The 60948-nt window shown below is 32.1% G+C and overlaps 1 protein-coding gene and 1 long non-coding RNA gene across 2 annotated transcripts; both read right to left on the bottom strand.

Annotated features, from left to right (window-relative positions):
* Positions 1–30540: 30540 nt before the first annotated feature.
* LOC139483614 (uncharacterized) lies at positions 30541–40484 on the bottom strand. The gene is made up of 4 exons (XM_071267608.1): positions 40377–40484; positions 35351–35863; positions 33221–33386; positions 30541–31438 (listed from the first exon to the last, which is right to left on the bottom strand). The coding sequence occupies exons 1-4, from the start codon at positions 40429–40431 to the stop codon at positions 31315–31317; spliced, it is 858 nt and encodes a 285-aa protein (XP_071123709.1). The 5' UTR covers positions 40432–40484; the 3' UTR covers positions 30541–31314.
* A 4524-nt stretch (positions 40485–45008) lies between these two features.
* Positions 45009–49799, bottom strand: LOC139483615 (uncharacterized). Its single transcript, XR_011655046.1, has 2 exons — positions 49743–49799; positions 45009–46150 (listed from the first exon to the last, which is right to left on the bottom strand). It is a non-coding gene; the product is annotated as an uncharacterized lncRNA (long non-coding RNA).
* Positions 49800–60948: the final 11149 nt, after the last annotated feature.

The following is a 60948-nucleotide window of genomic DNA, read 5'->3' on the forward strand; positions in this document are numbered from 1 at the left end:
ACCAAAACAGACCATATTAGCACTATATATAGCTGCATAGTAAATTAGTTGATTATATCCATGTAAAGATAGCAATATTTGAACATTTAAATTGACGAGATGACAGGTACAAATGTACATACTTATATTACCCTTTATCGATATCCCTTTCAATACACTGTACAATTTACGTCTTTTTTTATCATTTGTCAAAACAGAATCTTATCATATAAATCCAAGGCAAACAAGGTGAATTTCGATTAAAAATCATGTATTAAATACCCCGAGTTATAGTAGGAATTCGAAGAGACAATTATGAATGGGGAACGAAACACTATAAACCATGATATTTATATCCCATCATATTAAAATATTCTCCCGATGTCTCGGATAACCTTTCTTTTCGTATCGATATTTGCACATGTAAATTTTGGAAGAAAAATATAGAAAATCTGCCAATCAGTAAAGTTAATGGACTTAATGAAAGTGATTTTGTGTAATTTAATATTTCGAATTAAAAGAGTTTTTGAATTGTTCTGGTTTGAAACACATATATATACGTAAAATATTAAGACTAAAGGTCGTTTTTATAAAATAAATGTGCAAATGAACTTGAAGTTTATTTCTAAATTTACCCAATCAGTTAACGCGAAAAGTAAACGTGCGTTTACTTTCAAGTGCACGTAAAAATATACTTGTAAAATCTGTACTAAACGCCCGTTTACTTTTAAGTGCACGTAAAAATAAATTTGAAGAATTCTGAAGTAAACGCCCGTTTACTACTGACTAAACGGACACATAGTAAACGCCCGTTTACTAAGGTAGACATTAGAAATTTCCATTTCAGCCACGTTAACGTAATTATAGTAAACGTGCGTTTACTAGTAAACGGGAGATTTGAAGTTAACTAACGAAATATGTGCACGCGGCGTTAACTTGCGTTTACTTTATGTAATGCTTGGTCTACACCCAACTGTAAGTGATTAAAAATTGATTCAAATCTTTCGTTAGATGAACCTGAAATTTAAGGCCAAAATCGGTCCTTACCGGACCTACTCCTTTAACAAAGACTAATAGGGGAAAATCAATGGTGGTATTACGCCTTCAGTGGTTGTCGTTTGTTGCTGTTAATCATATTTATATTTCGTTCATTGTTTTTAACATAAATTCGGGCGTTTGTTTTCTTGTTTAAATTAATTTACATTCGTCATTTCGGGGTCCTTTACAGCTAACTATGCGGAATGGGTTTTGATCAATGTTGAAGGTCGTACGATGACCTATAATTGTTAACTTCTACATCATTTGGTCTCTGGTGGAGAGTTGTTCAATGGCAATTCTAATATGACGTGCTTCTTTCGCTTTGTAAACAACACTGTGATAAAATTCCCGATATATTTATACTAAGCGCAGACTCAGAGATATACAATTTAATGGCTGTTACAATATACTTCCCACGTAAATCTACATGTATATATTGGAACCTATTTGCAGACCCTTTGCCGATTTTATTGTTTTAAAAAGTGCAATTAAAAAAAGACAAAATAACTGTTATTCTTATTCAGATGCATTATAAAAAGAAGTAATGTACAAGAGCTCGGAGAAATCAACAAAATAAAAATAAAATAAAATTCCGCGAAAGTCTATTATTTTTTTTAGCGCATTTAAATCATTTCAAAACATGACGTCATACAAATGCGAAAACCGCTAAAGTTGAAAGTTTTCTGTTACGTGAACCATCGAAATTCGTATGATATTGTATTAAAACTGATTTTTGAGGTAGGTTTTGTTTTATTTTCTATTCTATTGCATTATTTGCATATTTGCTAATTTCAGCAAGTCAACATGACGGCTCCTTAGTAACGAAATGTCAACTTTGAATTTGACGGAAGCTTACGAGAAAATCAAGTAAATTAAAAATGGAAAATGTTGGGTTTGTGAATTAGAAGAATTAAACATTTTTTTCTAGCGGTTATACACGAAATTACCCATGCAAGCTATGGATTTATTAAGGTATTTAAGCTTTATCTAACAGGGAGTAAAAAAGATCAGCCACACACACACCAAACCAACCCTCGGTTCAGTGTTTTAATGACCGTATTTGTCCTATTAGAATCGAAATAATTCATGGAAGCCATAGATTGTTGGAAATTTATACATGGCTAACGCTCAGGATAAAATTCGAATATCACGGCCCAGGCCATGTGTACATTTCCAACAATCTATTGCTTCCATGAATTATTTCTTAATTATACCACTTCTTCTTATTTGTATATATGAGTTGGAAAAGCGATGTCGTTAATGGCTCTTCCTTCCCTTTTATTAGTTCATATACTAATTAGCAATGCCTGAACGGTAATATATTTATTTGGTTCAGTTGCACTTACGATTTATTTCGATACATAAATATAATAAGGAGGTTAAAAGCTGTGGTTAAAACAAATATTTTAAAATTTTGAGTTGTATCATGTATTTAAATCTAGTTTGTTATAATATTCGTGTAGTTTTACAGAATTTGAAACTGAGGTTGTCCATTTAAGATTGAAAATTACTGGCCGCAGATTAATTTTGTTTTAACGAGTTCAAGATATTATAGGATCTCTTGTGTTAGATTTGTAATTATTTTGTGAATTTGTGAATTTATTATTCTTTTGCAGTATATAAATGTTTGCACAACATAAACTCTTATCCACCAATGAAGTCTTGCGTCAAGTCCTTATTTCTGTTGATTTGATGATATTTTTTGTACTTGATGAGTGGAAAACCTTGAAGCTCTACGGGAGCGATCATTTTCCTAAGTGTTTTCATATTTTCCTTTATAAATTTTCTGATTTATTAACATGTTTTACAGAAAATAAAGTTATGCACGAACTTGCATTACACTTAAGAAAATGAATTTTTCAATCATCTAGATCAATTCATTGTTCAGAAACATGTCAAGTATGACACCGAGTGAATCTTTTTCCAAGGTGTGAACGAACTCTTTCATCAATAAGGAAACCAGAATTATTTTTTTTCATCATATGATCTTCACATCATCATATGATCTTCAAAAATAACCAGATTAACAAGTCCTTAGTCTAGACAAGTGCTGAATAAATGTATTCAACTAGAGATTATTACATTAAACAAGAATTATACCAAATTCGTCAAAGTAGAAATAACATTTTCATATTGAAAAAGATAACGTCTGAAATGGCGTTTCAGATTTGGAATTGACACACCGTTTATGCACAAGATTAAACTACATTAAAGTACTCAAACCCCCTTCAATTGGCGGGAAAACTAAATAGCATTAACGTTTTCAGAGTAAAAATCAATTTTGGAAAGCACACTTCACTGTATTTTATCTTTATGAAATAAGGTAAAAAGTCGCGTTTGTAATATTATAATCCATTGTAAAGAGGATAGGATTGTGGGTATAACAAACGGAAAATAGTCAAAATCAAACGCTCGACTTTATCAACCAACAGAACGAATGGAAAAACAAATGTTTTCCTCAATTGGTACAGACATTTTCCAAATAAAATTATGGACTAAAACTGGTCGTATAGCTAGTTAATTGGTTAATGAGACATTAATTGGCATTCTGCTGCACTAATTATTTAAACATACATATCAAACATACAACATCAAAAGTTTAAATATTCAAACAAATAAACAAATGAATTTGACAAAGACCTAAAAAATATTGTTATCGATATTGCATACAGTATAGTAAACCATTATGACATATAAGCTTTTCCGATAAAGTAAAAGTAAAGTAAATTATGAATAGAAGGATAAACAAAATGAAAACAACACTATAAAACCTCATGCGTCCAAAACACACAGATTGGCCCATCCGCATCAGGAACGCCCAGAGATGAAAACTCAAAAGATCTATAACTCAAGATCATCATGTATTGGGCCATTCCAGTTAATATCTGCTAAAGGGGGATGGATGGTCCTTTCTGAGGGGTGTAAAATTTATACATCTTAGGGGTGAAATTTTTGTTTTTTTCATCTGACACGTACACTTATACGCAAAAATTTTTGAGGGTCTTGCAGCAGTAAATAAAAAAAATAATTACACCTTAGGGGTTACAAAAAATACCTATTTCAGATCTTAGGGGTGCTTTGGAATGTAGACAGATTCGTATCATGCATTATCTGGTATTGTATTTAAATTCTGATGGGTACAAAATGTTGCAGTAAAACATTCTGATAGGTAATTTTTTCCCATGAAAGCCCATCCACCCAATATGAACACAAACTCTACATCTGATAGGTCTTAATTTATAGATCTGATAGGCAGTTTTTCATGATGGTTTTTTTTCTGATAGGTATGAAACAAAATCTCCCCAACCATCCCCACCTGTCAGAAATTAACTGGAATGGCCCATTGTCATCGCTATTTGTAAAGAAGACACTTTTATCGATTAAATAACGATAGCGACTAACTAGTTTTTATTAAAAGTATATGATACTTCAGTCCTTGTATGCTATTTTAAATGTAAACTTCAAGCCATAAAGTGTAATCATGTGTGCTCACTAGGCAGTTTGCAAAAATTAATGTAGCATATAATTTAATCCAGCATATAAATGTCAGCTTTCTTTTCGGGTCAATCATTGTAAGTCTGTTAATTCGATTATAAAGATTTAAACTTTTTTTTGCCAGTTATTCACAAATCTGTAAGGGGTTTGTACACAACTTATTGTCAATTTATGAAGTGATATCTTTAATACGCGTCACTATATGTAACATAAAGGTATTTATATGAACATACCCCCAAACAGGATGATTTGGTTGGATGTTTTGATTGATTCCATAGTCTCAAGATCCAACTGAGAAAGAAAAGGAATTAAAATGTAGTAGCGTAAAAAATAGACAAATGAATAATTAATGTAATATACTATTACATATGAATTACACCTAAACATGCTAAATTTTCAAATATTCGGGTTGTCTATGTTGATTGATTGACTGATTGTTAGCTGCTTAACGTCCTGTTCGGTCTATTTACACAGCTACTTTTGCATAGGTACTTTTTTTGTACTAAAAATATGTAGTACTGGAAATTTACTTTAAATATTTAGTACTATTTCTTTACTTTAAAATTATTGTAATACTGAGGTACTTGTATCTTACAGTACTTGATTTGTACTTAATATTTTGGTACAGAAATAATACAATATTCCATGTTTTAAAATCATAATTTTAAGAGATTTGAAATAGAAAAACTTTCAAAAGCTGAAAATGTAACGGTAGTAACCAAAAATCTGTAGTATCTAAATTTCAAGTACAAATTAAGTACTGTAAAATACAGGTACCTAAATATTACAATAATTTCAAAGTAACAAAATAGTACTGAATATTAAAAGTAAATTTCCAATACAACATATTTTTAGTACAGAAATAGTAACTATGCAAAAGTAGCTGTGCATAATTTAGAACTTAGTACTAATATATATGGGATAATTTGTTTTACATATTCACCTTCATCATGTTCGTGATTTACATATTATCATTTATTTGTTTCTGGCGCATCTCATTTTTCTACCCAGAGCACTTTTCCTTTGAAGACTTTCGAATCTTACATTAGCACACTTGAGATCTTCCTAATTATAAATGACAATTGCACAGTCATATGTATACATTGTTATATGTTAGAGGTTAGTCAATAAAAAGGACAAGCTTAGATATACCATTGGAGAAAATATACATTTCAATATTTTTTAATTAAAGGAAATTTATTCGATTGTTTTTTTTTTTTTTTTTTTTTTTTTAATTTCATTTTATTGCTGAATGCATATATAATTAATGTAAAAGATGTAGTTTATTATTATTATTTAAGGATGTACTTAGGTGAGGTTAGGTGAAAATTAATATAAATTAAGAAGTTAAAATTGATACCATAAGCTGGTAGAGCATCAATTAAGGATAAAAATAAGCAAAAAATATTGATAGGTCATGGACCTCCTTTTCGAGATATTTGAGATTTAAAATATGGCGGGAAAAGGCTGACTCGGACTTTTACCTTATATTTGCATTAGTATTATAAGGTCGCAAAACAAAAGAACGAAAATTAAGAATCTACTAAAATTTTTGTAATTGACCTTTCATGAGCTATTAAGTCTTATATGAAAAAATAAATGGATGTTATGGGGCAAAATATTTTACATTGTATTGTATGGAAAAACACCAAGGAGTCCAAAACCTCATCTAAGTACATCCTCAAGAGAGTGTTTCTCAGTAAATGTACAAAACGTCTACGATGTATACCACATATATCATAGAATATAATTTACAACCTAAAGCATTTCTGAATATATAATAAAAACGTTTAGACAATTAGATCTATTATAAAATAGTTATTCCAGTCATCGTAAAAATATATTAAAGATACCGTTTTGTATCCTAGCTATATGAGATCATGTCAAAATCGAATTCAAACAGTTGGAAGCCAAAATCATGTACTGTTAATAAAAGAAATGTCACAAGGAGCCGATTCATAAAATATAACAGGCTTGTAATTTAATAAGCAGACGCGTGTTTCGATTGTATACTAATACGCGTAAGACTAATCCTTATAACGAATTTTGCTCGCACCAGTAAATAGTAATAAATATACACAGTGAAGCTAAACAATTTGAATAACAAATAATTTTTAACACATATTTATGAATAAAAGTGTTTTCTCATTACGGGATGGGATATTCAACAATGAAGATGTCGCTCGAGGTAAAATATTTAGCATAAAGGGCTACATGTAACCCGTGCTGAAACCACGATAGATTCAAGCCCCCATGAATAATATCTTAATTTACAACATAATAAAGTCAAATAGTAACATTCGTGTCATGCATTTATATTTTATTTTTTTAATTGTGTAACTTTTAGTGTGAACAAGCAGAGGTCAAATCTCAAGACACGAAAAATCTTAAAATCGACAAGTAACATATTAAATATTTTGATACTTTCAAAATCACCAAGAAGTAAGAATAAATTGAACGAATTAATTTTTTTTTTTAGTTTTATTTACATTCATTGATGAATCCGATAATGATGGATATACACTGTAAAACTAAAATTATTATATTGATGAAATTTTTATACATATGACTAAACGTTTTCAGTTCTAATATGATCGGAAAAGATTGCGACATAATTGGTATTACCAAACGATTTCAATTCTAATACATTTTGAATAGACAGCGACATACTTGGTATATCCTTGAGTTGCCACAATATTAAAATATTATCTGGTTGATGATCTAACACTATGAATATTTGCTAACACCAGAAAGCAACCTATAACAAAATATAAACCAAATTAATAATTATTTTGTCGAATAATTGATGTATAGATCGATAAATTAAAATAGAATTAAAAAAAACCATGTATTCAACCAAAATACTTGTTTTTACTAATAGAAAGTAAAAACAGACATTTTGTTTTCAAGAGGCAATGCTAAGAGCAATTGTTTCATATTGTTTATTGAAGATATAAACTTAACCTCGTTTAGACTTTACTGTTTTCTTAAAAGGAGCTTTTGTTAAAGAGTAACTAAATGTTAAAAAAATATTATCACTATTTTGTGGAATATTTAAATAGTTTTAAAAATTCTCCTGTGATACCAGATGAAAGAAAAACATGGCTTTGGTATTCTATTTGGTCTAAATATCTAATAATCTAAATATTTTGAAATCATTATCAATTACAAAGTTAGAAAACATTGAAATCAAATTTCAGAAAAGCTATGTGTATATATGCATGCTTTGGATTAGAAAAACCAGTTACCGAATATTTTGTCATTTCATGAATAGTAAATTTATAGAAAACCTAGTTTAACATAACTGTAATAAATGTGTTTCAATGTTGTATTTACGTAAGGAGTAGACCACCTGTGGTATATGAGACAACTCATCTAATTGTATTGGAAACTTGTGTGCGGTTTAACCTTGCACTTATTGAAACAGTGACACCTTATATTATCGGAAAGACATCTACACATTTACTAAATTTGAACAATTAAGCAACAACAAAAACATTTATCATGGGATTGGTAGATATATTTTCATATTTTGTTCACATTTGTAAGATATCTCTAAAGTGAAATATTAATCATATAATTATTTTCTTTGAGAATTTATACAGAATAAAATTTATAAATTATCAATTTAAATCTCTTTAGATAGTTTTACCTATAAACAGAATATTCTAAGCGTTGATCTCATCTTAACGTTCGATTTTGTCATAAGAACAAAAATTAAATTCGAAGTCGGGTAAAAGCGATTTATTTTTGCTATTTCTTTATTGTAAGAAATAGATTTGGATGTATTTTCATAAATCAATATATCATGGGATACAAGTTTCCATTGTCAAATTGATAATATGTAAATCGCAATTAATTTATTACTTGAAATTACACAAAATTATAGTAATTTTTATTGAAGGGAAAGGATGTAACCACACACTTTTTAAATACATTTTTTTTTCGAAACGGAAATTTAATTACTCAATGAAATATGAGTTTTGATAGAATGATTTTTTTTTAAAAGCAACAACAAATATCAACTAAAAAATAAAAACATTTTCCTTTCGTAATGAATATAACCCCATTATCATGAATCTCAAAATAATATCTTGCAATATATTTCAATATTAGTATCTAGGGCATTCGATGAAAACTATTTTTATTGTAACTATCTGTTCAAATCAATTTTTATTCTGGTGGTGGGTTGTCTCATTGACAATTATACTTCATCTTATTATTTTTGTATTGTTTGATTTTTTTAAAATAAGGTTTCAATTTACATTCCAGCATTTTGTAAATCTAAGTGAAATACAAAATAATGTATTCAAGTGTTTATAAACTGTATTAAATGATGTATCACATAATAAAATTTTTATAAGACGATACCTTAATGTTAACACAAAAACAACGATTATGTTTACAGCCTACAATATCCGTTACATCAAATAAAACAAGTATAAGAATTCAGAATAAATTTATAAGTTTTAAGCTAACTGGAATGTTATTACTTCCCAAGTAGTCCAAAATATGACAAAACATAATTTTCAACTTCTCATACATTTACGACTTGGTGATCCTATGATTATTTTTTATTTATGATTATTGTCTATTTGTGACACACAAAGTTTTTTATCAACCGTAAATCAATTTTTAACAACATTATACTCTATTTTGGAAAGCCCGTCCATACCCTTAATCTACTTTGAAAACGACCACTTGGTTCGAGGACTGGGTTAGTATTGTCCTTTGATATTCGTTGTCTACATATTATAGTCCATAGTGTGGACAGTGTATAACTTTTTTAATAAATATTTTTTATACACTTTCCAAAAGTATTTTTTTATATATTCTGTCTGAAATATTAAAAGGGGATGCAATTGGATGCTAAAACTTGGGTGATAGATTTTAAAATAAAGAAGATGTTTGGTCCAGTTGACAGAGGTAAAAAGTTAGAATGTCTTAAGCTGTCAAACTAAATTATAGATCCCCTTAACATAAAATTGTACAATATTGAGTGAGGACTGGTAGACTTTTCTATAATTTTGATTTAATTTGCACTACACTGGAAAACCTTTTCAAGATAGAGCAGTTGCGATTTTTTAAAATTTATTGTATCAAAGAAATGCCAAGCGAAATAACCGTGTTATCGGGCCATTATTTATCGAACATTCACAATGGAATAAAGAAAAGACTTCAGACGACCCGGAAGAATTATGATGGGTATAATATTTGTTTTTCATTTTGCATTTACATATTAAACAGAGCAAACAGGAATCATAAGATGATAGATATATAATAGATAGTAGAAATGAAAAAAATGCACTTGCAACTAGATGTGTTTACGATAGAGATAAAGCGTCTAATTTAAGAATGACGATCTATTTTGATATACGTCATGAGACAGCAACTATTAAACAATATAAACAATAATGAGGCACGGGCCAATAAAAATGATAAGAGTCTACTTAAATCATAATATGTCGATGTTTACTAGCAGTTAAATTTACATATTAAAAGGACCAAAAATAAATCAACAGATTTCTTTTGAAAAGAGAAAATAAAATTAAAAAAAATGCACTTTGCAAGTAAAATGTGAACACGAATAGTTATCGAATAGCTTATATAATATTATGTTCATATTTGAGAGTGCTGTTTCGAAAATAACAGAAGGCACGTTTGATATTTTAATGTTCAATTTTCTAAATGACAAAAATGGTCAATCGAAAAGGTTTTAATCATCGTTGTTGTCCGAAGAATACACATAGAGATATATTCATGTCGATCAGTACTTCAAGGATATTTTTCTTTCGGTAATGAAGTTAATAGAAAAGAACGTAACAAACAAATAAGGTTAATTTGTTTAACACTTTATTTTGAAATGAAATAGAAATGAAATTTGCATCATGATTTACAACTTATTTTAGAATGAAATACACATAAAATTTACCTCATTACATGATTGATCTGAATTGTGTTTAATTAACAATGAACAAATGATAAATTTTTGAATATTGTGCTTTAGACGCGCTTCTGGAGTTTTTTTTTTTACCAATAATATAAAACTAAACACTTTAAAGTTCAAGGATGTATAATCCTTGAGGAGTTTGATAACCAACACATGATTGCCAAAACGTCTAATCCAACTCTGCCTGAGAAAGTTTGAAAATTAGTTTATAAGTTATTTCTATATGAATCGAAAGATGTATCAATTATAATATTTGGCAAAGATTTCATTACTCATATCAGGGACAAACAAATTAATATAAGGTTGACCTCATTATAGGCATAATAATTAAAGAATAATGAATATAAAAATGAAGGGGGAAATATATACCGGTGTGAATATGATATTATCAATATCACATGATTATTGGATATTTGTAAAAACAAAATTTAAATAATAGCCTTTGTTCATATTTCAGATAAAACATAATCGTCTAAAAATTGATATAGTTTATGGACATAAAGACGTATGAGGGAAAGCTGTTACGTATTTCAAGATTGGAAACAACTGTAGAATATTAATTGAAAGCTGTTGATATTTGACATTTGTATATTTGTATTTAATATAATATGTAAATTTTCAATTGTATCTCAAAACTTAAATTTTCACGCCAAATGTATCACAGTTACCAATACATAGGTTAATCGACCAAATTATTAGACAAAATAACTACACAATTAAGACAGTTTCAAACACGTTTTTGATTTTTAATTAAGCACTGAATTTATCAAGATATTTTTTTTTTATTATTTCCATATAACTAATAAAGATTTTTAAAAAAATGTGACTCAGAATACGTACATTTCAAAAATAGCACTGAATTCCATATGAAGGTTTCCACAACGCGAATGGGGTATTATAACTATTTGCAGATAGTAGAATACAAAAAAAATCACTATCAGAAGTATTTTGCAAAGTCGACAAAGGAATGGGTAAAGGGAGGTAAATATATATTTAAATTGATCAAGATTTAAGTTTAAATTGTGTCACATGAGTATAGTAAAAGGGGATATTCAAAATTATTAATCGAAAACAAACTGACAAAGTAATGGGTAAAAAACAAAAATAGAGGGGCGAAAGATACCAGAGGAACATTCACACTCATAGATCGAAAATGAAATGACAACGCCATGGCTAAAAAAGAAAAAAGGCAAACAGACAAATAATAGTACACAAGACACAACATAGAAAACTAAAGACTAAGCAACACAAACCCCACCAAAAACTGGGGTTGATCTCAGGTGCTCCGGAATGGTAATCTGATCCTGCTCCACATGTGGCACCCGTCGTGTTGCTCATGTTATTACAAATTCACTAAACAACATTTTACAAAACATTTTACAAAACACAACATTGAAAATTAAAGACTAAACAACACGAACCACCCAAAAACCGGGAATGAAAAAGGATTGGCAAACTGTCCATATAACAGAGTAGATTTTTGGTAGACCCTTGTCATTCTTTAAAAATATCTACGCGTGCTACTTTCCAGAAAATAATTATAAAACAATAGTCAAATACATATTTCTAACTGTTTACATTTTCGCATTTACTTTTACAACGGGTACGTTTCTCTAAATGAAATGTATCATGCACTGTTGAACGTTACTAAAAACAGTTTTTAGATATAAAATGTAGGTTGAAAATCTGTTCTTAAAGTGGGAATTGTTCAAATGTTCAACACTCCCTTTTGATATACTAATTATCAAATATAACAAACATGAGGTATCATTTGATCTCGGAATGGAGTCCGTCTTATATGTTGACAGGAGAAGCGTGTGTCTAAAAATAAGTGTCTGTGTTATAAATATTGCAGATGAGGTGTACTCGTTACGTAAATGAAACTCTCGTAAGGCAAAATAAATTAAAAAAAAAAATGGAACATACTTCTTGACAAAACACTTTAAGTTCACATTTGCATTCGTTCCTTTCATTTTCTTTGAATGAGAACAGGACATGAATCTCTTGACAAAATAATACTACAAAGTTGTAAAACATAGATCACATATTATGGTTTATAATCACAAATTTTGCTATCATTAAACCGATTCCCTATGATAGAATATAAGTATATTTGAAAACATTAATGTATGAGACGAATTTTGATTAGTCTTTTAGAATATTAAAATAATAATATTATTATAGTTATATCATGATAATCGTATTTATAAGCAGACAATAACCTATTTAGATGTTGTTGGGTATCTTTATTATTTTTTAAATGCTCATTTTCCAAGTAATAGAACATATTATGATGTAGAATATGAGATTCATATATGTTTTGATAACATGGAATAGTATTAAAACATCATATTTATACAATCTTTAAGCCTCGGTCACACCTTAACGGATAGCTCGAACGGATGCCTAACGGGTAACTTTTTTTTCAATCCGTTCATGCCCGATAGACGTCCGTCCTTATCCGTTAGACATCCGTCCATGTCCGTTTCATGTCCGTTCAGCGTACGTTTTATCCGTGGACGTCCGTTTTGTCCTGTGAAAAATTTTGAGCATGTTCAAAACTTTGAACGGATGTCGAATGGATGAAGCGTCCATTGAACGTCCGGTAGGCGTCCGTTTTGTACGGTACACAGAAATATTTTGAATAGTTATGCGATTTACATGTATTATTATTTCGCCTTTAATTTTTCCGTTGGATGTACGTTCGACATCCGTTCTGTCCAATATGTTCCCGTTTCTCGTACGATGCATATCCGGTGTGTGTCCGTTATGCATTCGTTACACGTCCGTTTTATTTTGTTAGTACATCAACGGACTCCAAACGGATAACAATTTTGTCAACGGACAACCTTTATTTTCATCCGTTAGGCGTCCGTTCGTGCTATCCGGTAAGGTGTGACCACAGCTTAAGATACAATTGATTACTATTAAGATATGGAGGTATATGTCGTATCTTAATGTGTACTTTAGGAATTTGCATTTTAAACGTGTACGCTATTTAAAAGATGACATTGTTGTATAAGAATGTGTATGCTCTACAGCTCATGCATTTCAAATACAACTTTTACCCTACAAATTCAAACATAAGACAATTGAATTTAATAAAGTGTGGATAATATGTAAATACCAGATGTTAACTTTTCATAATTGCTTCATGTCATACTGGTGAAATTGCATTATAAGCATATGTTATATAAGTTACACTTTTGTAAACAGATTTAGAGACAGTAAAAAAGAACACAAGAAGTATGGCAGATAAGAACCAATTCAATGATAGTTTAGATATAAATATATAATATTTTTAATTGTATGCCTTTTAAAGACATTATCGGAATATGATCTTTTATCATATCCGCTCTTTGACATTACAATGTTACTAAATTTTCATTAGGGATATGTCGACATATGTGTCTAGAAAAAAACCATACTCTGTAAAAATGGAATACTGTGGATTCATTTATTTTCGTGGGTACCAATTTTTGCGGATTGCTGAAAACTTGCATATTCGTGGATATTAGATTTCGTGGTTTTGCCAATCTCTGTAAACAAAGTCTTTTGAAAATATATAATTCGTTGATCATTCGAATTCGTGGTTTACCTGTACCCACGAAATCCACGAAAATTGGTATCCAACGAATAATAATGAATCCACAGTATTATCCAAATAAGGAAATGTGGGTTGGTTTTGAAAAAAATGCATATTAACCATGCTCCTTTGCCGAAATTTCCTATAATTTAATATAGGAACATATACTGTTGGAAAAACGATGACGAATAAATTCAATAATTTCAAAAAGTTTTACATTTATTTTTTTCAGTTTTCAATATTTTTTAGGAGAACCCCTTGTTATCATTTTTTTCCCAGTTCGCATAATCTTAAGCACTTTGACTTTTGACAATGTGCAAGATACAACTTAATAGGTGCACCTGCCGAGGAATTCATGTTACAAATTAAAAAAAAGTCCTATCTGAAAATAGTATGTCAATGTATGCCTATAATAATAATTTCTCACCTGTTTGTTGTTGAAATATTTCCCAGCGTGCATGTAGATGGTAAAAAAATAGTTCCGATTTTTCTGACAACTTATGACGATTCATTTCTACAATTGTGATTTTATTTCAACACAGTAACACAAATGGCTTGTTAAACTTGTACTCCCGATATTAATCGTTTTTATTATGCTATAGCTATCCGATTATTTTAATTCTAAGTCATTGTTTTACAGTTGCAATTTCAATTTTCACTGTTGAAAGTGTGACATATATCCTATATACAAGAATTACATTTTATTCGCAAATAACCCATTCCTTCCCAATAAATTCATATCCTGGTTCATGGCCTTTACTTTGGAGTCTTCATTGTGCAATGAATTTAGATACATATTTTTATGTGAAAAGGGGCCCATCTGGGATAAATGTTGAATGAAAATTTAGAGGTAAGCAACAATTAAAAAAAGACAGACTTTAAATTTGAAGAACCTATATATCAGATATTTTATTTGTTTGAACAAATGCAATATATAAAATGCTTTGGTCGACTTATGCGCTATAATAAAACGAATACAAATTGGCATTTTCGTTGAGTTAAGTAGAAAATTGAAATTTGTGTTTTTTGACGTTATTGAAAACACGGGTACATAAATTTTTAAATAAAATATCGTCATTGTTTAAACATGTTTCATTGCAATGCTGCCCATTTAATATTAATTTGAAAGTTTTACCAGGGACAATATTGAGAATAATCGAAGTTGCTTCCATGTACTTATAAAAGTTTAGGTTAAGGGTAAACGACAATAAAATCTAGCAAAACAATAACACCTTATCGCCCCTTTTTAATTACAATAAATAGAATATAAAATAAAATAAAAGGAATTTGAGTAAAACACTTAAGTGTTTAGTCGTGTTAGTATCGCTATAAATAACTTTAACCTTAAGATACAACTTTTAAAAACATGAGCATTACAATATTTCTTGCTTAATTACAAGACCTAATAAAAGTTGTGTCCAGTAATTTCAGCAGAAATGTATTTATCTGCCATGTTTCTTTCAGTACAAGTAATTGTATGAAAGTACGATAATTCGTTATATGTACGTTTTTTAAAAGATGACATTGTTGTATAAGCGAAAGTTAACTCAATAACCTTAATAATGTGTATTCTCTACAGCTCATACATTTCAAATACAACGTTTACCCTAAAAATTCAAACATAAGAAAATTTAATTTAATAAAGTGTGGATAATATGTAAATACCAGATGTTAACTGTTCATAATTGCTTCATGTCATACTGGTGAAATTGCATTATAAGCATATTTTATATAAGTTACACTTTTGTAAACAAATTTAGAGACAGTAAAAAAGGACACAAGAAGTATGGCAGATAAGAACCAATTCAATGATAGTTAAGATATAAATATTTAACATTTTATGTAGAGGTACCGATTTGAATATCAACAACATATTTAACCCTTTGTCAATAGGAACAACACAAAAAACTTCCAGAGGGGTATGTTTAACGATATTCATTCTTTTGTCTGTATGCTTATCTCAAGGTGACGATGCTCGTAATTTTAATTGTGTTTCATCTTTCTTTGTTTTGTTTTTCTATTGCATAACCGATGAAGGCTATTCTACAAACACATCTACTGCGGATAGTAACTTTAGGTTTCAGTAGTTTTTAGAAACTCCTATTGTGGGTCGTTCGTCCGTAATTGGATGGTTTATCGATTTTTTTACAGGAATTACCTTTGTGCTTTTGAAATTCGTACCATACGTTCATATCTATACTGTTTGAATGATTGTCATGATATATTGGTATCATTGAACAGTTAAGTTTAGTTCAATGTGGATTGGACATTATTTCCTTAAATACATAGACTCTTCACTGATATTTGATACCGTTTTTAAACATTTCCCATGAATTGTGTTGTGTTTAATGTTAAGGATACTTGATTTCAAATTGAGATATATTATAAATCAAACATGTATTAAGGTTATGCTTAGAAATAGGAAACAACCAATAAAGAAACTTTAAGACCAAAGGCTGCAAAACATGTGCTATTTTAATTACAGATGCTGAATTCACTAGCAATTTGAACAAGAAGTCATATTTTACCAGAAGTTACGATGATCTGAATTGTAAATCGATAAATGTCGTCTACGGATTAGAGTGCAACCTTTGCGGATTGGTATACGTCGGTGAAACGAAAGGAAGGCTAAACAAACGTATGTGCGGTAATAGATCAGACATTAACCTCAATGCTAACGACATTCTATACTAGCATTTCAATCAGCCCGATCATTCCATCGTTTCTATGACAGTTCGCATTATCGAAAAGATATACCATAGCTCTAACAATCCTAATCTTTCAACGACTCTCCGTAGACAAAAAGAAGACTACTGGATTAGACAATTGGGAACTGCAACACCGTATGGCTGCAATGACAAAATTGATGGTATAGGTATTCTATCTAGTCCTTCGTGTAACTCGGTGAATGTGATGAATATTTTCAACTCGACTCCTCGACGTAGACGCAGTCATGGTCATCGTCATTTTACATCACCTTCTCTGCATGATGTCTCTATTAATGACTTGCTGTCATTAATACAAAAGCCGTTAGGTATTCATCACATTCGCACGAAACTTTATTCATTACCCCTTTCAAAACTTCATTCTCTGTTCAATTTATGTTTGGAATCCACTGTTACAAACCCTCATTCAAACCAATACAAACTTCAAGCTATAATATCGGATATTGCAAGTCACAGACTTTTCAAGCCAGTTCGCATTGGAAAAGATAAAAAAGAGAAAAGATCTTTTCTAAATCTTTCCTTTGCCAACAAAGGTCTCGATGGCGTCAAACTAGGCAATATCCTTCATCATAAATTAGTTCAATCGAAAATACCTCCTTATTTCAAAGACCAGTCTGTACCAATAATTTCTTATACCTATACCAAACCTATTGCAACTAAAATTTTCAATTACAAACGCGTTTTGCAGAATCTCGATATTGACGACTTCAAGTCTAAACCTCCTGATTGCACTTGTGTTAGTTCCCAATTCATATATAATCCTGCTGGCCACGTTATTACCGGTGACCTTAACATTGTTAATAACACTTCTCTACGAAATGTGTTATCGAAAGGTCCGAAATATCGTGAGCCTAAATTCATCAATTGGAAATACAACTTTAAAATTTTGATGGACTCAGTCGAGGATTATGCCAGGCAATGGGCTAAACGTGAAAAGGAAGATGTAGACACCCTATCCGAATGGATTAAGGCAGTGAGGTCCTTAATACAAATCAGATTCAAGAAACTGAATGGGTCCATCAATGCCCATGCTACTTCAATCTTTAAAGACCCAAATGTTGCTAAACACTTATCCGACCTCCATGATAAATATGTTGTTGTCCCCGCAGACAAAGCCCCAAATAACATCGTTTTTGTTTGTAAAAGTCACTACATTAATTGCTTGATAAACGAATTAGGTATAGACAATTCACTTGGAAACTCAACATATACCCTCACGACACTTACCAAAGAGGAAATCCTGGATAATCATAGGTCTGTTGTTTGTTCTTTTGGTATTGCAACCAAAGATGAAGAACTGGATCTTCCATCACTGTATTGGATACCTAAACTACATGAGTGTCCTTACAAACAACGGTATATTGCTGGGTCTTCCAAGTGCTCCACGAAACCTCTTTCTAAATTATTAACATCTATTTTATCAGCAATCAAAGACGGGCTTCAAAGTTATTGTGAAACTGCCTATTCTAGAGGTGGCGTGAATCAGATGTGGATACTTAAAAATTCCAAAGATCTTTTAGAGTACATACAATCTAACTCTCTTTCATCTTGTAACAGTATTAAAACATTTGACTTTTCTACTCTTTACACAAGTATTCCACATTCCAAACTAAAAGACAAATTGAAAGAGTTGGTATTACTTTGCTTCATAAAGAAGAATGGCCAACGTAGATACAAGTATCTTGTCTTAGGAAGGGATAAATCATACTTTGTAAAGAATCACTCTGATTCAAACAAAAAATTCTCTGAAACCGATATTATCAAGATGCTTGATTTCTTGATTGACAACATATTTGTAACGTTCGGAGGACGTGTTTTTCAACAGACTGTCGGCATCCCAATGGGAACAAACTGTGTCCTTCTACTTGCCGACTTGTTTCTTTATTATTATGAGGCTGACTTCATCCAGGAACTTCTTAGGAAGAAAGATAAGAAGTTAGCAATATCCTTTGACTCTACTTTCCGCTATATAGATGACGTTCTTTCACTAAACAATTCAAAATTTGGTGACTATGTGGAACGCATCTATCCCATCGAATTGGAGATAAAGGATACTACAGATACAGTTAAGTCGGCTTCATATCTTGACTTACATCTAGAAATTGACATGAGGGTCGGTTGAAAACAAAACTTTACGACAAAAGAGATGATTTCAGCTTTCCAATTATGAACTTTCCATTTCTAAGAAGCAAAATTCCAGCAGCACCTGCATACGGGGTATATATCTCCCAATTGATACGATATTCCCGTGCTTGCATTTCCTATCATGATTTTCTTGATAGAGGGTTACTGCTCACAAGGAAGCTAATAAACCAAGAGTTCCAAATGGTGAAGTTGAAATCATCCCTTCGTAAATTTTACGGACGCCATCACGAGTTGGTTGACCGTTATGGAATAACCGTTTCACAAATGATATCGGATATGTTCCTTACGTCGTAACTACAATCCCCTTCCCTTTCATGAATGTGACCTACCGAATTAGACTATTTACCGTATTTATAATCACATAAGCAACACGACGGGTGCCACATGTGGAGCAGGATCTGCTTACCCTTCCGGAGCACCTCAGATCACCCCTAGTTTTTGGTGGGGTTCGTGTTGTTTATTCTTTAGTGTTCTATGTTGTGTCATGTGTACTATAGTTTTTCTGTTTGTCTTTTTCATTTTTAGCCATGGCGTTGTCAGTTTGTTTTAGATTTATGAGTTTGACTGTCCCTTTGGTATCTTTCGTCCCTCTTTTAAGACATATACTGTAGAATGGAACGAAAACAATGCAAGTTTTTCAATGTTGAAAATTATCGCAACCGTGACAACAACTTTTTGCAGCGGATGTCTATAATGATTAAATTCTTATGATACTCAAGTGTATTTCTCTTCTCACTGATTATGACATAATTGAATACTGGTATTGCCTTTTCACTTCATGATTGCAAATTAGTTGACTGTTTTTAACTTGTCTATCTCAGTACATTAGTGAAAATTTTACGAAATCTACAGACAAATAGGTTTTTTTCGCGAATCAAGATATTTAAAGAATAGGTCCTAAAACTTTTATTTCATTTTGAAAAGACGGCAAGAAGTTTTCTATAGTAAATAATTTCACAATTAGTTTGTATATTGGTATAACTCATATTTGAATTTAATGAATATGCATGTTGTTCAAGATGGTATGGTCTATCATGAATCTGTATAGAGGGGCTCTTAAATAAAAAAATATATTCTTTGAGTTTATAGTATGTTTGTCATCATAGAGTTAGACAAAAATAAGATAAAAAAATGGATTGAATTTGTTCTCATATGGCAAATATCACACAAACCGCTAAATTAGTCGATAAGAAATATTATTTGAAGATCTTGCCAATGCAAGGCGTTGCAATTATAGTTTATATTCAATCATTGTTTTTTTTTTCATTATTTGTGTTTGAATGATAGTATCCGATGATATCGCAGTCTCCTAGCCCACGCCTCTGTCAGAGATATATAAGATGACCAGATAAAGTAGTTCTATTTGTTTTTAGGAGTATTGAATATTTGATAAAAAAAAGGTTTGCTGGTTTGTTTAAATTATTCATTTGCTTTTTGTGTTTTTAGGTGTGCACATACTGTTTATGTATCATGGATGGATACCCATTTCCTTTCATTTCTATTAATGTTCTTTTGATAATTCTGAATTTTCTTGTATTTTTTTTTTAGAAACGATGATATAGCAAAAGAATGCTTCTCGAAAACTTATTTAAAATACAAATTCTGATATGTTCCTATTCAAATGTATATTAGATACAAATAAAGGTCGGATTTGATTTTGTTTGAGTGTTCAACTACAACTAGATTGTTATTGTATCTGCATAAAATAAGAAACTCTGTAAAGGTAAAATATTAATCTATATCATTCTGTGTTTTGTTTTGTCCTTTAAAGCATGTCAATAGTTCCAGTATTAAATTGCTGTCTTATTGGCGTTAAACTAGGTTTTCTATGTTTAGGAAAAGAAATCCAGTTAATTTGATTAAAATTATGCAAGTAGTCATACACAACTGGTGTGGCTGATGATATCTTCGGAGTTTCAAAAGCAAATAGAAGGGACACCAACCTTGAAAAAGTAATGTAGAAGTAGAATATTGACTTGAGTGCCCACAAAAAGTATATTTGAATCATCATATACGTTTCAAAATAAAAGGTTTGTGAAGGAAAATACAAAACACGTTAGAAAATACTTAATACAATACATTCCTAAACTAAAAAGAGTTGTTAAGCATATTAAAAGACAAGGAAGACGGACAATACAAACAACAGTCCACAAAATATCAAACAGAATAATAAAATTATATAATATCACCTATCCCCTTCAAATACCGGTGTTAAACTCGTTTACACCGGATGAGTATATAGATCATGCAGCCATAAATAAACACATATCTAAATGATACAATGACACATTTTGAATTATGCTAGTCACTGGATGCATGTTTTCTCTTGGACACTTATGATATAGTTAAATTCACTTGATACTTACACTTAACACAAGGCAAATGACACATGTTACATTATTAAAAATTTTCATGTTATGTGCCCTATCTTTATTCCTTTAATGTAGAGTTTTATCACTTGTGATTATTATCGTTAATATCATTGTTATTAATATTATCAAATGTCATTATGATATGTATCATTATTATAATAATTATTATTGTCATCATTCTTATTATCATTATCGTTAGTATGTTTATAAAAGTACTCTTTAATATAAGTTTATAACAATACGTATATCTGTAAATACGGATAATATAAAAATAAAAGTATCACCATATAATCATTTTTCAATTCTATTTAGTAAAATTAAATGACGAGAAAAACAAATGTATATGCAAAATATTTTAAATAGTTAAGGTTCGCATATTTATAACAATGAGCTTGATCAATTCGCCGTTTCAGAATCTAATGCATCCTGGGTAATATTTTCAAAAGTGTACACCAAAACGTCCTGATTGGTTAGAAATGTAATAAATAATGGAAATTTAACCAATGACGTGACGTTATTTTCATTTTGGGGTACGACCAATGAAATTACCCATGATTCTTTAGATTCTGAAACGGCCAATTCGATCGTTTTAATCAGATCATTGTCATTAGATAAATCTGACATGTTGAATCTATACTGTACGACTTCTTTTAAATTGTTTCTCCATTTTGAAATTCTGTGAAGATAGGCATAGTTCTTTGAACAAGAACGTGTTCGCCTGAAATGTTCATGATACTGCTTATAGTAAGGTTATATGTAACCTTTGCACGATTAAGAGTTAAAGTTCTTATCATGATATCACGGAGCAGACATTTGTGGTAGAAAAAATCAATCAATTTTGCTAATTTAAGGTGGTACCCAACACTTTCACTAAAATTAATTTGGCTCGTTTAATTTTCATAAAATTTTGACAATGTATTTACTTTGACCCTTCAACAAAAACATAAAAATTTCTAAAATTTTGAACCAACCTTTTTGTTAGAAAAATTACACTGGTTATATAGCAGTTTGACAAACACCAATTTTGATCATTGAGAATCTTAATATTCCCTTTAGAACACAACGTAATTAAAACGTTTAGCTGACCTTACAGAGTTATCTCCCTGTAGTGTTAGGTACACCTTAATTAAAATTATACAAGTAGTCATACACAACTGGTAAGAATATGATATCTTCGGAGTATCAAAAGCAGCTGGAAGTGACATCAACCTGCAAACTATGCTTCGAACCGCAATATCAATTGATCATGTTGAGTATCTTGGATGGTACTTAAACATTTAAAACCTAATGAACCTGGTGAAAGTGTAACCAGAAAAATATGCTTGCAATTTTCAACTTCATGTGCATTCACGTTAAAAAAACAAAAACATCTAGAATTCGATTCTCTAGTTGTCGCGTGACTCTTGTGTATCGAAGTGCTAAGGAAGAGTCAATTTATCGATCCTTGTATATCTTTTGGCATTTGTTTTGACTAATCATGATTTTTTTTAATCTCGGCATAATCTAACTTTGTCCAGTTATTTTTATTTTTTTATTTTCTGGTCTGGTCTAGTCCAATATTGATGGATGAATATTATTTGAATATCGTCTTTCGATCATTGAAAACATAGGACCGATTAGAGATCAGACCCGTCCCCATGACTGCCATAACTGATCTGTCAAATAACAGACTTGTCTACAGGACAGGTTAAAAACAGACCTCTTCAATTGTCTGGTCTGGTGAAGCTGACCTGTCATCAGGTTTGGTCAAGTCAAGCTGACCTGTCCTGAGAACAGGTCTGTTTCATCAGACATGTCCTCAGGTCTATTCTGCAGCAGTCCTAAAGAAGCCGACCAAGGTCTACAGCTGGTCTAGTCTGAAAAGGATAAAGTTAACTTGCGGGTCTGCTTAAATTTTCTAAAGTTAACATAGATTGCAGTCATATTGACATTTGTACAGGTGAGGATTGCAGCCATCTATAGTATTTTGACTAACATGTCTGTACTGAATATTTTTAGAAGTATTTGCAAGCCACTGTACTGTAAAGTTATTGTAGCAATTAGAAACTCCTAAATACCTCAACATGTATAATGAGTTGGAAGAAGAATTTAAAGTTTCCAATTGATGGAGTTGAAGACTATGCCAGAAAACTATAACTGGACAATTTATCTGAATAGATGAAAGCTGTTGAGGGATGCATTCAGTAGCGCATTTTAAATTCGTGATTTTAACCCTTTCAAAAAAACCAAAAGTTATGGATGCTTTATCATCTCTCCACGACAAACATGTTGTTGTTTCAAAAGACAAAGCCTGGCAATATTTTTTTTTGTGTGTGCACAAACCAGCATTTGAAAATTCTGACTATAGAAATCCCTCTCTTTTTTTATATTCTCATGAAAAAGACTATGAAAAATTTCCCTCTAGACAGTCGATCACTATACTTCACAAAACTCTTGTTCAATTGAAAGATCGAATACATCGTCCTCTCAAACAGATTTTTTTCTATAAAAATGGGAAGATCCTAGATATACATTTTACTCGAAACAATGACAGGTCTAAGTTTGTGTACAACTGCACAAATCTCTTAAACATACACATCCAGCATGATGTCATCAAAATGCTTGACTTTATGATCAACAACATATTTGTAGATTTTAGTGGATTGGTATGCTAATCAGTATCGACAAGTTTTTGTAGTATAAGACCATAAAATACCAGAATATTTGTAATTTAATTTTACAGATTATGCGATTTGTATGAGTGTTGATATGAATGGAGGGTGATAAGGAAATGCTTACTCTGTTGAACATCCGATCGAGATCCTTTTGGAGTTCACGTAATTCCATCAGTTGTCTTGGTTACCTTGATGTGACGTCTTAATCAATTATGAGATTTTAACATCAGTAAACTACTGTTGCCTTAACATGCTTAATTCTTAAATTTGTTGGAGCAGTTTTGTGTAAGGAGTACTTCTAATACGGAAAAACGCCAAAAAACAATCACTTACATTTTTTTTTAGGATTTTGTAGTAGTTAGCTGGCGGGAAATAAGACCTTTTATAGAACTTTACCAATCAACGTTATGACAAACAGTAAACAAAGGTGTTTTTTTACCTTCCTTCACTGTATTGGATACCCAAATTATATAAGTGTTCTAACATACAACGTAAATTGCTGGGTCTTTCAAGTGCTCCACGAAACCTCTTTCTTAATTTTTAATATTTATTTAATGAGCAATAAACAAAAGCCAGGCTTCAAAGTTTTTGTAAAACTATCTATGAGAGAACATACAATCTAGGTCTCTTCATCTTGCAATAGTATTAACACATTTGACTTTTCTACACTTTTTATTGTAAGAATTGGTTCTGCTTTGTTTCATAAAAAAAACGGCCAATGTAGATACAAGTATCTTGTATTAGCTAGAGAGGGGTTAATCATACTTTGAAGAAAATCACTTTGATTCAAGCAACATTTCTCTGAAACTGACATTAGCAAGATGCTTGATTTCTTATTTTGTTACGTTTGGAGGACGTGGTTTAAAAAAAAACAATCGGCATTTCTTTTTTTTATTAATAAATATTTGTATTTTCATATCATTTTCAAGTCGCATCTACAAATAAAGATGTGTCTGTACAAAATGTGCACACTTCTGTTTCACTATATTTAAATTTCATAAGTAAAGTATTTTATCCTAAAATTCTATGGAGTAATCTACATTGAAATGCCCTTAATGTGGGATCTTCGGTTATAAGTAAAGTAAGACTAAAAAAGAAACTCCATTCTTCAGCCACGATACCGATTCACAGTTTTATTTTCCATTTCTCTTGTAAACGGGATAATGTGTCCTTTATTTTATCTAGGAAACATTTATAAAATGTTTTGATACTTTATCTACTGTTTTTATAACGGTTACAGACTGTATTTAGTGACTTGTGAATGGATAACATTTTATCATTCTTTGGAAGTGCATAAATAAGTCAGTCGTGGAACTCTAGGAAAGTTGTTTCTATATTGTAGTTTCTAATAAATTCCTCAAAATTGTAAAATTCTCAATTTTCCTTTGTCAGATCATTTATGAAAAATATATTATTCTTTATCCAATTATAAAAAAACTGTCCTCCCACCAATCATAATATTATCATTTAAAAACAATGGATGAAACAAGATGTCATTTTGGGCTGTGAACAGCGGTTTACACAGTGAGCCCCATGCTGAAATTACATTTTGCCAAAAGGGGTTAAATTCGTTTTTAAATGCTTATTTTGATAAATACCAAATATTTTTCCACAATTCATTTCAAGATGATCTGCCAATAACACCTTCGATGAATAATAATTTGAAGGGTCTAAAACTTTATTTTACCAGGACAGCTTAAGTAATTTAATAAAGGATTCTATATGTGGCATTTTTACACCGCCATCCTCATAATTTGAGATAAGTATATTTCTTTTAATTTTGTCCCCTTTACAATCCCACACAAATCTGTATAACATAGCTTGTTGCTCCCTTAATATATCTATGAGTGGATCTGGTAAAACAGCAAAATATTGAATTGGAATTGGTAGGGCAATTTTTTTTCCATGGTTTTTGCTTGATCAGTGATAGTTTCCCCACTATCCAAAGTTAATTATTGTGTTACTTTTTCTATATAATTTCTTTTCTCTAGATTGCAAGATTGAAGTTCAATACGTGTAATATCTCCCTTTTTTCATCAATGTGTTCATTACTGTTCAATTTGTTCAACTGAAGTTCAAATTATCCTTCTTCCCTACTGCGTTCTTTCTTTTTAAAAGTTAAATAAGATATTGTTCTACCTCATATCATCATTTTTTTTCAATGTGTTCCAAAAACAGTTTATCTTAAGGTTCCACTAAAGTCAAAATATAGGACACTTCATACATATCTTAACTTTGCCTATATTTTTATTTAGACGAATACTGTTACATGTAATGCAGTACAAGCTAATGTTGATTTTTTCAGAAAATGTATTGATTTACGAGTTTCAGTTATTTCATGCATCTAAGTGAACGAATATATAAGGTACCATACAGAAATTTGAGAAATATGCCGTTGAAACATATTTATGTGACAAAACAACATTAGCTTGTTCTGCATTACATGTAATAGTATTCGTCCATACCAGTTTTAATCAAATACAGTCGTCTCTAAGGCCTCCAGATATTTTTTTGAAAATTTAGTGTTCACCCCAAGAACCGGTTTGGCCACCACATAATAATTTCAAGTTTATTTACAATTTACACAGTGTGTATATGTTAAGTATGGTTTAAATGAACATATGTGCCCATAGTTTATGACTGTATTCATTATAGGTTGAAAAATACAGGCAAAGTTTAGATGCTTATGAAGCGTCCTATATTTTGACTTTAGTGGAACCTTAATAGGAAAATTCTATTTTTTCCATGTTTTCAGAATCAACTTCTTAATTGGAAAATTATATTTCTTCCATGTTTTCAGAATCAACTGCTTAATTGGAAAAAGATATTTGCAATCAACAATACAAGTTTTAATATTAGCAATAAATTCGTTGTTGTATAATAACATGAATAAGGCATTGTTAAATTTCCACGTCCCTTTGCCTTCGACATTTCTATGGGAACCAACTGTGCTCCTCTTCTTGCCGACTTATTCCTTTATTCATATGAGGATGACTTCAAACAGAAGCTTCTTATAAAGAATGAAAAGAAGTTAGCGTTATCCTTTAACTTCACGTTCCGCTATAAAGGTGAAGCCCTCTCACTAAAAACAAAAGGTTTGTTGACTCTGTTGAACACATCTATCCAATCGAACTTAAAATAAAGATACAACAAAATCGTTAAGTCTGCTTCATATCTTGATTACATCTAGAAATTGACAATGAGGTTTGTCCAAGAACAAAACTTTACGACAAAAGAGATAATTTTGACTTTCCAATTGTGAACTTTCCATTTCTGTGTAGCAACATTCCAGCAGCACCTGCATATGATGTATATATCTCCAAGTAGATAAGATATTCCAAAGCTTGCATTTCCTATCATTATTTTCCTTGATAGAAGGTTGCTGCTTACAAGGAGTTTCATGTGGTAATCGAAATCATCCCTTCGAAAATTTTCGGACGCCAACACGAGTTGATTCATCGTTAAGGAATATCTGTTTCACAGATGACGACGGATATGTTTCAGTTGTTGAACCAGCATCCCGTCCTCGTTTCCACGAATGTGATCTACTGAATAAGACTTATCACCGGTGTTGTACTTACATGAGCAAAACGACAGATGTCACTTATAGAGCAAGATCTGCGTACCCTTCCGGAGCACATGAGATCATCATCGATTTTTTTATGGGGTTCGTGTTAACGTTGCTCAGTGTTTTTTTTTCTATGTTGTGTTTTGTGTACTGTTGTTTTTCGTATCGTCTTTTTTTAGGTTTTTTCAACCGACTGTTATATAACGAACTAGATATAAACATTTTCCTTAGTAAAATGGCGTAGTTCAACACCCATCAACTTATTTTGACATTCAGCTACAGTTACTGTTACACATTTCTAGTTTAAACTTGCATCTCTATAAGTGTTTCGGAGAAACCAATCAATTGAATGAAAAGACTGTCAATTTAGCACACAATTGATTTTATTAACATAGAAAAATATAATAAAAATTTATGGAAAACATTATACAGTTTTATGATTGAAAATGAACATAAAAAAAACTAAATTGCAGGCATTTGAATTAAATTGTTAAAGCATAACAATTCAGGAAAGAAATAAGCCAAATAAATACACAAAAAGGAACTACTATATAGACATAGGAAGATGTGGTATGAGTGCCAATGAGACAACATCCAAATAACAATTTATAAAAGTAAACAATTATAGGTGAAGGTATGGCCTTCAACACGGAGCCTTGGCTCACACCGAACAGCAAGCTATAAAGGGCCCCAAAAATTAGTAATGTAAAACCTTTCAAACGGGAAAACCAACGGTCTAATCTATATAAAAACGAGAAACGAGAAACACGTATGAACTACATAAACAAACGACAACTACTGTACATCAGATTCCTATTTTTACTATACCTTAATGCTTACTGCAACCTCAACATTTTTTTAATTTAAATATTATGTATATAACCGATACGGAGTAATGGGATCCGTCCCTTTCTGCCCAATTTAAAGCTTCATTTTCATGTTTTTATGGACTTGTTGTTTTGAAAATTAGATTATTCAAATAAAAAAATTCCTTGAAAGAATTATTAGTAATATTATTTTCATATTTTTGTTCAAAATACCCAAAACAAACACGTTATCATAAAACATTTTAATTCTCGCTTGTTTTGCTTCAGTGTTGATAGTCAGTAGCTTTACCAGAAATGCTCTACTGTTTTGACATAACTGCATTGAAAAACGTATTACTTTTCAACCTAGCAGTTGTACATGTTGTAATAAGAAAAATGATTATTCAACGAATTAGTAGTATGCAGGTCCTCACAATTATCAATTCCTCTTCAACATATAAGGACCTCACATGGTTATTTCATGTAATATATTTTTTTTTTTTATTGAAAACTGAATGTACTGTTCGGCATATTTACACTAAAAAGTGATATTGTTTAAAGTCATTCATGTGCATATCTTTTCAGCCTTTGTACAATTAAAAATTTGTAGCTAAAAATTGGAACTTCGACACCTTAGGCGATAATTTACTTATTGGTCTGCGAAAATTAAACTTGACATTTTCTCAAATTTAGAATTTCAGATATTATGTTTGATAAATACACGAGCGTGAAAATGACGTCAAAGCAATATGTATAATAATAGAAAATGAGTAATGATTGCTAATGAGACAACTCTTCAACATAGAACATAGAACTTAAAGACTTAAGGTCACCGTACGGCCTTCAACAATGAACAAACCTAATACCGCATACTGCATACCGCATAGTCAGCTATAAAAAGGCCCGAAATGACAAATGTAAAAAAAAAAAAACATAAAACTAAAGGCATGATATATGTACAATTACCATAACAAAACAATGAACGAAAAACAAATATAATATACAGCAGCTTTGACAGGCTCACACATAATGCAGCGGTGATAAAACACGACTGCCCGTGCAAAAAAAAAGCCAAAACAACAAAAAAACTGGGACAGCTGTAACAATACAAGACAAGAACAAAAAACAAACATTTCGTGTAATGAATACAGGTATCGCTGTGATGTCAAGCAAACTGCATAAAAACGATCCTTTTTGTAGTTGAATATAAATATCAGCTCAAAGTCATAAATATAAATAAACTTTAATATGCAATTTAAGTTGTAACTGTATTTATTGTAGTGAAAATAATGAACATTTTATTGTAATTACGAATGATTGGTTGCAAATTGCATCAATCCCAGAAGACAACACTTCATGTCTAGAATATAAACATTATTTTTCATTAAATATGTTAAATGGGTATAATATAAAAAAGAAGATGTGGTATGATTGTCAATGAGACAACTATCCTCAAAAGACCAAAATGACACAGATATTAACAACTATAGGTCACCGTACGGCCTTCAACAATGAACAAAGCCCATACCGCATAGTCAGCAATAAAAGGCTCCTGACTTGGGACAGGCACATACATAAATAATGTGGCGGGGTCCCAACCCTCCCCAAACCTGGGACAGTGGTATAACAGTACAACATAAGAACGAACTATAAAAATCAGTTGAAAAAGGCTTAACTCATCAGATGGACAAAAATATGTATATTTTTATCTTTATTCTTATAATCATCATGGACAATTTTTACAATGGTAACTTTATGAAAATCCGGATTAAATGTTTAAACAGTCTTCTACTTATATTTTAACAGCAAACTGCTTATAATAAAAACATATCTCAGTCGGATCTCTAGTTGAAATTTAAGTACAAAAATGGAACTTGTCATGAAATAGTTTAATAATACAACAGATTTGTGTTTTAAATGTAAAACACGAAAATAAAAGCATTGATATATCAACTTGCTGCATATTCTATTATTATACATTCTAAGACTAAAACACAAATTACCATAACAAGAAAACCATATGCATGGCTCTTGAGATATATATGAGACATCAAAGTCGCGTAGGGTTTTTTTTTAATAACAAAATAACCTAGTGCGTCTACAATTGATTAATTTTAAGCGCTACTTAGTCGGAAAATAGTCTTATTTCATTTAGGCGTATTATCAAAGTATAATTTAGCTATATTTATCATCTTTATTAAGTAGTATAAAAACAAATGTATGACACATAGTATACAAATAAACCCTTTAAAAGTCATACTTGTAGTTTTAGATCTTGTTTCTCTGAAATTATACGTCACAAAATGGTGCTATTCATAAAAACATATCGAACAAATCAAACAAAGAAAAACCAAAACAACCATCATAAAAGTAATATAAAACAATAGTCCCCAAAAATACAGAAGAAAAAGCCCCCCCAAAATACTTTTAAAGTCTAATGAAAATAAACCGCTTATAATATATACTTTTATTTCTGAAATATTTGATGTAAAGATATGTTCCTTTCAGTTAATAACCACAATTACATTGAAAATGTCAAATTGTTTAAAACATATGACGTGCATGATCGAAAACCACCTAATTTTAACATCAAAACATGACCGGTAACAGTTTTTATAAACTATATGCGTATGTCGACAATACATGTCTCTTCAGTGATTTCCAAAACTTTGCATGCATCCTTATTTGGAAACCAAAACATATCTAGTCTAGTGTAATGATGGCAAAAGGTTTATAATTAACAACAAATTAAGTGTTAATTGTATCATAAATTTACAGAGCTAACGATAAAAGTCGTGCTTACTAATGTTGAAGATGCTTTTAATTTCGTCTTTATAGATACAAGAACATAATTCTACATGTTTTGTATTAACTCAAATTTTTCCCTTGTCTTAACTATTTCAAACTGCTGTTAAAAGGGAACTTTTGTTTACAAACAACTATATAAAAAAAAAATATCCACGTCAATGACGGTTATTATACATAGATCCGTTGTCTAAAAGTAACACCCTAGACAAGCGGTGATCCCATTGAAGCATTTACTAAAAAATCTCCATCCAGCCTCCATGTGATGTGGTATGTCAGTCACAATATCTGATATAAACCAGAGCAGCTCACATCTAAAATATACAAGTCGACTGCTTTATTTAAGAATAGAGTTATTTTTGAATTACTTTTTGGTGTAAAAAAAATATTTTTGAAACAATGTTTCACTTTCCACAAGGTTTCTGGTTATTTGTTCTTCGAGATACACAAAAAGCGTTCAATATTTGCTTTCCAATCAATAGAATAAGAAGCTCTTAGTATGATGTTGTTTAATTTATGGGTAAACGTAACCATTACGTTGACCAAACTAAAGAACGGATCAACATATGACGACATCATGAGTCACTTACAGGTTTATTTAGAGACAAATTGTAGAACAATTTTTACCATTTCTTCCATAATCTAATAGAATTATATAAAACCTTGAAAGTACATGTTTTAAGAATATGCATGATAGTTATTGGCCGGGTTAGTTTCCCTTATTACAAAACATGCATGTACCACAATAACATGAAATAAATCTAAATCTTGTTTTCTTGCAGTATTCTGTTTATGAATTGGATCTATTGTACATACATGTACCACAATAACATGAAATAAATCTAAATCTTGTTTTTTTGCAGTATTCTGTTTATGAATTGGATCTATTGTACATACATGTACGTGCTTAGTTTGTCAATTTTAAAAAATAAGGAGACGTGGTATGATTGTCAATAAGACAACTATCCACCAAAGTTCAAATGAAGTGGATTTAGGCAATTATAGGCAACCGTACGGCTTTCAACAATGAGAAAACCTTATACCGTATGTTCGGCTATAAAAGGCCCTGATCGCCAGCTTTTTATCAGATGTGCAATTGTTTATATTCTCTTATTTCCCAAAAGAATACAATTTCTATAGAAAATAAAGAAAAAGATTCCAAGGGGCCAAAAAAAGCGAGAAGTTGAAAAGAGACAACACCGTTTTCGAATTATATATAGCAAAACAAACAACGATCCACATAAAAGTTAACGGAATCTAAAAATATTACAAAACCAAAAACCAAAAGTGAAAAAAATCGTATGACCGGGATGGTATCCCGTAGCAATTAATGGAAATTACAAATTCTGGTGATAAGTCATGAAAATCATATTTTACTTTGCTATGATACTTTGAAAAGCAATGTAGCATTTATAAAAAAAAATACGTCTTTAAAGAACTTTTAAATACAATGATCAGTAATAAGAGACAAAGTCGAAGTATGGATAGTTTCTACTGCCAGGCAATTAAAAACTTAAGGTTGCCGAGTTGGGTTTGTCAATGGCCAATTCCAAATCTTTAACAAAACATATGCTATTTTGTTTCTGATGGGGTGCATCAATTTATATCTTGTTCTGACACAGACTGGATTGATTTATCAAGCACCCTTCTGGTAGATCAGATAAAGAATATCATCTGTTTGAAGACCGTAGGTTGGTGAATAATAGTCGTTAATTATTTGATAATGCTATTGAATTGGTGTGTCATTGACGTTTACCCTTACGTCCTGTCAATCATGATCACACATGTTGTTTATTTACCCTAGTCTGCTCGCCGCGTCCGTCCAGGTACAAATCGAAAATCTGAGAACCAACGGAAGAAGAATAATGTGTGATGTGATAAACCTCTAGATGAAATGAGACGAACTATATTGACAGGTTATGTTATTCTGATAAGCAGGCATCGTTCCAATTTTATTAAAAAACAAAACAATAAGACAATGTAAGTGTCGAGTGATGTCCGTTTGAATTTCCCGAAAATTTTTGTTATAACAATTATCAAAATAATGAATTTGAAGGAAGGAAGTAACTGGAACAAGACACTATACTTGCACTAACCTTTTTAAAGCACCGTTGAAATTATAACCCATACAAAACTTCGACAGTCCACAACGTGTAGCACACTCTATTTGTGATGGACACTGAATATCATCAACTGCCGCCATGTCAGCCTTGTTATTATCCATACTACAGCTATCAAAACGACCGACAAATTTATCTGAAACTATATTATTATTACATTGAATTTTTCTTCATCAGGATTTGATCATTCCAAAACAAATGAAAGACGGATATATAAATACCTGGATACATTAGGAGCCACATCACTTAAAAGGGCATGAGTACTCTCAGATCTGTTCCTTTTTGTTGTTTGGATATACAAGTACCCCGCCACGTCCATTTTGTGTTTTTGTTAGATGTAGTTCTATTTGTATTCATCTGATGAGTTAAACCTTTTTCAACTGATTTTTATAGGTTGTTCTTATGTTGTACGGTTACACCACTGTCCAATGTTATGGGGAGGGTTGGGATCCCGCTAACATGTGTAACCCCGCCACATTCTGTATGTATGTCCCTGTCCCAAGTCAGGAGCCAGTAATTCAGTGCTTGTCGGTTGTTGATGTGTTACATATTTGTTTTTCGTTCATTTTTTTGAAAATAAATTAGGCAGTTAGTTTACTCGTTTTAATTGTTTTACGTTTGTCATTTCGGGGCCTTTTATAGCTGATTATGCGGTATGAGCTTTGCTCATTGTTTAAGGGCGTATAATTGTTAATTTTTGTGTCATTTGGTCTCTTGTGAAGAGTTGTCTCATCGGCAATCATACCACATCTTCTTTTTTTATTTGAAACGAATAGCCATATCTACCTAAGGTCACCTTTTTCAAATAGAAGTTGGAATCTTAGTTTCTTCCCCGAGGGTTTCACCAGCCCAGTAGTCAGCACTTCGGTGTTGACATGAATATCAATTATATGGTCATTTTTATAAATTTTCTGTTTACAAAACCTTGAATTTTTCGAAAAACTAAGGATTTTCTTACCCCAGGAGTAGATTACCTTAGCCGTATTTGGCACAACTTTTTGGAATTTTGGATCCTCATTAATGCTCTTCAACTTTGTATTGATTTGGCTTTTTAACTATTTTGATCTGAGCGTCACTGATAAGTCTTATGTAGACGAAACGCGCGTCTGGCGTATAAAATTATAATCCTGGTACTTTTGATAACTATTTACACCACTGGGTCAATGCCACTGCTGGTGGACGTTTCGTCCCCGAGGGTATCACCAGCCCAGTAGTCAGCACTTCGGTGTTGACATGAATATCAATTATATGGTCATTTTTATAAATTTTCTGTTTACAAAACCTTGAATTTTTCGAAAAACTAAGGATTTTCTTACCCCAGGAGTAGATTACCTTAGCCGTATTTGGCACAACATTTTGGAATTTTGGATCCTCAATGCTCTTCAACTTTGTATTGATTTGGCTTTTTGGCTATTTTGATCTGAGCGTCACTGATAAGTCTTATGTAGACGAAACGCGCGTCTGGCGTATAAAATTTTAATCCTGGTACTTTTAATAACTATTTCTTGATATTTATCAACGGATATTTTAAAAGTTATGTCATAAATAATGACACTGTCGAAGCACTTACTACTTAGCTGATGATACCTGCTGTGACTAGCGGTTCACCATCAGTGCTATTTACCAAGTGGTAAAAAATGATATATCAGTTTATAAATTTGGAAGGTTAAAAAAAAAATCCCAAAAATACTGAACTCCGATGAAAATTCAAAAAGGAAAGTCCCTAATCAAATGGCAAAATTAAAAGCTAAAACACATCAAACGAATGGATAACAACTGTCGTATTCCTGACTTGGTACAGACATTATTTTATGTAGAAAATGGTGGATTAAACCTGGTTTTATAGCTATCTAAACCTCTCACTTGTATGACAGTCGCATCAAATTCCATGCGATTGTTTATGTTTATTTTAATCAGTAGTGAAAGCAAAAGAAATACATGAAACGCTATACAAATAGTAATCTCATTGTCAATCATGACACATCTCCTTATTTTAATGAAGATTGAACGTTTACTTTGTAATTGAAATTAAAAAAAAAATGAAGCTTAGATTCAAACATTACTTTTATGAAAAGAAAATGAAAAAAGGAGTTATTGGTACATTACCTTCCAGCTGTATTTTCCATTCTGCTGATCTACCATAATTATAGCTGACTAATACACCAATACCTCTCACTTCAACCTTATTTGTATTTATCACATTGCTCAAAGCATTTTCACCAACGAGTAGTCCAATTCCATATCCAATGTGCCCACCTGTATAACTAATCCAGAATGGTAGATACACATTACAATTAAGTATATTTGGAGTATCAACTTCTTTGAAATACATGCTTTCGGCAGTTAACGAATCGTCCGCCCGATAAAGAAGATGCGACTTAATGTTTCCCCATCCACCAAGACGTATCTCATACAATGGTAATAAAGAATTTTTGACATCTGAACTAGATAGAAGAATATGTACAGACGCACATGCCTTTACCTCAAATGCCAACGTTATTCCTTTCAGGTCAAGGTTGTACCTATTTATGTCAATGGTATAATTCATAATATCAGCTATTGAAGAGGCTTTCACATACCCACTGTCTTCTGTCAATACATTGTTTACTATATGTATACCTACAATATACATACATGTGAATAATACGGGCTACGCTTTCATGCTTTCTAGAATTGACCGTTTTCAAAGAAGTTCGGTGACGTAAGTCTTTTCGGTAAATTTGGGTTTTCTTCCTAAAATCAACGCTTCTGTAGTCGCTAAATGATACTACGCCACTAATTACTAACAATTGGTCGCTTTATTCATTTAAAAAAGTAAGGTTTGAATTAGCTAATTAGCTTACTTTTGTTTCTTCGAATTGCTTTAAAATTTTCCCTTTGACTTAATAAAATTAATATTTGTCGTGATTGGGGTTCAAACGCCATCAATCATGTGTGACTGTTCATGACGCATCAAAGAAACCTCTCGACTACCAAACGGTTAATTTTAAAATGAAATGCGGAGTGTTGATCCCCAACAGACATCTATTCTTTGTGTGCACGTCTTCAGTCATGAATCTGCAATCCAGTGGTTATCGTATGTTCATGTCTGCTATGAATCTTTTTCGTAAACTGCTTTAAACTAGGACGTTAATTTTCTAGTTTGAATTGTTGCCATATCGGGGTCTTTCTATAACTGACTAAACGGTATGAGTTTTGCTCATTGCTGAAGGCCGTACTGTGAACTGTGATCTATAATGGCTTATATGCGCAACGTCTTTCGATGTATAGGAAATATTGTCTCATTTGTAGTCTACCAACATCTCCCACTTGAAGACAAATAAGAAATTTCTGTTTTGGATTAATCGTTTGTCTAGTTTGTTGTGATATTAGGATATTTTGTAATATGAATGCGGCACTGTTTGTTAATATTTTAATAATGTTAATAATTAACCACTTTTCATTTAATTCAATAGAAATTAAGAACATTGCTGAGTTGATGCTAAGAGTATTTTCATCTCTTTAAATGCATGAATTTTGCATATTGGTAGAAAATTATTTCTGTAAATCGTGAAAAAAGATCAAATGTAGCTTTCCTTGATCAAATATGTTCAAATGTGCTTTCTTTTTATAATGATGGACACATTTTTAAACCATATTCCTGATATCGTAGGTTCTACGATTTTGAATCAATTTGCGTATACTATGAAACTGCTTATTATGGTGGCCGATTAAGGCCATTTCGCGTTTTCGCCTTTTCGCCTTTTATATTCTATAGGGCGAAAACGCGAAAACGCGAAATCGCGAAGTCGAAAATGCGAAAAGGCGATGTCGAAAACGCGAAATCGCGAAAAGGCAAAGTCGAAAACGCAAAAAACGCGATGTCGATAAGTCAAAAACCCTTTTCGAGATTTCGCGTTTTCGCGTTTTCGCGTTTTTACGATATACATATTATTATAACATAACATTTTAAATATAATTGGAGACAAGACTACAAAGTATAAGTCATTCAAATGATTGTCATATAGATTTCATATCTGTGGTTTACTTTAAATATTTTTAAGTATTTTTAATATATAAGTCTTTTCGACTTCGCGATTTCGCGTTTTCGCGTTTTTTGCGCCCTATAGAATATGAAAGGCGAAAACGCGAAAACGCGAAATGGCCTTAACCGGCCACCATAGCTTATCCTGGTTGATTAATGTTTTATTGCATTCAAGTGACTTGAGTGGTTATTTTTCGTATGACAGTTTGAAGGAAATAGACAGTAGGAATTGTTTTTTGTATTAAGTTAATGGTGGCGACAACGACAGACAACGGGCAAAATGACATGGCAAAAGCTCACATTTGCCTATTTGATTGGGTAAGCTAATAAGGGTATTTGATGTGATTACTAATGAGTCAACTATGCATATAAATCAAAAGTACAAAGACGTACCAAGGACATGTCATCGTAGGGCCTTCAAGCCGTAGAATAAGCTATAAAAGAAAAAAACTACAATACAATGGTAAAAGAAAAGATGGACAAGAAAGTACAGATGCACCTAACGACTATTAGTTGAATAAAGATACTATATAGAACCTGTCTTGAGACAGGGACATATCGTAAAACAACGAATTTTCGCAAGCGATTTATTTTTGCGACTTTCGCGAGAAGAAAAATAACGCGAATATAAATCATCCCAAATATGTAAAACTTGGATCTTTCCTTATTAAACTAAATCAAACGACTCAGAAAATCGCGAATTGAATAGCTGCGAAGTGATCTAGAAAGGGTAAATCGCAAAATTAAGTATACGCGAAAAGAAGTTGGTTTACATAGATGTAGGAAGATGTGGCGTGAGTGCCAATGAGACAACCCTCCATCCAAATAACAATTTATAAAAGTAAACCATTATAGGTCTCAATGTGCGGCCTTCAACACGGAGCCTTGGCTCACACCGAACAACAAGCTATAAAGGACCCCAAAATTACTAGTGTAAAACCATTCAAACGGGAAAACCAACGGTCTAATCTATATAAAACACGAGAAACGAGAAACGCGTATAAATTACATAAACAAACGACAACTACTGTACATCAGATTCCTGACTTAGGACAGGTGCAAACATTTGCAGCGGGAATAAACGTTTTAATGGTACCAAACCTTCTCCCTTTTTCTGAAACAATAGCATAACATCACAACATAGAAAAACACACGATAAAATATCAATTGTCAGGCTTAACTCCATTTGAATGCAAATGCACAGTTAATAAAGTATTAGGAACAAACATTCAAGGCCAAAAAGCAAACAAACAAAGCCAAACAAAGACATGGCAAGACACCACTACGAAATATTTAACCCTTCGAAAATAATCACTTTTGAAAAAAACCGGTTTTAATAATACAGGTGAATCTTGAAGTTTATACAAATGTAGTATGAATAAGTGAAAATTAGAAGATATTCCAAATAATCAAAGCTGGTATATAGACAAGATCCATATTAATATAAAATAACAAAAAAGCATTATAAACAGTATCAACAGGTCGAATTAACAAGAAAATACGATTTGAGAGTACTCGCAGTTACTGACAGCTAGTTAAAAGCCAAAAACAATAAATAATCAAAAATCATGCACCAGAAACTAAAATCAACTAAAACACATCCCAGGTATTTAGTATTTTAACGTCATGAACAGTCAGAGAAGACGTGACTTGTATATATGTATGTACAGATTTAGGCGGGTTCCAAATCTATGGCAGATTCCTAATCTATGGCAAATGTGACGTTACAAACGACAAACGTCAGATATTTGTTTTCTCCAAATCTATGGCAGATCTGGTGAAAGAGTAACATATAACGTCACAATTGAACAACGCTATATAACATTTTCGCCGACGCTAACGATGGCGGAACCCATATATTTGAATACCATTCAATATGAAGGTAATTACCTGACAACAATTATCGGGAGGAAGATGTGACCTATTTTTCCGAAGAGTGACAAAATGTGCTCTATCGGTCGATGCCCGCGATGAATACGTGTACCGCTATTTTCAGTACCGAATATTTTAGAAAAAGAGTTTTAGCGGTTATAGTTTACTGTCTACGGCTGGCACAGTTTCATCTATTTGTTACTTTTTTTTATCTTTTTTTTTTTTATAAAAAGCGGCCTTCTTGTTTGTTGTAGGACTTATTAGTTGGTTTAATGAATTAGTTATATAGGTACAATGCACATATTAAAAATGTTTATTTTTTTACAGAGGACATGATTTTAATCTTTTAGTCTGAATTAAGGTATATGAGTTTATCACTTATGATTTTTTTTTATTGATCATTATGGAATGTTTATTTCATTAATGATTATAGGCATGCTTCCATTGTCGTAAATTCCCACTTGCTTAAGACAAATCATTTGTCGAAAATGTATTGCATTGTTTTCCATTTGCATAAAATTTTCCAAAGATTTGAAAAAAACAACATAAATCCGCCATAGATTAGAAAATTACAAAACTTGCCATAGTTTAGGTTGTAAAAAATCTGCCATAGATTTGGAATGGCATGACGTCACATTTGCCACAGATAAGGAATCTGTCATAGATTTGGAACCCACCATAGATTTGAGTCCTACATATATAAAGAATGTACCAAGGTTTCATAAAATGGGACCTTGGTGTTACGGCAAATAATACCAACAAACTTTAAACATCATTTGGGAAGGTTTTACTCATTAAATTGGTAATAAGCACAATCATAATAGCAAAAGGGAGAAAAAGTATCAATCTAAGAGAACTAGCAGATACTGAAATAAGTTATCAAAGGTACAAGGCTTATAATTTAATACGCAAAACGCGCGTTTCGTCTACATAAGACTAATCAGTGTCGCTCAGATCAAAATAGTTATAAGGCCAACAAGAACAAAGTTGGACAGCAATGAGGACCCAAATGTCCCCAAAGTTATGCCAGTTTATCAAATACTACCAATGAAGACTATTTGTTAGTTTAAGTAGCGGACGTGTTGATTTTTTTAACCGTAAACAAATTTTAGGATATAATAAAAATAATGAGTAAAGTAGCACGAATCATTTGGGAAGGTCTTGCCTCATCAAATTAGTATTGATAACTAAAAGAAAAGGACGAGCATATTAAAAAAATAACATTACTGAACTTACCACAACACTTCAGAATGAGTAAATATAAAATAGAAATGTAAAAAAACAGATGCATCTGAAATAGAATATTTCACAAAATCCTGTATAGTTTTACTGATCCGTCTTTTCGAATGATACTCAAATCGTATAGATAATTATAAATTGCTAGACTGCTATAAAGATTACAGACACAGATAATATTGGTCTCTTGAGATGATAGATGCATGATTAAATGCATATACGACATCACAAAGTTTATCAATTAAGAGTGATAAATAGAGAAACTGTTAAAGATACAATGAAATGTCCCACATTGAAGTTTAATTGACGTGACCAGAAGATAGTCAGTTCTGAAAAAACAAGTAACTTTTGAAACAAAATTTTAATTATAAACGGCAGTCTTGTACTTTTAGTACAAGGAGTTGGCAATCTATCAATTTGCGTTGTAGGTACAGCTACCAGTCTCAGACATTTGAAGGCCGTGACGACGTGTCTATATATCTAAGAATAACTCATTTTCTGTGTAATCAATTGCCGTAATATTGATCAGAATGCATGTGTACTGTTAAAATGATGCGACAAGTTTAAGTGAGATATATACACATGCAGCAGTACAAATTGTATTTGAAGCCAGAACTATCTAGATATGAATAATTTTCTATATTTAAATACTTCCCTTTAAAACACACTCTGGTTACAGTAAGAGAGCTAGGACAATCATGGTAAAAGAAAGATAAATATGCTAGATATACTAACTGGAGGTGTGATGAGATGATTAAAGCTATAAATTTTCTCCTTGATAACATTTATGTACGTTTTGACAACAAAGCTTATCAACAGATTCTAGGTATCTAAATGATTACCAATTTTGCTCCTTTAATAACAGATTTGTTCATATACTGTTATGAATCAGAGCTTGTGGCCAAACTTAGACCAGTCTAAATTCTTTTTTATTGATACACTGAAGAACACTCTCCGTTATCTTGAAACTATTTTATGTTAAATGATTAAGAATTCTCTAAATATACTTCCGATATTTTGTTTATATATTCCGTTGTTGTAGTTCTTATTGAATGTTATGACTTTCGGCCTCATTTAATTTTCTCATTACCCTTAAATTAATCATGATTTTACAAAATGGCAAGAAATCATTAAACACAAATTCTTCAAGGATATTTACATACAAAAAAAAATCATTTCAATTGTGAATTCAACCGCCGTCAATCGAAATTCCACTTTTAATCCCGGTGCAATTGTTTGCACCTGTCCTAGGTCAAGAATCTGATGTTTAGTGGTTGTCGTTTGTTTATGTGGTTCGTAAGTGTTTCTCGTTTCTCGTTTTTTATATAGATTAGACCATTGGTTTTCCCGTCTAAATAGTTTTACACTAGTAATTGTTGGGGTCCTTTTTAGCTTGCTGTTCGGTTTGAGTCTAGGCTCCGTCTTGAAGACCGTACATTGACCTATAAAGGTTTACTTTTATAAATTGCGACTTGGACGGAGAGTTGTCTCATTGGCAATCATACCACATTTTCGTATATCTATAAGCACTTTTTATAATTGTGTCAAAATTAGCAATGCCGCTGCAGCCAGACAATTAACTAATATGCAAGGAGATATCCATAAATATACCCATGCAAAGCAAGAAGAAGACGAACCTAATCTAGATTATCTTCATATTATACTGTAAGGTCAACAGTGAACGGGAGAGCTTTGCCTGTGACATTACCTGAAAAACTCAAAGCCTCATTTATCTGGTTTCATGAATAAAACCAAAGAGGGGTATACAATATGTAGGACAAACAAGTATGATTTACCGACATTTAGGTAAACACTTCCACAATATTAGATTCATAAGATTTCAACCGCTCGAAAAGATTCAGAAACAAGGGCAATCGCACAAATAATTTGATGATTTGCGTAAAATTATTGAACTGTCATTGAATAAACGACTTTAGACAGATAATCCCTAGGTCTAAATGACTATATAACTGGACAAGGGACAATATCTACAACTTTTTCTATTGATATCATGAATATTATGGATAAAAGACAAAAAAATAATAGGTCACAAGGCAAACGTATCAATAGAAATCAACGAATTAAACATCGTATAAGTTAAATACTTGGTAATCTCTTATCTACATTTAAAAACAATGGTAGGCATCAATTATTATGTAAACTGGGTAAAAAAACAATTAGTGAATTACATAATATTTTCGAGGAGTGCGACACCATCTTTTTCTTCAGCACACTATTCGCGTATAATTACAGCTTTTTGCTACTATCGGCCGTTTTCGCGTATCGACAAACCTGAAGATCATTAACGGCACTTTCTGAAAATTAAACATGTAAACAGAGGTATTGATGTTTTCAACTTACCGAGTATCTCTAATTACTCTACCGTTCAAAACTTTATACCTCCCCTATTTTGATAATGCAGAACCATCTATTATTTCGTACACATACAAAAAAACACAGAAGTTTAATTTTTAAATATACGTAGGTAACATCAGACGTCAATGTACAAAATAATACTCCTTTTGCTTGAAATTGTGATTCGTCGTGATATAATCCATATGGACATGTTATAACGGGGGTCTCAATATCGTCCAGGACAGAGAGGTTAAAAACTTTTTGAAAAAAGGACAAAAATATCGTCCTCCGTCTAAAATAGACTGGAAACAGTGTCGTCAAGTCACCAAAGATGCTCTTTCCCCATTTTGTGAATATTGCTGTAAACGGTAAAAACCTGATAAACATCTCTTTCTTGATTCTCATTTGAATAAAGGTATGAATGTTGTAAATAATAGAATATCACATTTTGAAAATAATTCAGAAATAAATAAAAGAGAACATAGCCCGACTATTTCCAGGCTAAGAAATAAACTTTAAGAAATTTCTAAGCGGTTTGTGTTTGTACCTGCCGACAAAGCAGCTAACAATGTGGTGATGGTATGTAACACTTCAAGGACGTTCTTAATAATGAAACTGTAAATTCATCTACATGCAAGTCCTTGCGTTCCACTGAGAGTCAAATAGTAAACAAACATATCATCACCACATCACATGTTAAGGCTTATTCTGAACATTTAAAGTCCCTACTATGTATTAGTTACCTAAACTACACAAAAAAAAACCCAGTAAAATATTGTTTTATTTCGGCCATTAATAAGTGTTCTACAACTTATCTTTCAGAGCTTTTAACAAGTTCCTTAACCATATCAAAAGAATTTTCATAAACTTTTGTAATAAAATATATGAGAAAGTTGAAATAACTTTTTTTGGAGTGTAAACAAATCTTTGAATGCTTTAGATAAATTACGTGTTTCTGATGGTTCCTTTGATTCTGGTGACAGATTTAACTTTGCTACTCTTAACACTACACTTCCACACAATCTTAGCAAACAAAAGTTTTCCTATTTAACTAAATGGTCGTTTGGTAAATCTGAATGCAAATATATATGCTGCAATTCATTTAAAGACTTCTTCTACAATATGAAAGATAAATATGCTAGATAAACCTACTTGAGGTGTAATGAAATGAGTGAAGCTGGTAATTTTCTCCTTGGTTATATTTCTGTACGTTTCGGAAACAAAGTTTATCGACAGGCTGTAGGTATATCAATGGACACTAATTGCACCCCTTTTATAGGAAAATTGTTTTTGTATTGTTACGAATCACTGTTCATGACCAAACTCAGTAAAACACCGTCTAAATTGCATTTAATTGTACACTTACTGTTATATTGATGATATTAGTTCGTTAAATAATCAAAAAAAATCTAAATATACTGCCAATTCAACTAAAGAAACTTACTTTAAATTATTATCTCTCTTATTGGATGCCTTTTTTATGATATGCTTTTCTATTCATTGTTTTATTCTTTCAGGTAAATAATGGTCATATACATGTAGCTTCTGATTTTATATATGTGTTTACAAATCCCCAACTTTCAAAGGTTCGGAATTGAGCGTTTCTATTACCTCTAGGAATTGTTGGTCTTCAATGTTATTCAACTTCGTACTTTTTTTAGACTTTAAATCTTTTTTATAAGAACGTCACTTATGAGTCTTTTGTAGACGAAACTCGCGTTTGGCGCGAATACAAAATGTTAATCCTGGTATCTTTGTGATCAGTTTATTAAAGGGTTAATCTAGAAGTGTGTTTCAGATGTACGAAATATTTTGATTCTTATTTCCAAAAACTGACAAGGGAGAGTGATGAAAGATACCAAAAGGGATTCATAGATCGAAAAAAAAATGACAACGCCATGGCTAGGAAGAAAAGTCAAACAGACAAACAACAGTACACAAGACACACCATAGAAAACTAAAGTCGTAGCAACACGAACCCCACCAAAAACTGGGGGGGGGGTCTCGGGTACTCCGGAAGCATGCTGTTTTTAAAAGAATTCTGAACCAGCTATCTCTTAAGTGTAGTTTGCAATATAATCTTGGAAGTATAAAATTACGATTTTAAGCTATTTAGATATATTCAATCCGTTTGTTTTTGAGAAAGGATACACTCTCATTTCTGACAAACTAATTGTATGCAGGTAAACATATTTAGAACCTTATCTATAATATATACACGCGTTTTTTTATATAACTAAATCACGCACAACCTGCAACATATTAATAGAGCATCCATTTGCATATTCAGTTTATTTTTGCTGGAAAATTCATACATAGGTTTCTAATATAATTGTGCATGGATTCCTTGAAATTTAATTCAGATATAGAAGTAAAAAAAACGGAAGTGAATGTACATGCTATTTAATGTAAAACATACAATATTACGGGAAAATATGAAAATGGCAGGAAAAACAAATTATTTCCACTACCTGCATGAACTTTGTAAACTTTACATTAGTTTATATGTTGAATTTTGCAGTTTTCTAAGCAGACGTTCGTTCGTTCAATCGTTTCTCTAACTTTTTCACACTTGTGTCTTATATCAATCGTGGCTTTTAAGCTATGTGATAACATTGACGAAAATCAGCATTCGGTGTGTAATATGACTTTTGACTCAACTTGCTGCTGACATATTGATTATAAAGGTCAGCCAGCAGTTTGCGTTTTGTGATACAGCAATTTTCTTCAGTTTATGGTATCTGATACACCTAAAATATCTGTATGTGAAATTGAATAATTAAGAGGCAGCAGTATAGTTAACTGATATTGTTTTACTTCCTGTATGTGGTTTCTGGTAACCTTTTAGCTGAACTATTATCCTTGTGCGTATGTTGTATGTAATGAGTAATACGTCTGTTATAGGAAAGGTTCATGTATAAAGAATACAATGGTTTCTGTATGAGAAAAAGTTGTTACTCGTATGGGTTAATTCTTTGCCTTATGTTGGTGGGTGAAACACACTCAAACTTTATTAGCTGGTACCCAAATGGCGGCTTTGTGGTGAGATCAATGAAATCGGCAACTGGATCTATATACGTTGTAACTACCTTTCCACCCTTGTGTATAATTTCATTATCGTTTAGATCAAATTTGAAAAGTGCTGCATTACTACGGTCATCGGTTAGTACCAAGTGCGGGTTCGTAGGGTTTTCACTTCCGCCTTTTGGGTGGATACACTTGTTACTTGTTGCATGTATTATGTATCCCCATTCTCCGTCGACGCGTTGAAATTTCCAATGCATTCTTTCGTGTATATCTTTATGTCGTACTAGATCTGTGTTATTCGCAGGATTTGCTTGTCCCCCTCTTGGGTGAATAAACTGGTCATAAGCAGACACTTTGATAAGGAACGTTGTCATGTTGTCATGTGATAGTAGCTAAAAATAGATATAGAACAAATACAAAATGTATAAGACAAAACTTATTCACGATGCCATATTTTATGTCTAAAACAACAGACAGGTATTAAGGATTTTCGATCCTCTTGTTTTTGACTTTTTGTTAGATATTCGGAATTTTCTGGTTCTATCCATGCAGTGCCATTAAAGAATTTGCCCGTTAAGCCGTTCTTTTCTTTTCATAACTTTATTACATATAGTTTAAGAAGTCATATTTGAAAAGGTGCCAATGAAAAATATATGAAAAATATAGGGAGAATCATTTCCATCCAATTTTTAATGGCTTATATCTCGAAAACAAGGACAGATCTTTGATTTTTTCCTGCCCTTTTAGTTCTTTTATCTGTAGTCGCATCAATTTATAATAGTATTTTAAAAAACTTATTATTTTGAAACAGAGTAGCGAACATCCTTAAATCTGAATAAGTATCAACATTGACGCTCGCTTCAAAACAGTAAGAAGACCAAATCAATTTCAAAGAACGTAAGCATTGTAAGCCTTAAAGTCTCAAAGTGGTGACAAATCTGATAAATGTTATATCTGTCTAGGGAAGATACCTATAGAAGTCAAAATGCTTTTAACATTTTTTGAATAGTTAATGTCCAGATAATGATGAAAAGAATATGTGGTATGATTGCCAATGAGACAACTCTTCACAAGAGACCAAATGACACAGAAATTAACAGCTGTAGGTCACCGTTCGGCTTATAACAATGCGAAAAGCCCATACTGCATAGTCAGCTATAAAAGGCCTCGAAATCACAATGTAAAACAGTTCAAACGAGAAAACTAACGGCCAAATTAATGTAAAAAAAAATGAACGAAACACAAATATGTAACACACCAATAAACGACACCCACTGAATTACAGACTCCTGACTTGGGACAGACACATTCATACATATTGTAGCGGAGTTAAACATGTTAGCGGGATCCCAACCCTCTCCCTAACCTGGGACAGTGGTGTAACAGTACAACATAAGAAGGACCTATAAAAATTAGTTGAAAAAAGGGTTAACTCATCAGAGGGATACAAAAAGAAATACATCTAACAAAAACACTGAGTGGTAGTGGCAGGGTATTATACATCCCTATGTACTTGTCAATGACCATATCAATTATACATGTTATAGTTCATGTAAACACAGGATCCGGAGGACAGTGATTAAACTAAGATAGTTATACCCTCATGGAGAATACACAATAAGAAATACGTCATTGGTTGAAATGAATTCAAAGTTTCATGATCGTCGTAATAAAGACTTACTATTATATTTATAACTCGCACCTTGGAATGAAAGATTTACGTTTGACAAGGTGTTACAAATTTTTAGAAGTGCCCTACTCCTTCAACATTTGTGAATTATAGCTCTTCATCTTTTATATGAGCTTTGGATTTTCAAATATTTTGGCCACGAGCATCACTGAAAAGACATGTATTGTCGAAATGCGCATCTGGTGCACGAAAATTGGTACCATTAATATAATTGTGACAGTTATTACAGTACTTAGTAGGTCACGTATCTCACTGCGTATCAATATACCCCCATAACCAAACTAGTGATTCTCAGCAAGAGCGGTGGTGGTGGTAAGGGATCTTCTGTGTCTAAAAGGTCTAGCATACTACAACAAATGCATTCAAATTAACGCCCCCAATCAAACCGGACGTGGTTTGGTATTAATATATCTTTTGCAGCCACAAGGTCCCCAAGTTTTAGGTTTGCACTACATAAAAAGGAATGCATTAAAGTGACATACAGTCACTATTAATACACTTTAACAATTGATGATGATTGTTCACTATTAATACAGATTGACAAGTAATGCTAATTGGAACGAAAAAAAATAAAAAGAATGAAATTAAAATGTTTGCAATTACCAGATGTAACGTTTTAACAAGATATAATTTATTTTCATTCATTTTGTATTGACGTTGAATAACCCAAAAATATCGATATAATTATAGATAATAAGTCGATACAGGGAATGAAAATAGTTCTCTGTTAAGATTTGGCTATACTTTATGTATTTTTGGTTTGATCAACTCTACAATGTTTGTAAAATGATTTGAGTTTTAAAATACGTTTTCATCAAACATCACTGGAGATACAATAATTGACGGAATGCGCATTTGATCAGTAAAATTTGCAAACTCAATGTTTTACTCCCATCTTTGTAAAGACCCTTGTCCGATGTTGAAGACGTTAGCTTGTTCTCTTCCGTCTTGTTTTTTGTTGTGACTGTGGGTTGCTATCCCACTTATGTACGATCCTTTAAAATTTTTGGTCTCTTTATATCGAGTACTATCTTTTAATGGCAGGTATGAAACTGGCAATCGGTAATCATCGGATGAATCTGCAAATCTCAGATAAACGGAATCGGTCGAGTTGTGACGATTGATGTAATTGGTTTAATCTTTATTATATCGGTTATGATTATCGTTATTATAAAAATAAGGGGATGTGGTTTTATTTCCAATTATCCACCAAAGTTCGAATGAAGTGGATGTTAGCAATTATAGGCAACCGTACGACATTCAACAATGAGAAAAATCCATACCGTATAGTCGTCTATAAAAGGCCCCGACATAAAAAATATGAATTCAATTGTGAAAACTAACGGTCTTATTTATAAAAAAAAACAAAAAAACACACAATTTACGAAAAACAAATATGATAGACATGAACCAACGACAACCACTGAACTACAGGCACCTGACTTGGGACAGGCACATAAAGAGTGCGGGGTTAATACATGTTTGTTAGCGCTGAACCCTCTCCCTAACCTGGGACAGTGGTGTAACAGCACAACATAAGAACAAACTATAAAAATCATTCGAAAAAACTCTTCAGATCGACACAAAGAAAAACATCAAACAAAACCACAGAAAGGACATGGCAGCTAATATATATATCCCTAATCCCTTACAACAACAAAAGACACTAAGTACAGATCTAAGAGTACTCACAGTTACTACACATGTATTTAAGACTAAAATATCAATCAGTACACATCCAACATCCAATGGATTTAGTGTAAAGACGGCATTAACAGTCAGAGAAAAACATGACCTCATGTAACGCCAAAATATAGGTATCGACATATTGCAGTACCGAGAAATCTACTGATAACAAAATCAATATTTATACCAATAATTACAATATTCAAATATTTAATTACAGTGTTGGTAACCATTTGGAATTAGTTTATTTAAAGGATTGAAAAATGTACTGTAGATTCTATATCTAGTAAACATGTCATACACAAACACACACACCAATGTCGTTAAGATAAAGTGTTGTGTTATAAATTATGTCGTTAATTTTCTCAATTGAATTGTTTCATATTTTTCATGTCGAGTCCTTTTATAGCCGACTATACGGTATGTTTTCCCTCCTCAAGACTCCTTAAGTATTTTTTTCTTAAACTATTGGTAATTTTATTTACTAGTTATAGTATTAATTTGTTCACCACCAAAACGAAAATTTATTATAATTTTTTTATGATATGAGAAAACAATATTTCCAAATATCATATTTAATCAATTACTTTTTTTTAACGAAAACATACCTCTTTTACTATACCAGATCTGTAAATTAAATCTATGGTCTATGTGAAACAAATCTGTAATTCACCCACTAGCACAATACACTTCTTTTTATAGTGTCACAATTTAAATCTTCTTCTTACAACTTAATCCACTAAGGACACTTTTACCAGGATATAATAAACAATATAATAATTTCGGAAACAATGTTGAATAATTTAAATTTTTCTTAATGACCCTAAACATAGTGCAATTCAGTTCAGATGCTCTTAATCATTTTTGTTACCGGTAAAAAAAAATTAAAAAAAATATACTGATAAAATTTAAGTTAGGAACATTAATTTAAAAAAAAAAAAAATGGTTTAATTTTTGTTATCCTAAAATTGTGTGTTTTTGTGTTTGATATGTCCACTAGTCAGAAAGAACTTTACAGAACATTCATTCAATACATGTGGATTTTTAAGTTTTAAGGCTAAAACATTAAACCTTTAGTTCAAATGAATTCAACTAGTTCATCAAGCGTTGCTCCAGAAAAAAAAGTGCCAATGTTAAATGTATGATAAATCTAAAGAGAATTATTTCCTTCCAAATTTTCATTGGCTTATATCTCGAAAACAAGCACACGGACCATTCATTTTTTCTGCTTTTTTACTTTCTTCATTTATATACTATCAATTTATAACCGTCTTGTAAAAAGCTTGTTATTTTGAAACAGAGTAGCGAACATCCTTAATATTGGTCTTGTTTGTATACCACAGTTCCTCAGTTTAATATTGGTCTTGTTTGTATACCACAGTTCCTCAGTTTAATATTGGTCTTGTTTGTATACCACAGTTCCTCAGTTTAATATTGGTCTTGTTTGTATACCACAGTTCCTCAGTTTAATATTGGTCTTGTTTGTATACCACAGTTCCTCAGTTTAATATTGGTCTTGTTTGTATACCACAGTTCCTCAGTTTAATATTGGTCTTGTTTGTATACCACAGTTCCTCAGTTTAATATTGGTCTTGTTTGTATACCACAGTTCCTCAGTTTAATATTGGTCTTGTTTGTATACCACAGTTCCTCAGTTTAATATTGGTCTTGTTTGTATACCACAGTTTCTCAGTTTAATATTGGTCTTGTTTGTATACCACAGTTCCTCAGTTTAATATTGGTCTTGTTTGTATACCACAGTTCCTCAGTTTAATATTGGTCTTGTTTGTATACCACAGTTCCTCAGTTTAATATTGGTCTTGTTTGTATACCACAGTTTCTCAGTTTAATATTGGTCTTGTTTGTATACCACAGTTCCTCAGTTTAATATTGGTCTTGTTTGTATACCACAGTTCCTCAGTTTAATATTGGTCTTGTTTGTATACCACAGTTCCTCAGTTTAATATTGGTCTTGTTTGTAAACCACAGTTCCTCAGTTTAATATTGGTCTTGTTTGTATACCACAGTTCCTCAGTTTAATATTGGTCTTGTTTGTATACCACAGTTCCTCAGTTTAATATTGGTCTTGTTTGTATACCACAGTTCCTCAGTTTAATATTGGTCTTGTTTGTATACCACAGTTCCTCAGTTTAATATTGGTCTTGTTTGTATACCACAGTTCCTCAGTTTAATATTGGTCTTGTTTGTATACCACAGTTCCTCAGTTTAATATTGGTCTTGTTTGTATACCACAGTTCCTCAGTTTAATATTGGTCTTGTTTGTATACCACAGTTCCTCAGTTTAATATTGGTCTTGTTTGTATACCACAGTTTCTCAGTTTAATATTGGTCTTGTTTGTATACCACAGTTCCTCAGTTTAATATTGGTCTTGTTTGTATACCACAGTTCCTCAGTTTAATATTGGTCTTGTTTGTATACCACAGTTCCTCAGTTTAATATTGGTCTTGTTTGTATACCACAGTTCCTCAGTTTAATATTGGTCTTGTTTGTATACCACAGTTCCTCAGTTTAATATTGGTCTTGTTTGTATACCACAGTTCCTCAGTTTAATATTGGTCTTTGGTTTTTTTTTTTCCAAACTGGACTTATGAGATTTGAACATCGGTAAAGTATTGCTGTTCCTTACCTAATTCGCCGTTTCAGAATCTAAAGCATTCTGGGTAATATTTTGAAAAGTGTACACTAAAGCGTCGTGTTTGGTTAAAACGTCCTAAACAATGGAAATTCAACCAACGACGTGACTTTATTTTCATTTTAGGTACGAACTATAAAATTACCCATAGTCCTTCAGATTCTGAAACGGCCAATTACAACTTTTATATCCCGTATTTTAATAGGACAGAAAGGGGGCCTGTCGCGCATTTTGCAACATTGAGAGTCATATAATTTTGTTTAAAAGTTCCTATTAATTAGTTCCAAGCTAAGGCTGACGGTCTGTATCTTTCCTAGATGCGTACATCTTTTGTCATAGATTGGGCAAGGTTGGAGAGTGCAAGGGCATTCTCACACATCGATTGACCTTATACTTCCAACTTTAAGGTACTTGCAATTCTGAAGTTCTCTACAGTTTACACAAACCTGTTATAAAACCACTTACTCACAGCCTCATATTAACCTCCAATTTAATTCGTTTAACTGAAAGGCCCAAAGGTATACCAGGGATGGACATTTATAACGGATAGTTTCTGCCCAAAGGACAGAAATGTAGAAGAAACTGAAATTTTTACTAAATGTCTAAAACTTCTACCCTATTAACCTCTAAAGGTATCATGTGAAGGTATATTTTATTACATATTTGAATCGACTAGGTGAAAAAGAGCTTGTACTAAGTAAGTAAGTACTTGAAGTAATTTTTATTGAAATGAAATCCAGACATTGGAGGATCAAGACTGTGCCTTAATGAAAATTTATTTATTATTAATACAATTTGAAATTGATATATAAATGTTTGGCACATGTTAAATACAAAATTTATCGTTATATATGTTCAAGTACAAAACGACAAACATCATCTAGAGATCAGAGATCGGTTCTCTTTTTATGAAGATTTGGAAGGGGATTATATCCTCAACGTAACATATATTATCATGAATCCCCTTTTAGAACTCAAATTAGACCTTGGTTTTGGACGTCACTGTGAACATGCATATCCTAGGATTAATTTCATTTATGCAATTGCATTTATATAACGAATTTTTTTTTAAATTTAATATTAAAAATAAAAGCTTCAACTAGGATATGTAAAATCAATTTATCTTTAATTCAATCCTAAAGGATAAAAGATTATAATTTTCTATTTTGAGTCTCATTATATAAAAGCTTAGAATATTACCGTCTCGTAGACTCAATTCAAGGACATATATGACAATAGACATATAGAGGTCAACATAAGTTCAACAAAAGTAAAGCGGCAATATTTCAAGTTTTAAATCCCCCCTCACCCTTAGTCTTAACAGAGACATATAAGACAAGCAATGGCAATAATGGCCTTATGATTTGATTTTTAGTGTTTTAACGCCACTTTTAAGCACCGCATTTGGGCTATTTCGTGGCAGCCAGTTTTTATTGGTGGAAGAAGCCGGAGTGCCCGGAGAAAACCACCGACCTTCGATAGGAAAACTGACAATCCTAGTTAATTAAGATTGGAGTCGAGTGCATCCGCACGGGCAGGTCCGAACTCACAACCTCAGTGCTGACTGGCTAGTGATTACAGTAGTAACTACTGAGACCACTCGGCCACCGAGGCCCCTAATTGCCGTATGATCTATTGAAATATCATATAGGTATGTTATCAAAATATTCCAGAAATGTCTGGCAAATAGCAATAAATGGGTAAATATCATCATTCAAAGTTTTAAGGCTATCATTCCTAAAGAAGTTAACCGATGACTTTTTGTTGACTTATTTGTAGATCTTTTGCTGATCTTTTTTTATTGTTAACGATTTCTTTCTTTCTTTTATAGTTTCTGCAAAAACAACCCACAAATATTGAAGTAAATTCTAATTAAAAGGCAGCTACTTCTAAAAGGACCATTTTTGTTATTCTTACTTTTTTTCTTGTCCTGCTGATCATTTGTGCTGTATCCAGTTTCTTTGTTTCTACTATAGATTACAAGATAATAGTCATAATTGTTATATAAAATAGGTAGCAGGTAGATCTTGATATTCTGTACATGTCTGACACTGTACGATTTTCTCTATTCATAATGGTAATGATTCACAAGAAAATATACCACACTTGCATTTTAACCCTATGTATTTTATTTTAGCTTTGGCGTCCATTTCAGTTGGAAGACAGAATCATAAAACTTATATTTAAAAAACTAGATACCCCTAGTAGGATTGTGATTAAGTTTGGTTTCATTTGGTCACTGGTTTCGGTGGAAATATACTCATCATAGATACCAGGGCTAAATTATGTATATACGCCAGACGCGTGTTTCGTGTACAAAAGACTCATCAGTGACGCTTGAATCCAAAAAAGTTAAAAAGGCCAAATAAAGTACGAAGTTGAAGAGCATTGAGGACCAAAATTCCTAAAAGTTTTGCCAAATATAACTAAGGTAATCTATGCCTGAGGTAGAAAAGCCTTAGTATTTCAAATATTCAAAATTTTGTTAACAGTTAATTTATAAATATAACAATATCAATGATAATTCATGTCAGCATAAAAGTGCTGACTACTGGGCTGGTGATACCCTCGGGGAAATAAATCTTCACCAGCAGTGGCACCAGAAAAGATTTTTGTAAAAGATTACAGATGATGACAGACAACAAAGGATGAGAAAATGTCACAGGGGCCCTTTGGGACAGGTGAGCTAAAAATGGAACAAGAATATACAGTATACTGCAAATACTGAGATATAAAATCATAATTGAGAACAGGGGCCCTTTGGGACAGGTGAGCTAAAAATGGAACAAGAATATACAGTATACTGCAAATACTGAGATATAAAATCATAATTGAGAACAGGGGCCCTTTGGGACAGGTGAGCTAAAAATGGAACAAGAATATACAGTATACTGCAAATACTGAGATATAAAATTATAATTGTTAACCGGGGCCCTGTGGGACAGGTGAGCTAAAAATAGAACAAGAATATACAGTATACTGCAAATACTGAGATACAAAATCATAATTGAGAACAGGGGCCCTGTGGGACTGGTGAGCTAAAAATGGAACAAGAATATACAGTATACTGCAAATACTGAGATATAAAATCATAATTGAGAACAGGGTGGACGGGTGAGCTAAAAATGGAACAAGAATATACAGTATACTGCAAATACTGAGATATATAATCATAATTGAGAACAGGGGCCCTGTGGGACAGGTAAGCTAAAAATGGAACAAGAATATACAGTATACTGCAAATACTGAAATATATTGAATCATAATACATAACAGTCCAATAATAAGGTAAAATACTTTAATTTGAGCATTTTTAAGATGTTTCCAATAATAACAGGATTCTCAATAAATAACAGAAAGTTTAAACAAAATTAATGTGAAGTGACATCTACATACATGCCTATATGTCTTGTATAGTAAGATAGATGTGTCAGTGTGGTATACAACCTAAGGTAAGCATGCAAAATGTGAAAAAGCTACTTTACTGTCATTCCTTATGTTAAGCAATAATATTGAAGATTTTGAAAATACTGTCAAATTTACCATTTACCTGAAGTGAGTTTACCAAAGTTGGCATATTAATCCAGCAAAAACCATTCTTCTTTGAACATTTATATCCAAGGTTTAGCTTTTGGAACTTTGAATCCTTAATGCTCTTCAACTTTGTACTTGTTTGGCTTTATAAATATTTTGATATGAGCGTCACTGATGAGTCTTATGTAGACGAAACGCGCGTCTGGCGTACTGAATTATAGTCCTGGTGCCTTTGATAACTATTGACTTATTTGTAGATATTACGTTGCTGAACATTATAGCTGTTTTCAAATTATCGCTATCTATAATATTCAAAATAATAACCAAAAACAACAAAATTTCCTTAAAATGACTAATTCAGGGGCAGCAACCTAACAACAGTTTGTCTGATTCATCTGAAATTTCTTAAGATTGTCAATGGTTCATAAAAAGGGATCAAGGTCAGTTGAGTCTTGCCAAACAGATCTCTACAAACACCCCGTACATCAAATATAGGTGTTCCGATCTTTACAGTACCTTATAAAACTGACAAATGTTAAAGTTATGTTTGGCCAAATAATTCGGAACATAAGGTCGAAAGTATATGAACCCTGACCGACAGCCAGACATAGACATCTTACTATCATTCAATATATCAATTAAACTGACGTCATATATGAAACATGTAGAAAGACATGCACACCATACAGCAAATACCGTGGCGCTATAGCATACAGGTATAAAAGCAAAAAGCCAATCAACATAAAACAAACATTGTCAAATGATGCATGATAATGAGGTCAATGTTTTATTGACCATTGCCTTTTCTTATTGCCGTAATTGTTATTTCTTAATTTTCCCTATTTATGGGCATTATGTTTTCTGGTCTGTGCGTCCGTTCGTTCGTCTGTTCGTTCGTCCGTCTGTCCGGATTCAGGTTCAAGTTTGTGGACGAGGTAGTTTTTTATGAAGTTGAAGTCAAATCAACTTGAAACTAAGTACACATGTTACCTGTGATATGATCTTTCTAATTTTAATGCCAAAATAGAGTTGTTCCCCACTTTCACGGTCCACTGAATATAGAAAATGATGGTGAAGATGGGGCATCCGTGTACTAGGCACACATTCTTGTTCTTTTCATTTTCTGAAAATATTAATTCTTTGAAAAGCTTTAATTTATTGAGGATCTTGGCCAATCTAGTTTTTCTCAATACCAACAACAAATATTAATTATCAGAATTATAATTGAAGAATAATTTGAACATTTTCGTAGCATCAGATCATTCATGGTCCTTTTCACGATCTTCATAAAAGTGGTTCGTGATCTTTTACGATGCGAAAAATCAATTTTGTGTAAATATTTCTTTTTTTTATGGACTTTCCCAATTGATCTTCCTCTAAGTTCAGTATTTTTGTGATTTTACTTTTTACCAAGTTTCAGATTATATCAATACAAAACAACTATGAGAACCATTTGATTCATTCAAATAGAATGCCCTTATTCGAATAAAAGTAGTTAATTTTATTCGAATTTGTGAAAAAAATCATGTTTGTTCACATTTTTTATCTCGCCGAAATGTCGAGACGCAATCTGCTTTTGTTGTTTTGTATAAACTTTGTACTTTTAAAACTGGATTTTCTCACATACTGATCATAATGTTGAACTATTTTGACAGACAGTTTTATTTTGTTGTAAATTAGTCTTAGTAATTAATCAAATTTCATTCCTTATGCAGGTGCTGCTGGGGTGTTGCTATATAAAACAAGAAAAATTCACAAACTAAAATCATTTCTTTTGTCATTTAGTTTTATCAATTGACCCTAATTAGTAATTTCTAAATGCAACTTATATGTTCATTAGACAAATCCCCAGGATGGTCTATCCCTTACTTGCTATCAAGATGTGACAAAAGAGGGACAAAAGATACCAAAGGGACAGTCAAACTCATAAATCTAAAACAAACTGACAACGCCATGGCTAAAAATGAAAAAGACAAACAAACAACAGAACACACGACACAACATAGAAAACTAAAGAATAAACAACACGAACCCTACCAGGGGTGATCTCAGGTGCTCCGGAAGGGTTAGCAGATCCTGCTCCACATGTGACAATAGGACATGTATCTAATGTGAGGATTTGTTTGTACTTAGTGTAAATGAAAATGATGTAGTAATAACGAAAGACATACTACTGTAAACCAACTTATTTTCGCGGATATTTTATTTCGCGTTTTACCCTTTCTTGACCACTTCGCGGCTATTTAACTTCGCGATTTTCTGATTTACTTGATGAAGTTTAATAGGGAACGATCCAAGTTTTACATATTCGCGACGACTTATATTCGCGTTATTTTTCTACTCGCGAAGATCGCGAAAATAAACCGCTCGCGAAAATAAATTGGTTTACAGTATCTTGAAATCACACTCTAAGTTGTATTTTTTCAGTATATGATGTGTATTAGTGTAATTGTTATGAGGAGAATAATGTATTTCATATCGCTTTACAATTTATTTGCTCTAAACTAAGCGTTCGAATATGTTTTGCATTTTGAATTTGACATAGAATAACAAATATTTGTAAATACTGTGATATGTTATTTCTCATTTGTCAACGATTACATTCTAGTTTACCGAAATCCCGTAGAAAAACTCAAAATCATCAAAAAGGTAAATAAGAATTGAAATTGTGTTGTTTTTTTCCAAAGTATTGGATAAAAGAAAAACATGGAAAGCGGCATAAATCGGGCACTTTAAGGCAATATATTTTTTTCTTCAAACTATGGTACAGACAATTTCCAATCAAGTTTCTATGTCAATTTAACTTTAAATGTAAAAACATGTTTTGTTTAACGCGAGCTGTCACATCATACACAAGAAATAACCTTCTTTAATCACCTAATTTACGGTATTTTGTTTGGTGAATTTAAAAATGATATACAGGTATGATACACAGTACTACATGAACATTTGTAACAGGAGGGGGTCGGTGTCAACACCTGACTCGGGACATGCACCTGAGGAATGTTGTATGGCGGGGTAAGCATGTTTTTGGGCGCTCAACCCTCCCCTAATATGGGAAGGTGTATTCCCGATTGACCAATTTATCAAAATTTTAGATTTATGATTGTCCCACATGAATGGTTCTGATTGTCCCATATTATTTTATGAGGAAAAAAAGTTCTTAGATAAACAAAGTAAGTATTAAAATTGACATTGAAAATGGGGAATGTGTCACAGCGACAACAACTCGACCATAGAGCAGACAACAGCCGAATGTCACCAATTGTTTGTTTTGCTAAATAAACAAGAATTAATTATATCATTTAAAATCAATTTTATAAAAGTATGAAAACTTTTGATTAAAAAAATATTATATTCCCGAAGTTTGATAGTAAATAAACAGGAACTTCTGATCTGAACAAAAGGCCGAATGTGCCCTCTTATTAAAATTTCATATACTTCTTTATTATTCAAGTAAAACTTTCAACAAGGGTTCTGCAGTGATCCCAAGTCGCGAAGCTTTCATTTGATACACACGATACAAAAACTACCCAAATATTCCCATTATTGACAAAGATACAGCTATGCTTAGGAACTATTTTGTTTAAAGTATGTTCTTTCCGATCGGGCCTGAATAAGTGCTTGTATACCTTATACGTACTATTAAACACATATGACATCATAATTTTGTACTTCATTTTAGAACATCGTACTGCATTTGTATACCTCAACTTTTGTATTTGTACTTACATTGTATGTTTCTTTGTAAACTTGTATTTAGTTTTCAGAGAATAAAGTTGCTATCAAATGGGTTCAGATGGGTACATACAGAAATAAATCGAACAAAAACACACATTGGACGTGGACGGCTACTTATACATCGTCACAACAAATTATGAAACAAACATAAATCGAAGACTTAAACGTGTTGATGATACTTGAATTGTATCTACTACAATATGAAAATTAAAATGTGTATAATATTATTATTTGTTTATGTTTTAAATGAATTTTAAGATAATGAAATTACAATAGATGAGGTTTATAATGTTTTTATTGACTATTTGTATACATTAACTAGTATTATTGAAAGCAGAAAATGACAAAGCAGTAGTGATTGTCGGACAGTATGAGCCTTAAATCTCGGATGCCGGACGTCGCCGCCGTATAAGACCTTGAATCAGGACGCGAACTTTGGGTTGGACCATATGACTCTAACATCGGGACGCCGACACGATATTTGAGCTTAATCCTGGACCAGGCTACCCTCCAAGGTGGAAACTATTAGTGGTTTTTGGATAAATCTATCTTACATCTTCAAATACAAGATCTAGTTCAGGACTTGAGACCTGCTACACATCCATGTAGGTTGTTTCAGATTTATTTCTTTTTTTTCTTTTGCATTTTTTGGTTCTTTTTTTCCTCCTTATTTTTCTTCTTTTTTTTTTTGTACTATTATTTTTTTGTTTAACCAAATATGGCTACCAGTTTTCCGTCATTCTTCATCAAGTCAGTGGATAAAAATCTGTTGATAAGGTCCTTCATTACGAGTCCACAACATCTCAATTTGACGTAACAAATGCAATACAGGCTACAGGTATCTGAATCCTCGGCTTGAATTTGATTGCCAACAACACACTATTCCGGTCCATTCACGATGAATAAATGTCTAAAATAGTACGTTTTCGGTAATCGTCCTAAGGAGTCGAAAAATTCTGATACATCCCGATGCGGGAAAATGAAAAGCAACCAAATGACTCCCCTTTTGATTACAGTTGTCCGTATTGACCACAAACGTTCTAGGACTGTCGCTCACATAGCTAGGCAAGTCTTCTGCAAAGCATACGGTCACGGGCAATCCGCTCAAAGCATCCTCTACATCTTTCCCAATCATCGGGAAAGCAATGCCGTTTGTCCTCCCACACCTTTGCTGACTATGGACTTCCAATCCACAAAGATGAGCAAACACTACTCCGCAATCCCGACAGGCGATGAAACCTTCCCGTTTCTCAGAATCTTCCGACGGACTATTTGTTGTTTCGTCGGCAATGCCTTCTTCTACCGAGACCGAACTATCGTCTTCAGAAGTAACAGAGAGACGGTCGTCCTCCCTCTTTCCGTCTGGTGTACTCCTTTACCGATTTGCAAGACCTCTGTGTGCAATCTAGATGCTTCCGGGGTTCTAGCTTTTTGATCAACAAGACGGTACACAAAAGGTGTCATCGTTGCCTCTTCAAATTTCCGGAGATAGAAGTCCCCTCGAAATTACATCTGTCGAACAAGAGTAATGATGGGCTGTCGGTCAATGGGATTATTAAAGAGAATGATATAATGACAGTTTCGTCTCTGGGTTGGGTCTTTGCCAAAGTATAAATTCTGATTTAAAACGACGAACGATACATTCCTATGGTGACTCCCGTCCGTAAACAAATCATTTATTCTGGAGCCTCTGTCCGATGTCGACATGAGGTCATCTAATAGGATCATGCCTCGAATGTTGGGATAAAAAAATCGTCCCTTTCAAGATCAAAAGGAATTCCACTAATGAATTAAACACGTGGAAGCACTTTATTTCCTCGTAAAGAGTTTGCCACCTTTTACATGTTTTATACAACCAAACTATCCTCTCCGGACTAGGACTACA

Source organism: Mytilus edulis, chromosome 7, assembly GCF_963676685.1.
Source record: "Mytilus edulis chromosome 7, xbMytEdul2.2, whole genome shotgun sequence".
NCBI lineage: Eukaryota > Metazoa > Mollusca > Bivalvia > Mytilida > Mytilidae > Mytilus > Mytilus edulis.

What these genes read in the sequence shown, in the direction of transcription:
- LOC139483614 (XM_071267608.1), bottom strand. Translation starts at nt 40,431, where the DNA reads ATGCATCTGTTTTTTTACATTTCTATTTTATATTTACTCATTCTGAAG. An exon ending in ACTCATTCTGAAGTGTTGTG is followed by an intron (nt 35,864 to 40,376) that starts GTAAGTTCAGTA and finishes TGTATATTGTAG; the next exon opens with GTATACATATAGTAAACAAT. An exon ending in TTCAACGGTGCTTTAAAAAG is followed by an intron (nt 31,439 to 33,220) that starts GTTAGTGCAAGT and finishes TGTATATTTTAG; the next exon opens with ATGTGAGCTGCTCTGGTTTA.